Here is a 72,089-nt window from a genome sequence, read left to right as displayed (position 1 = left end):
GTTTATTAATTGACTAAATAAGAAAAACTTATGGATAACTTTGTTTTTACATCACCTTCACTTCCAAATGTACTCTATCCCATGACCACTTAATGAGCCATTCCTTATGACAAAGAATACACATCAACAGAGTCTAGCAATATAAAAATATTATATACCCATAATCTTCCACCTCTTCAATGAACAGAGGGAAGAGTATATCTTTTTCAGGGACAAGCATTATTATTATAATAAAACATTTTCAGAATTTTTTCGTGTTTTTGTTTTATTTCCATTGATGTAATCATTGCATTCATTGTCTTCGAGGTTCTTCTTAAATAACTTTAGATTGGTTCAGCTATCTTTTCATGCTTCTCCACATTCTCCAAATTCTTTGTTTCTTATGATATAACAATAATCCATTACACTGATGTTTGTTTAGTTGTTTCCTTATTGATGGTCAGACTTGTACCCTTCTTAAATGAGAATTTGTACTAAATTGATTCATATATTATCAATGATCCCCATAGTAAAAACTCTCCCCTAACACTGCCACCACCCTGGTATAGTCCCTTCTCACCTCACACCTGACTCATCACAATAACCCGCTGTTGGGTCTTCCGGCCACAAGTCTCTCCCTACTTCAATTTCCCCTTTACTCAATTGTCAAAATATTTTTCTAAAATGATCTAACCATGTTTACCTTCCTAAACTTCACTGCTTCCTATCACCTCCTAGATCAAATATAAAATTTTCTGTTTGACTTTTAGAGCTCTTCATAACCTCACCACTCCCAACCTGTTGGATCTTCTTATACCTTGCAGCTCTTGCTATTCCTCACATGAGACATTCCATTTCCCGACTCCAGGCATTTTTACTGTTGTCTCCCATAAATGAAATTTTCTCCCTCCTTTCTGCTTCTCTCAAGTTACAGTTATAATCCCAGTTGCCTTTGTCCCATGGGCAAAAAGAGCTGGGACTAGAATCTAGATTATCTGATTCTAATTCCAATGTTCTTTCCATAAGACCATGCTGTCTCAGGGAAGTGAATAGGAAGGAATCCCTTTTCCAATTCCTTTTAATTCTAGTGCCTTCCCTCTGCTGATTATTTCTAATTTATCTTGTCTATATCTTGTTCTTTCAAAGTTATTTGAATCTTGTCTCTTCTCCCCACTCCTCCCCACCATTAGATGTGTTTGGTTTTTTTGTTGTTGCTGTTGTTGCCTTAGAGACACTTAACACTGTTCCTGACACATAGTAGGCACTTAAAATATGTTTATTGATTGACTGATCATGTGAAACTTTGCCTGCTTTTTAGAATCCATCATCTAAGAAACAGTCGTGCTGCCCATGTGGGGCAAGAAAGCAACACAGACCATAGACACCCTACACCATGATGTTTCTGAAATAAATCTCCTTTTAGAGGGCCCAATAAGTGATAGGGACAATCCACAGACCAACAGGATGGACAAAATAAAGTTCACAGTTTTTGGTTTCATGTACTTGAATGTTCTAAGCGTCTATATCTGAGGCCTCGACTTGCTAGGCTGATTTTTTCTCACAAAGGCTTTCAAAGTCTCAGTTCCTTTACATAAATGACGCAGTAGAGGGGAAGAATGACTTTATCCTTGATCATATAGTGAGTCAGAGGTTGGTCTGGTAAGGGAACTCAGGAATCCTGACACTTAGACTTTGATACAATTTCCTCTCCTCACCTTGTTTCCTTAATTCTTACAAAATCATCTCCTTCAGACTGGGTTTTTCAGCTCAATGAGGTAACTTCCAAGTAGCCAAAGGAAGTAAGTGTGGTTTTTCCTGAATAAAATCTGATCTAAGGGACAGACTCAGAGGCCATTTCAGGTGACCTTGGAGTTATATCTCAACTTCCCTCTCTCTGACTCAGGTAGCCTAGCAAGCTCATAAAGTGCTTTGGAATCCTCAGCCAAAGGGCACCGGAGTAGGAGGTTATGGACTAAGGATTAGAGATTGACTGGGGATGGCAGGAGTAGGTGGATGGAGAAGCTACTGTAGTAGCTGTACAAAGTAACAGTAGTTACTGTAGTAGGAGTAGTACAAAGTAACTTTGTAATGTAAAGTAATGCAATTCCCTACTTGTAGATCCTCTCTTATTCATTCTCTTTCTACAGCATAATATTGTGGGAAAAACTCTGGAATTAGAATCAGAAAATCCAGATATTACCCCCAACTCTATTTACTCATAGGTTAGATTAGGGCAAATCATTTCATTTCTCTGAATTCTGGTTTGCTTATCAGAAAAAGGGGTTGCCATAAGGAGACAGCTAGATGGTACTATACATGAAATGCTGGACCTGGAGTTCAGTTCCTCCCTCAGACCCTTACAATCTGTATGAATCAATTTATTAAGTCCCAGGCATTGTGCTAAGCACTGGGGATACAAAGAAAGGTTAAAAAGAGTCCCTGTTTCCAAGGGACTAGTAGGGAAGACAACATGTAAATAAGTATGTGTACACAGGTTATAGACATAATAAATTGAAAAGAATTAATACTGGGAAGGTCCTAGAATAAAGAGGGATTGAGAAAGTATCTGTAGAAAGTAATATTTTAGTTGTGATTTGAAGGAAATCAGAAAAACCAAGAAATGAGAAGGAAGAACATCCCAGATATAGTGGACAGCCAGTAAAAATGCAAATCACTTAACCACTGTTCACCTCAGTTTTCTCATGTGTAAACCGGGAATGATAATAGAAACAACCTCTCAGGTTATTGTGAACATAAAATGAGATAAAATTTGTAAAGTATTCTACAAATACTAGATATTATTAAGGAAAATTCTTTTAAAAATCAATACTTTGGTAGATCAGTGATCTCACTGGGGATAGATACATTTCCCAGTGAGAAAGATAATAATGTCTCTCTGCCTTCTGGGCTTCATGAATTATCTTGGTCAAAGTAATCTATTATAGAGCAGTAGCAAAAAACAACAATATAATAGGTGGTATTTCTATAATACTCTAAGGTTTGCAAAGCACTTTACAAATATGATTCATTTTACCCTCACAATTCTTTGAGGTTATTCTTATTTTAAAAGTGAAGAAATCGAGACTGACAGAGATGACAGAGATTAAGTAATTTGACCAGAATCGCATAGCTAGTAAGTGTCAGAAACCAAACTTGAATTCAGGTCTTCCTAACTCTATGTCCAGAGCCCTATCCACTGAGACACCAGACAACTTGCCTTCTCATGGAGGCAGAATGGTATAGAGATAAAAGCTCTAGATTTGGATAAAAAAACAAACAAATCAGAGTTTGGGGACCAACTCTAGATACTGTGATCCTATCACCCTTTGATGAGCTCCACTGAACTTAGATGGACTGATTGTTCAATAAAAAATGTCTAGTTCAAAACTGGAGTCATATTTAAAGCCTTTCCGAGTTAGTAGGACCTGCCAGGCTGCTGTACATTCTACTGACATAGCTTTTGAGAACTCAGAGCTATCTCCACATCACAATGAGGAATCAGATTATAATAAATACTCCAGTGGATCTTTGATCTCACTAACATGGGTATCCTCTTCAGTGACGCAGATCTATACTTGACCATCTTGTTCAACACTTGTTTGTGCCCTCCTATAAATTCACAGGCGTGGGGAAGTGGGGAGGCAGGGCCAAGATGGTGGACTAGAGTCAACAATCCAATCAAACTTTCCTAATATTATCCTCCAACCAATTTAAAAATAACAAATCAATTCAAATTTAAGAAAGCAGAGCCAACAAAAAGTGAGAGTGAGACGTTTTTCCAACCTAACACAACAAAGAATTCTTCAGGAGAGGTCTGTGACATGAGGCTGGGAGTCAGCCCAAAGCAGCAACAGCAGTACTAGCAATGAGCCAAAAGAGGCAGCAGTAGCTGTGGGAGCTCTCAGTTCCAAGGTAGTAAAGGGAGCAAACAACCAGACAGAAAGAGATTACAGGGGGCCCTTTGCTGGCACTGGGTGCAGCTGGTACTGCTTGGCAACTCTACTGTCTCTGGGTAGTTCTGGGTCACAGTTCTAGGGCAGGGAGGATTGCATGGAGTTGGTCACAAGGGAGCAGTTGCAGGGCAGAGCTTACTGCCACAGGAGAATAGGGAACTAGCCAAGAAAAACACAAGCATTTATAGTTGCAGGGAAGCAAAGACTCTTCCTAGGTAAGAGCAGAATGCAGACTAGGAGAATAGTGACCATACCTTTCCCTGGATCACACCACCTTGAAAGCACCAAAAACCTGCAGTCCCACAGAATTAGTTTTGAAAACAGCAATATAATAAAGTCCCAAGCTTGAAATAGTGTCTCCTCTGCCCTGGATAAGCAAAGTCCAAATTTAATATAAAATTCAAAGTCAAGCTGTAGGGGGGAAATGAGCAAACAACAACAACAATACAGAATTTGATCATGAAAAGCTATTATAGTGGAAGGGAAAACTAAGACAAACTCTGAAGACAAGAAAAAGTGAAAACACCTACATCCAAAGTCTCAAAAAAATTTGCTAATTGGTCCCATGCCCAGCAAGAATTCGTGAAAGAGAGAAGAGGGAAAAGTGGGGGAAAAAATGAGAATGGTGAGAAGAAAAAATGAGAAGAAAATTAGGAAAAAAAGGAATTAACAACTTGAGGCACACAAAAAACAATGAAGAAAATAACACCTTAAAAAACAGAATTGGCTTAATAGTTTAAAAAAAAAGGCATAAAAAGTCACTGAAGAAGAGAATTCCTTAAGGAGCAACGAGGTAATGAAGTAGGTAGGACATCACCCCTCAAGTCAAGAGTAACTGAGTTCAAATTTAGTTTCAAACACTAGCTATATGATCCTGAGCAAGTCATTAAACAACAATTGCCTCCAAAAAAAATCATTAAAAAGAATAGGTGAATGAAAAAAATATAAAAATTCACTGAAGAAAATAATTTCTTAAAAATCAGAATTGGGCACCATTCCATGAGACATCAAGAACAATAAAGGTTAAAAGAATGAAAAAAAAAAGAAGAAATTGTGAATATCTCAATATTCTCAATCTTCTTCAATCTTCTGATATTCTGAATAACATATCTGAAAAAGTAGATTGAGGAGAAACTATTGAATTACTTAAAAGCCATGATTAAAAAAAAAATCCTAAACATAATGTTTCTTTCTTTTTATTTTGGTGAAGTAATTAGGATTAAGTGACTTGCCCAGAGTCACACAACTGTGTTAAATGTTAAGTGTCTGAATTTGTATTTGAACTCAAGTCCTGCTCATTTCAGGGCCAGTGCTCTATTCACTGCACCATCTAGCTGCACCCTAAACATAATATTTTTTTTTATTTTTTGCTGAGGCAATTGGGGTTAAGTGACTTGCCCAGGGTCATATAATTTAGGAAGTGTTAAGTGTCTGAGACTAGATTTGAACTCAGGTCCTCCTGACTTCCGAGCTAGTACTCTATCCACTGTGCCACCTAGCTGCCCCCTAAACATAATATTTTAAGAAATCATCAGGTAAAATTAACTGTGGAATCTCCAAAACAGAGAATAAAATAGAAATGGAAGGAATTCACTGATCATATCCTGAAGTTCCAAAATGAAAACTCCCAGAAATATTTTAGCCAAATTCAGGTCAAGGAGAAAATATTGCAGTCAGAAAGAAACAATTCAATTATCATGAAACCATAGTCAGGATTATACAAGATTTAGCAACTTCCATGTTAAAGGAGAAAAGGGCTTGGAATATGATATTCAAGAAGGCAAAAAAAGCTAGGATTACAACCAAGAATAACCTGCCCAGCAAAAGTGAGTAACTTCAGAGGGGAAATGAATATTTAATGAAATAGAGGATTTACAAGCATTTCTTATGAAAAGATCAGAACCAAATAAAAAATTTGACTTTCAACACAGGATTCAAGAAAAATATAAAAAGGTAAATATGAAAGAAAATCATATGAGATTGTTAAGGTTAAACTGTTTACATTCTTATATGAGGTGACAATATATGTCATTCCTAAGAACTTTATGATTATTAGGACAATAAGGACAGAAGACATGGGTTTGGAATGATTTCAAAATTAAAAATGAAGGAGTGAGAAAGGGATAGACTGGGAGAAGAGGAAAAGGAGAAGTAGAATGGGGAAAATAATCTCACTTAAAGAGGTATACAAGGAAGAGCTTTTACAGTGAAGGGGAAAATGGGGGAGTGGCAATATTTGAATCTCTTTCTCAGGTTCAAAAGTGGGGAAGAATATATGTGTGCTTAAGGTTTGCAAAACATTTCACATGTGTTTTCTCATTTGATCCTCACAACAATTCATGAAATAGGTGTTATTTTTATTCTCATTTTTACAGATGAGAAAAACTGAGACTGAGAGGCTAAATGATTTTCCTAGATTCACAGAGTGTCTGAATCAGGATTTGACCTCCAAGCTCAACATTCTATCTATTATGAAACCTAGCTCACATTATGTAGCTATTTCTGTGGATTGTAAAGATTGTCTGTCCAAAGAATTATCTCTTGCTACATGACTACTAGTTCACTCTTTTTCTGGTCATATACTTCTATGATAAAACCTTTTATATTGCTTTCTTTTCATATTTCCTTGTTTAAAACATGCTACAATCTACTCATATCCTACTCCTTCATTGCCCTTTAGGTGATGGTTAAATTCATCTTTTTAAAAATGCATTTACTTTTTTCAACAACTTCATTTTCAAATATATCTTTACTATTTCTCTAAACACTGAATTACCCCTTGTTACTAAAAATAAGAGGGGAAAAAAACCAGTTCAGCAAAATCAACCAACACATCAGTCAAGTGAGATATATGTAATAGTCTACACCCACAATCCTCTCATTCTGCAAAAAAGGGAAAGATATATTTCATCAGTTCTTCTTCAAGATCAAGCTTCTTAATCATCCTAATTACACAACAGTTATTTTCCTTTTTTGTTATTCACATCACTGCAGTCATTTTGTACATTGTTTTCCATATTCCACTTTGTTTTATATCAATGTCTTCTCTTGCTTCTCTGAGTCCTTGATATTTATCATTTTATGGTATAGTTATAGCCCATTATTCAGCCATTTCTTAATCAACAGTCATCTACTTTGTGTCTATTTCTTTGCCACAGAAAAATTATTAATAGTTTTGTGTATACAAGTCCTTTATTTCTGTCTTTAATTTCCTTATATACCTAGAAGGGCAACCTCTGAGGAAAAGGGTATAGATATTTTAAGTCACTTTTTAAAAAAACATAATTCCAAATTGCTTTCCAGAATAGTTGGACTGATTCAAAACTCCAATATTCAAAAGAAAATAGCATATACTATTGATGCCCCAAGGAACAAGAAGTGACCTTTAGGAGGAACCTTCAGGACCCCATCCCAGCAATACCTGAGACAAGATTCATCTGGTAGAAACATTGCCTTTGAATGTAAACACAGTGGCACCAATGCAGAGGGACAAAGTATGCCCTTCAAAGTGTTGAGGGAATAATCAAATATACAAATAAATATCTCTTTGTAAAAGTTAATCAATATTAAGTGACTCAATGGAACTGAAGCAGTCACTGATCCCTAACAAGTGAGCTGATGGCACTAGAGAAGAAAGATATACAACCAATTCTTAGCAAACCCTAGAACCTTGAGGAGGCAGATGTAGGAACCTGACTCTAGAGAAGGATAGTATCCACTATATGTGAGGTCTTATCCAGGATGGATCTTTCAGAACTTACATAGAGAAGTTCTATACCCTTCACTTGGAATGGAAAAGAAAAAAATCTCAGAGGTCAAAGATTGAAGTTCATTTCTTAGCTCACATGGTCTCAGAAGAGAAAAGATGTTTCTTACCTAGCATCATGGACAAAGGAGTCACACTATCAGGAACAGAGCAATGGAAAGTACTGATGATACAGAAGGATTAAGGAAGCCAACTAGGCTTTTTGAATGTCTCTGAAATCAGTCAGAGTCTTACTCTCACCATATAACTAGCCCCCCAGTTACAGAATATCTATAAATGTTCCACAGTTTCTCCAAGGCATTTTTTTTTAAAAAACTCCATCATTACTTTCCCAGAAACAGGTTTTTCCAGTCTCTCCACGTGGGGAAGTTGAGTGAACACATGTTCACACACTGGCACATGTGCCAGTCCCAGATTACAGAAAGGAAGGTCCATGTATACCAAAATGTGCACAGCAGCCCTCTTTGTAGGAGTAAAAGACTGGAAACACAGTAGTGATCCATTCCTTGAGTAATGGTTGAACAAATTGGGTACATGAAAAGAATGTACTGTTATTATAAATATATTTTATTTCCCCCAATTACATATTAAAATAATTTTTCAATAATTTTCAAAAAGTTTTGAGTTTCAAATTCTATCTCTTTCTTCTTCTTCCCCAGATAGTAAGCAACCAAATACAGGTTATACATTTTGTGAAGAGATGCAAATAAAAGAAAAAGAATGAAAGAAAAAAAAAGTGGAAAAATCACATCCTTCAGTTTGTGTTCAAACAATATCAGTTTTTTTCTTTGGAAGTGGATAGGACTTTTCATCATTAGTCCTTTAGGATCATTGTGTTGCTAGAATAGCCAAATCAGAATGGATTATCATTACTTCACAATAAATGATTAATATAAGTAATTCATAGAAACATTTGAAGACTTAGATGAAATATGCAGAGAAAACAGAACCAGGAGAATATATACAATGACATTATAATGACAATATATATACATATACATACATATATACATATATACATACAATATATACAATGACAATATAAATGAAAACAACACTAGAAGGTAGCCAGATATACATTTATTTCAATGATTATCCTACTCATGGAAAATAGCACAAAAAAAAATACCCTTCTCATCTCTTGGTACAGATGTGAGAAGACATAGGAATAGACCATTCCATATGCCATAAATTGAAGTGTTCAGTTTTGCTTGACTGTTTTTTTTTGTTTGTTTCAAGATAGAAATCAGTGGAAAAAGTAATGTGCTAGGAAATGATTATATTATTTAAAAAAAACAACCCAAAGTTATCAATAAAACTTTTTTAGAGAAAAAAACAGCACAGATGTGACTGATGTTTCACAGGTGGAGTTCATAGGACCTAATGAATAGGAAAAAGGAGAAAGGAAGGAGTAGAAGGGAGGTCAGAGAATAGTGTTGAGCAGAAATAAAGAGGGCAGGGGGAGAAAGAGGTTTGAGAGGGTGAGGGAAATCAAGACATTGATCCCATTTTAAGATTTTCTATATACATATATTTATTTATTTATTTAGGACATCTAAGTGGCAATGTCCTTTAGCAGAGGAAAAATCTAGATTTCATAAAGCAAATGAGAAAATAGAGAAAAGACTTGAGAGTTATCTGCAAAGAAATGGTATTTGAAAATATGGGGTAAGTGAAATTGCTAAAGGAAGAAAATAGATTACAAATATTTGGGAAATAACCACTAGGAATATTAATAGATTGGGAAGGGGATAAAAAGCCAAAAAGAGGATACAGAGAAAACTAAGAGGCTAAATAGGGAAACACAATGTCTCTAAAGCCAAAGGAAGAGACTCTGGTAGTAGGAAGTGGTCAACACTGTGGAAAACTGCAAAAAGGTTAACAGAAGCAGATATGGTCATTAAGAAGTCACTAGTGACTCTAGAGAGAGCAGTTTCTATAATGGGGGGGGCAGAGGTTCAGAAGACAATGAGCATATAATGAGGAAATAGAAGTATCAGTCGTAGATAACTTTTTCCAGAAAATTAGCAGAAAGAAATTTTCCCCAGAAGATTAGTGAAATGAAGAGAGTTAAGGAGAAGGATCAGGAGACAAGGGTTAGAAAGTAATGGGGTATAATGGGATGAATGAGTGAGGAGAGTGGGTTCAAATCTTACCTCTGACACTGCCTTGTGACCATGGAAAAATCATTTATCCTTCCAGGAAGAGCTCAGTTCAAATTTTGCCTCAGATAATTACTGGCTATGGGACACTGGGAACTTCACTCAACCACTGTGGGCCCCAGTTTTTTCTTCTGTAAAGATAAAAAGTTAGAAAATCAGGGGTCTAGCCTCAAGCCTCCCCTCTGCCTCTTTGTGGGGCCTTGAAAAAATAATTTCCTATTCTCAGTTCCCCCTTCCCCAAAGCAGTCTTACACCTGTGGGGCCCTATGCCAAATTTTAAAGTATGTGTATGTATTTGTATGCAATATGTATTTGGAGAAGGGTGCCAAGGGAAGGCAGGATGGTGATCTGAGCCAAATGAGAGTAGACAGGCTGGCATGGCTTCGATATAGGTTTGTTAGCAAGAATGACACCTTGATAACAGATCATGAGATGCTTAGAACAAGGGAGAGATTAGAATAATATCTTTCTTAGAATTGAGGCTGAGGAATCCAGTGGTACTCTGGACAGAGCTCTGGGCCTCCAATCAGTAAGACTTCCTGACTTCAAATGTAGCCTCAGACATTAGCTGTGTGACTCTGAGCAAGTCACTTAAACCTGTCTGCCTCAGTTTCTTCATCTGTAAAATGAGCTGGAGAAGGAAATGGCAAACTGCTCCAGTATCTTTGCCAAGAAAATGCCAAATGAACTCATAAAATGGACACAACTGACAATGATCAAACAACAATATCATTGTTTCAAATTGGAATCAAAGGCATGACCTGCTCAGGTTTTGTCCCCCTTTCAAATTAGCAGCAATTGTGGGATGGCTTTTTTTTTGCCTCCTGTGAGTAGGGGCAAGTTTTCTCCAATGAATTCTCAATATGGGCTCCTGGATACCACAGAGGTGTCCTATGATTCTTTAATTCTCTCTTTCAAACTTCAAGAGAGATTTTTTCCTTCTAATATGTCAGGATTTGGTAACTGAATAGGAAGGATAGAAGGCTTCACATCCATTGTGATAATAAAGAGAAACATTTGATCATCCCCATGGTCCACATCAGGGAACTAAATAAGGTCTCCCATATCATTATAAAGCACTATTTTTATGGAACTGAAGTAGCATTGATTGAGGAAAGGCTAGCTAAATTCTGGTATATGAATGCAACTGAATATTACTGAGCCCATAAGAAATTAATATGGGTATCCAGATGAGTGCCAGGCCTGGAGTCAAGAAGATTCATCTTTCTGAGTTGAAATATGGCTTCAGATACTTACTAGCTATGTAAAGCAAATCACTTAACTGTTTGTCTCAGTTTCTCATCTGTAAAATGAGCTGGAGACGGAAATGGCAAACTACTCTCTGTCAAGAATTCTGAAGCTGAATGACAAGAAGGAAAAAAAAATTCAAGGAACTATGGGAAAACCTCTGTGAATTGATTCAGAACAAAATAAGCAGGTTAAGGGGAAAAAATACACGGCAATAATGTTTTTAAATTGATTTTTATGAGTATTTATTATCTCTTCTATACCTCATCAAACAATAATTTCTTTAAAAAAGAAAGCCATCATAATAAAAAGCAGAGCTCAATATAACAAATTCTTCCATTAACTCATGTCCAAAAATGTGTCTTATTTGCCATGTTAAATCCACCATACCCATGTTTAGCCCCAATGACCAACATAAACATCATCACAACCCTCTAGCCCCTGATTTTAGACATGGCTTTGACCTTGAACTTGTCCAAAGAATCAATGGGTGGCCTCTATACTAGGAGGCCTTGGCTCCCCTGAGGCTTAGGTTTAGATTCTGGGCAAGTAGTTCTATCAGGAGATGAATATTTTGTTGGTGTGGTGGTGGAGTTTTTTCCCACATTCCATCTTCTAAAGTCTGGTTAAACAATGACTACAAAGTAAATAAGGAATTCTTAATTTTGGGGGGGTCCCAGACTTCTTTAGCATTTTGATAAAGTGTATGAGTTCTCAGCATATTTTTAATATATAAAGTAAAATGCACAAGTTTATAAAAGAAACTATGTTAAAAGTTATCAAAAATATATTTTAAAGTTCATAAACCCCAGGTTAAAAACCACTGATATAAATGGAACAAAAAACAACCAGCCTCCCCACCAAATGAAACTGAATGTTGTGGAATCATAGTGATCTAGCTTGTCTTGAAAAAGACTTTAGAGTACACCTCCTTTGCTTCTCTAAAGCTGAGGTGTGGATAAGGGGAAGAAAAGGGAAGACTATGGTGTATTCCTCACTGTGGGGGAAGATCAATGTGTTGGTTGACTGCTGAAACCCCCCCCCTTTCTTTTTATTCTTTGTTACAAGATTCACTGGGTGAGAGGAGGGATATATTCAGAAATTAAAGTGATATAAAAGCAAAAGGTAATTTAAAAAAATGTCTTTAGGCCCATTTCCTTCTTTGTAGAATACACTATTTGGATGAGATGATTTCTAAGATGATTTCTCACATTCTAGGATTCTAGGACACAGATATAAAAACAAACCTCACACTTTGGGTAGCATAGTAGAAATGGTTTCTAGGGAAAGGAATAAACTTGAGATTCCGGGAGCTTTGCAGAGGTCTTTGCCAGTTGGCATCAGGCTGTTTCAGAAATAAGTGCAGACAACTGTGTGCCTGGAGCCTGGAGACCCCAGGTACCATCCCCTCATTTCAGCAAGACTTTGGGGTTTCCAGGGGTCAAGCAGTGGGGGAAGACTGAATCTTTGGAGTTGGGCCTCAATGGTGCATTTCCAGGAGTACTGGGAGTACTGGGAGCTATGAGTTACTCATCTCTCAAAGCCTTTGGCATTTAATGAAATGTACAGCACAGATGGGGAAATTGAGGCACAGAGAAGGGAAGGGGACCCAGTGAGTCAGAGCCACTTAGCTGCTGGGGGAGAAGAATGAACAAGTAAGCCCTAGGAGTCCAACCTCACTCAGACAAAGGGTGGGAGGAAAGGGTCTTGTTGAATCTGTTCCCCTATTTCTTTGTGTCATGCCCAGGCAAAGCCGGCACAGAGAAGGGGAGACGGGGGAGGTGAGTTCAGTATTTCAGATGTGGGACAGTGTGGGTGCTAAGGGTTTCAGATGACTGGGGGAGGAGATAGTCCTGGTTAGAGAGAAGGGAGGCCTGGAAATGAAAAGCAGGCAGCCAGAAAATTATGGGGGAAAGACCCAGATGGTGACTCACCTCCCACATGCCCACTCTCTCCGTACTACGCAGACTTCCCCATAGAAGAGCCTCACAGCTGCCAGACCATGCAAAGGAGCTGACGCACTACCCCAGCCCCAGCAGTAAGCCATGCCCCAAGCGCCACTGCTCAGAAGGCCATGGCCAAGCCCTCAAGTTGAGCCCCAAACAGAAACTGTTCCCCAACTGCTGCAACTTCCCTTTTTCTCAGCGCCTTGCAAGAAACAGAGAATGAGTTAGAATAGGACCAGAGTAATGAAGAAATCTTTAGAAATGCCATAGAAACAGATAAAATATTGGCTGTTCTTAGGCAATTTATTTAGCTTTTCTGGGCCTTTGGGTTCCTCATTTGTAAATGAAGGGTCTTCCAGCATTGAATCATATGTCAGTGACCAACTCAGGAGTGAGGGGCAAGATATTGGGACCAAGGAACCTATCCTTGAGATGAAGCCCAAGAAACAAGAGAACATCACCTGTTTGGTATCTGTGTCGGAAACCTGGACCTTACACTCCAGGCAAAAGGACGTTCCTCTCTCCTGGGCAACTAGTTCAAGAGGGATAAGGAGAGACCTGGTTAGTCCTATCTGCTTAGTACTGCCAGTCCTAGGGGATTAGGCAGAGACAGAGCCTGAGGGGAATGGAGGACCACATAGGGATGGTCTGGCCTTGCTTCCCCCATGGCAGAAGTTAGCTGGTGACTAGAACTGGGGAATAAGGGAACATCAGATAAGGTAACCCAAAACATTGAAATCCAAAGGGAGAATTAACAATGTCAAGTGTTTCACACCTCTCAGATTGAATAAGGAAAAGATGATGATAAATGTTGGAGGGGATGTGAGAAAACTGGAACTCTAATACATTGTTGGTGGAGTTGTGAATTGATCCAACCATTCTGGAGAACAAATTGCAACTGTGCCCAAAGGAATATCAAACTGTGCATAATAGTATTTTTACCTTTTTAAAAAATCTTTTTCTTTTTTGTATTTTTCCCATTTTGGTCTAATTTTTCTTGTACACCATGACAAAAAAAATGAAAATATGTTTAAAAGGATTGCACATATTTAACCTATATCAGATTACTTGCTGTTTTGGGGAGGGGGAAATAAGGGAGAGAAGGAGAAAAATTTGGAACACAAAGTTTTACAAAAATGAATGTTGAAAACTATCTTTACATGTATTTGGAAAAATAAAATGCTACTGAGGGTATAAAAAAAGAATGTCAAGTGTTATTAAAGGTGTTGGAAGAGTCACTTAAGCCTGGATAACAAGACAAAAGGTTCCAGGGACCTCAGGAAGAAAAGGGGGCTCTTCAAAACAAAATCTCTTTTCTTCTTACCAGACTTTCAGATCGCCATAGTTTTTCAGGGCTGCCAAAACACTAAAGCCACAAAGAGCAAATAGAGAAATGGTCAGTGACTCAAATTAGAAGAAAGGTTAAAGGTTAAGAAAGGTTAAACTAGAAGGTTAAAGGTTAAAGGTTAAGAAAGGTTAAACTAGAATCAAGATTAGACCCAGGTATTTTGGATAAGGTGCTGGACCATCAGTCAGGAAGACCACAATTCAAATCCCATTTCAGTTACTTAGTAGCTATATGAATACAGATAAATCATCATTTCTCTAGGCCTCTGTTTTTTCATCTGCAAAATAGCTGTATGTATCTCACAGTTATGATGCTAAAATTAATGGCATATGGAGTAGCTAGGTGGTGCAGTAGATAAGAGTCCTGGAGTCAGGAGGACAAGACTTCAAATCTGGCTTCAGATACTTGACATTTACTAGTTGTGTCTCTGGGCAAATCAATTAATCTCAATTGCCATGCCAAAAAAAATAATAATATAGATAACTTTTTAAAAAGTTAGTGGAATATGTAACATACTTTGCTATTTAAATAGCACTTTAAAGTCTAGTATCAAATTGTCATCATCCAATCCTACTTGTCTACAGCCTTGTCCACATAATATTACCTGAAGCCAGGGAAACCTCTTGTGCAACTTCTTTCATCATTTTACCCTCATGAGCTTCAAATAAAAAAGTTTTATGCTTAACATGTGGCAGAGAGGGCTTAGCTGGATCTCTCCTATTATCCAAACTCTAACATCATACAGCCAGACTAAGGAAAGATTTACAGAAGAGTTAAGAGCCTATGAGTGAAGAATGGGTTCAGGAGGAAATGAGTAAGAGGGAGGTCTCCACCATACAAAGATATTTCTCTGTCAGCATGACATTTTGAATCTTTTATAGACTTTCACATTTGTCTTCTCATCAGGAAGAGATCATCTCCCCTCTATAGATGGGCAAACTGGGGAACCAAAAAGTTAAATAGATTTGACCAATGTATCAATCAAGCAGTGACAGAAACTAGAATTCCACTATATTCTGATTCCCACAGACCCATGGTTTCCATTACATCAGGTGCAGAGTAGATGTGTGCTCATGAGAAGGAATTAAGTTTAATTGACCCCCCCCCCCCTTTGGGAATCTAAGGTCTTCTGTACCTAGCTATATTCTTCCTACTTCCTCCTGGGATTATCCCTATATCCAAGCAAAAAAAGATGATGCATCAAGTTTCTCCTCCCTCTCTTTTCACACAGAGTAGACCATTTGCAGAACTGGGATATGAACTCAGAATCCATTGTTCATTTCACTTTTCTCATTATAATTAAGCTAATAACTTTCTTTTAAAGACTTAACCTATTTCTGAGAACTGGAGCCAAAAGATGAAGGGGAGGGAAAAGCACGGACTGATAGGAATTCCAGAACCATGTATAAAACAGAGACAGGGTGAACATGATTGTTTCATTAAATCTCACAATACTCCCAGATTATTAGAGCTATAATCCAGTCTCCATCACTATACAGATGGCATCTGAAATTTAAAAAAAAAAAGGTTAGTTCTAGAGAGGAACTCGGGAAAGAACCAAAACCAGAATCCCAAGGACTCTGCGGATTCTCCATCCAATATTCTTTTCAGTTTATATCTCCAACAATATTTCTCAAACAGTATTCCATAGAACCCTTATATTCCACAAAGAAAAAAAGTTAAAATGCCATAGAAGCACACAGCTATTCAATCATTTAATTACTATCACTTTTGCTTTCCTCTCTCTTCAAACTTCCCAATTCCATCAGTCAACTCTAGCTATCTCTATATGTAGATACCTTCTTCTCTGGGAGAAGGTGAACTGGCCAACCTCGATGGTGTGGGAAAGAAGATAACCAAATCTATTGCGTGACTAAAAAGTAGAAACTTGACTAAGAAAGGAAGCTACAGATATTTCCAGCTGTGTCTGGGGAAATGGTAGTTCTGGGGACCAACTTACTGTGTTGATCTCACCCAATGCCTGTAATATTCAACTGACATGAAAAACCACTGGACATAAACTGAAACTGATGATGACCGAAGTTTATCACAACTAACAAGCCATTAAATGCTTATTTTTTTAACCATTAATATTTTGGTGCCATTGCCCATTATGGGTAATTGAGTATAAAAGGGAAGTTTGAAGAGACAAAAAAAGTGTTAATAACTAAGGCTAATAATGAAATAAATTTCCATTAACCTGTTTAAGTACCAAATCCCAAATAAAGAAGAAACATAACTTAAAAGTTATTTCAAATTTGCATTTACTTCTGATGACTGTTACCAAAAGTATTTCCAAAAGAAAAATATTCTGTAGCCAGCCAATTTGGTTGGGAAGCCTGAGAAGACCAGTGACCTGGGGACTAGCTTTTGTAGAGCCTACTAGAACTGAGTTAAGCTATGAACCTAATGTCCTTCTCCCCAGGGACTGAGGAGGTACAAGGTGGGAGGAGGAAGGAAGTAGGTTTTTATGTTTGGCCCTTTTTCCTGCTGAGGTTTCAGCAGATGCCTAGGTATTGGGCTGGCCCTTTTGGTTAGAGATGGGTGCCTGAATGCAGCATTGTCTAGGTGATGATCTGGCCCCATATTGCGTTATGACTCATGTGAGCTGCTTGGACTCGGCCCACTGTATGGGCCTTGGTCTGAGTGATGGATTGCTTGGACAGTGTCTGGGCTGCCTAATTACTGGTCTGGCCCTTTTTCCTTCGATGGCAGTACTGCACTGCCTGGGAGCTCTTCTAGCCACATCTTCTGCTACCTAGATCATGGTCTATTCCTTTCTCCTGCTGTAGCTTGGACGTGCTATCAGGGCCCTGATCTGTCTCTTGTTGTGATCCTGGGAACAAGCCTGGATCTCAGTCATGGCCTTCTACCTTCCCTGGTTGATCTCCACTCTGAACCACTGTAGGTTTTTGAAAGCCATAGGGGATTAGACAGAGGAACTTGACGTCATTTCCCTCTAGTTTTATTTACCATTGATTTTTGAATGTTGTTAAAGCATTAGTTATCATCATTGAAACCAAGGCCTAAAGAGAAATAAAATATGTGTGTATTAATTTGTGTGTGAATATGTATCTGTGTTTGATACGGTTTTATATATAAAAAGGTAATCTCAAAATAAAAGATGAATATTGTGTTATGAACAAAACACTGGTTCTGAAGTCACAGGACTTGGATTCAAATCCACCCACCCTCCCACCCCATCCCCCAAAAAGAACAACATTCCACAGTCCTAGACATTTATAAACAAAAACACAGTAAATTTAATAACAAATATTTTGTTGGGAAAAAGTGATACTTGATTTCCTAACCTCCCACGAAAATCTATGAGGCATCTCATAAAATGAGTAGACACATCCAGAAGTGTCTTCAATTATAAAATAGCAAATGAACACTTTAATGTCAGTGTTGGGTTCAAGATCAAATTAATGGGAAAATATTTGCTTTTCATCACTCTTACATTATTTGGTACTGGTAATAGGCATTTTTTAAAAACTGCCACCTTTTCAGTTCACTTCCCTGGCCTTCAAATGAAACCACCTTTTTCTCTAAGTTCTTTTACTATTACTAATGCCATCTTGGAAGGGTCCAACATGCCCAAAGAGACTGACTTCCCTTCTGTTAACAAAGATGGAGAGTTGCTTTGACCAATCAATTATTCACCAAGTATTTACTGAATACCTCCTAAATGCCCAGCAAAGTGACAAGTGCTTAGGGGAACAATAAAACATGGTCCCTGCTCTCAGTTTACACTATAATTAGGGAAACATGACATGACATCTGAGTTAAATACAAAAAGATGTCACAAGGCAGTATAAGTGCCAAGTGAATGATACAGACAATAAAGTCTATGACTACAGAGAACAGAAAAGATCATTGCTGGGTTAATATCACCCTATGGCATTTGGGACCTCACTCTAGATCTTGATGAAGTACAAGACTCTAGTCAGCAGCTCCATGATTCTTTAATACTTGATGCGGCTTCCCTGGCATTTCTGAAACAGCAATAAGACAATTTATATCCTTCCTGGGTTACCTTCTGTGTTAAATTTTCCAGTTACTGGCCAACTTCGTTCTTCAGTCATTCTAGTTCTGTCCAACTCTTTGTGATGCCATTGGGGGTTTTCTGACAAAGATACTGAAGTGGTTTGCCATTTCCTTCTTTATCTCATTTTACAGAGGAGGAAAGTGAGGGTCACATAACCAATAAAACAGTCTCAACAGAAGGGCTAAACCAGACCTCCAAATCTGTCAGTGAGTTGGGGTTGTGTACCCCAACCATATGGTGTAGACATGTGCCAGCAAAATGGGCAGATGAGAACGATTTATCCCAATAATCAGGAGGCAGCTAAATCAGGGACTAAGGAACCCTTAGAGCATCACCAATAGTCTTGATTTTTGTCCTTCCACTGGATTTCAGTGACTCAGAAAAAGAGGATGACTTTAATTCATGAGGAAGTCATAATATCATGCTCTGATGTCACAGGTCCTCTTCAAAAAACAAAAACCCCAAAGGAAGAACAACTGGCACCCTGAGCTGTCCACATTGTCAGTCAATAAAAGCATTAAAACTGTTCTAATTATTGTTGGAAGATCTGATATTCATAGATGACTCAGCCAGAACTATTAGTAGAAAGGGAGAGTGACTTGCTCCAATTCTCTCCCCTTTTTTTATATTGATATGGAATGACTATAGAAAGGCTCAAATTGGATGGTCAAAAAAATTGTCATGGATGAGATGGAACTTAAGGAAGAATAAGACAGGGAAAGACAAAGGGGACCAGGTATTCCTGGATTGAAGAGAAAAAGATTCAGAGACTGAGTCTACACATTGGGATACTGGAAACAGTGAGTACATCAGACTTCCTTTTAGAAAAGCATGAAGTAAAGGTGAAAGAGTGGGTTGGGAATTGACTGTAGAAAAGCCAGGTTTTTTGAATTTCATCCTTTTGATAATGGAATTTGGGGGGGAAAAAAGAAAGAGATCTGATTAAGATTGTGTTTTAAGATTGATCCAGTATCAAGATATAGAACGGGTTAGAAGGGGAAGAGACTGAAAGACAGCCTAATCAAAAATGATTATTGTAAATGAGATATGAAGTGGTAAGGAATATGTCGGTGGAAATGGTAAGGAAGAGAAAAATGTAATAAACTGTGGAGATTAAGTAAATACGGCCTAGTGATTAGTTAGATGATGGGTATAATGGATTGGGGGAAGAATACTCTTGGGAGTTTCTGTACCTGGGCAACTGTAACAAATAGTTTTATATTGTGGTCCCCGAAAACAACCAGGTAGCAAAGTGAATTCATTTGACAAAGTAAAAGGATTGAGAAAAGATTAGATAAATTTTAAAGACAAGAGAAAATCTCCATAGCAAGAGATTAAGAGGGAAGTTAAAGATTTGAGGAAAATATAATCATAAACTCTAAGAATACCCTTGAAAAGAAAAACTACCACACCATCCCACACAATAATGCAGGGTGTTGTCAGAAAGAAATGTTAGGCTGATCCTGTCCGGCTTTTCTTATGCGTTATTCCATTTGGGGTTAATTAGCTGTGCGGCCCTGACAATCATGCTAAGAAGGATAAGGCTTTTAGCCAAAGGCTGATGCCAACTCAAACCAGCTCCTGTTTTTTCTAGAAATCAAAAAGTGATTAGGAGATGGCAGCAACAGAAGTTACAGGTGGACAAGTTTCAAGTTACAGGTTGACAGTTTCAAGGAGAGTTCAGCCTCATAATGGAGATAAACTTAGGATAACACTGGGAAAGAAGGAGATGGAAAGACCCACACCATTACTCAAGAGGCATAAGTCACTTTGCCCTATTATAGTAAAATCAGGAGGAGGCTCTACAGTATTTAATTCCCAGTCTAGGGGATGAGTGGTTCAGCACCCTTTGTGAGAGAGCTAGTCTTACTTATCTCTTTAAGACAGGGGTGGGGAATGTCCACCCCTTGAAATCATTTGCTAAGGTAATTATGGGTAATAATGAGCTGAAAGGTAGGTACAACAACCTCCCACGGCTTCAGTTCTATAAGTTGATAATTTTGTGTGGTCCATAAATGATGTAATAAATATACAAATGACACTTGGCAGAAAAAAGGTTCCTCATCCCTGCTTTAAGACTATCAAAACAATGTTTTGTAAATAAAAAGCTGTAATTTAAAAAAAAAAAAAAACTTCCATGAGCTGATGTAAAGTGAAATGTACTATATACAAATTTAACAGCAATATTGTAGCATAACCAACTATGAATGATTTACTTATTTTCAGCATTACAATGTTCCAAGACAATTCTAAAAGATTTATGATGAAAAATGCTATTCATTCCTCTAAAAATAACTGATAATCTTTAAATACAGTTTGAAACATCTTTTTCTTTAAAAAAAAAAAAAAAAGACAAACATACTCATCTACCTAGTCCAGGAAAGATGAAGATGAGTACCTAAAACTAACCACTGTACAACATACACCATAAATGTCTTCTAAATGTGATGTGTCCATAGGCGTGCCTTTTAAATTCATGATTGCCAAACCCAGAAGAAAGAGAAAGGAAGGAAGAGAGGAAAAGAGGGAGGGAGGAAAGAAGAATTCAGCCTAACAAAATCTCTCTGGGAGATCATTGGATCATCTGTAGATTTCTAGGTAGAAGGAATTTTGGAGATCATTTGAAACTCTACCCAGGTGAAGCAAATGGCAAGTAGAGGCAGGATCTGAATTCAGCTCTTCTTAACTAGAAAACCAGCACTCAGTTTACTATATGATGTAGCTTCCCCTATGAAACATAGGACCTATTGCAGAATCCTCTTCAGAAAGGAAGATCTATCAATCACAGCATCTTATCTGGAAGAGATCTTAAAAGACTGTGTCATCCACACATAGACAACTCCATCTTCCCAAATTTTAGGGATGAGGAAATAATTCCAGGGACATTGAAAACTCACTGTGGCAAGAGCCACTATCCCTTATGCCCCTCACCCAGCCATCCAAATGTCTGACAAGACAGGTTACAAAGTCTATGTGTGAACAGTGGATTGACCAAACAAACGGCCACAAGCCAAGGAGGGGTTAACAGCAGAGCTTGGTTCACTGAAGAATAAGGGGCCTTGTGGGGAGGCAGGATGTAGGGACTCCCACACTAGCCCTAAACCTTTGCTGTGGCTCAGAACATGAAGTACTACAAAAGCCACCTTTACCTTCCCCATTTACCTCTTGCTCACATCCTGTTTCCACCACTCTGAAACCTCTCACCCATAGACAGACCTATAATGGCTTAATATCACCTCATTTTGGTTAGTTTGGGGGCATTGTGCTATTTATTTTTATCTTGGGGGGAGGGGAACGGAACTGTAGAAATGTATACTTCCATTCAGGAGAGTTTGGGCATTGGAAGCTTTCAAAATGTAGCTCTAGAGGCTGTGAGCTTTTTCTGGTGGACTAAAAGTTCCTTTTTGGTAGTGGAGGCACATGGAGTGGGCCCCGGTCACTCTAGACAGGAATGAAATCAAGATCCAAAGAACTAGGGTACGAAGGGGAATCAGGAAACAAGCAGTGAACTGTGACTTTCAGAAGGGATCCCATTTCCGTGGTGCCCCTTTCTCCTTCAAAGCTACTGCCCCTCCTCAGTTACAACAGCATTTACAGGATTTATAGGATTACATAGCCATATTGGCATTTCTTTATGAAGTGTAAATTTTCTTTCTTTCTTTTTTGATTAGTAGAATCTTAAGAGATATCAACTCACTGGGGACAGTGGTATTAATTTTTTTGAAAAATTGTCCATCCCATTAATTCTATTTCCAAGGTAGGTCCCCTGAATTTGCCATGGGAAGTCCCTAATTCTAGGTGACTTCCATTGTCTTTGGCCCCAGCAAGCACACTATAAGAAGCAGAGTTGGGGTGATAATGCAAATTCATGTTGTTAATTCCACTTCTTTTATTTATTTTTTTTCTCCACTACTAGATTAACTCCATGTGGCTATTTCAGATTTCCTTAAATCAACCTTTACCTAGAAATTGTCTTCTGGTTCATTTTTCGGCCACATCTCCCTTCCTTCAAAGCAATCTACATACAAAGTAAATCCTACTGAAAGACTGGTTTCATCACAATTAAAACCTACAATACCTCATCATCAAGCTGGTCTCCTTTGCCTTACTTTCAAAGCCCTCAGTCATTTAGCTTCAGACTTGTTTTCTACTTAATTTCACAACAACAGCAAAAGTCTCTCTCTATATATAGGCTATCTCATGCCTGTCACCCTCTTGCTGGCCTCTACATCATATCATTCAGCCTGATTTCTCCTTCCCTCTCTCACTACTCAGTTTATTCAAATTCTTTGCAAGCTTCAATACCCAGCTCAGATTCCAAATCTTCCTATCAGTGTCTTTGATACTGCTCTTTTCTCTATGAGAACAAGTTATAGAAATTAGAACTGGAACCACAGGTAACTCACATAGTCTAAATCTCTTTATTTTATGGTTTTCCAGTGAGCTAAAAATAAAAACCCACAGTGCCTAGTGATTTGCCCAAGATCACTCAGTAGTGAGTCAGTAAGAGAGTTAGGTTTCAAACCCAACTTCTCTAACCCAAACTGATAGCTTGCTTCAATGAGGATATTATATATGACTACAAAATAAGAAGAGTTAACAAATCACACCTGTACTTACATTGTTCTTCATAACAGTTACCTGCGAGAGCTCAAAAAGAGGACTCTCAATTTGGAGTTTCTTTATACTGTCTCCAATATTCACTGGTTCATCCTATATAGTACAGGGCAAAGAGGGATAGGTTGAGGGAGGAATTAATCCTAATTCTATTATTTTATTGCCTGGATCAAACAATTATTATTCAGAGATGGATCTGAAAGAGGAAAGGAAGAAGGAAAAAGATACAAGATTGATGGAAGCACTTGCAATAATCCCTTAAATTCTTAGGTTTTTCAAAGGAGACAAGGGTAACCCTAAGGGAATGGTAGTTAAGGATAAATGGCAAAAAATAAAGTGATTCCTGGCTTATATGGTTTTTTCTAATATGTCAAAAAGTTTAATTCAAAATGCACAAAATTATTCAGTAGTAACTAGAAATCAAAGAGGGTTTATCCTGTACCCTTAAATTACCCATTCTAAAAAAACTTAATATAGTATGCCAACAGGAAAGATGACACCATAAAATATAGTTCATTCTTTCTGAGAAATTCATAGCAGGGCAAGGGTCTTGGCAAGATCCTTCAAAATTTAACAATCAACGAAACTTAATGCATATAAGGAGAGAATAAGAGAATATTCTGTAAGCAATTTAAAGGCATGGATTATCTTTTTGCTCTGTTTGTATCCCTAGAATGTAGCACAGTGTCCTGGCTTATATATGTGAATCTTTACCTGATACCTTTCCCCTCTCCTTGAAAAAAATCCCTTCCCTTCAGCTCTAAATACCTGAGAGTATGCCTTGACATCTACTTTTCGATCTTCTCCTAGTCTTATTAATCAATAAGTTCGAGGCGCAAACACAACTCCTGCTTTTCCCCACCAAAGCCACCTAATCTAGCACCCACTCAAGCTGTGGTTGTCTGGTCCACTTCCTTTGCTTGTCACCCTTATGCATTTGGCAAGTTTATAACTTTTTAAGAGGGATAAGAGCTCAAATCTACCCCCTATAGGGAAAGCTATGCAAAGAGTCAGGACAATTCATTTTACACAAAATTTTTCCTCCAAAGGGGAATAGGGTGAAGGGCTATTAAATGGGTAATACAACTCTGCCACCTGCTGTACCTAAACTGTAGTTACACAGAGAACTTAGGAAGGACTTTTGGTAGCCTAATGGATACATGTATTAAAGACCTAGAGAATTGAAATATTTTGTTCCAAAGAGGGTGAGGAAGTGGCGAATGGGAGGAGGGTGAAGGGGTGAAAGCTTTTAGAAGAGCTCAGTGTAAGTTCTTAGTAGTAGTTCCTAGTAGTAGGAATCAGAAATTCCATTGATAGGCATATACCCCAAGGAAGGTCAATGACAAGTTAAATCCTCTGTTAATTCATTATAGCTCTATCTATAAAATCACAAATATGAGAGTACAAAAGCAAATCAGGCTACACAGAAAGTTCTCTGAGCTTGGAGTTTAAAAGAACAATCTTAAAAGACTTCAAGAATTCTGATCAATGCAACAATTCAACCATAAGTCACAGATTTTTTGGCCAATACAGAAATTTATGTTACGAGATTTTTTTCTTTTCCAGTAGGATTTTTGATAAGTAAAATGTTTAAAAGGCCTAAGTACAGAATATTTAAAGCAGCATGAATTTTTAGTCAGGGGGAAGAGTTTTGTCCTAACAGTGAATGGGAAATATGGTATATTTCCCAGAAAAGGACATATTTAAAATGTCAGTGTTCCATGTCAGGAAATAATTCAGGATGGGAAGGTTCTGTACCATGGGAGTTTTTTTTTTTTTTTCTAATAGAGAATGTGTGGGAATTGTGGTATATTTCCTAGAAGAGGACATTTTAAAAATGTCAGTGCTCCCTGTTAGGAGTTAGTTCAGGATGAGAAGATTTCTGGGCCACTGTATTCAGAATTATAAGTGGTTTTATTAGAAATCAAATCAATAAGAGATTCAAGGAAATGCAACATATTTTAATGTGAGAAAAAAGGTCTATGATGGAAATGAAGGCTCAGAAGTTAAAAAACATATATAAAAGATTGATGCCTATATAACCAACAACAAATCTTAAAAGAATGGAAAGAACTTATAAGAATCGCTTCAAAATGAAGTTCCAAAAAGCCCTAAGTGATCTGAGGCTTGCAAAATACACATAAATATTAAAAGACGATTACAAGTTTTTGAAAAAAAGTTGTGCAATTATAATGGCTATATTTAGCCCCAAATAGAGTTGAGAAAATGTACCTCCTTTTCTTCGCAAAGATGATAGTATATGGGTATGATAATTTATGTATACTAGTAGATATAGTTGAAGTTTTTGGATTGTTTTGGTTGGTTTTGTTGAACTAGGTTTCTTTTTCTTCTCTTAGGCTATTAGCCAACATGGCTATTCCAGACTTTCTTCTTCAGGCCCTAATCCTACTTAGCATTTGTCTCTTAGGTATAATGAAGAGAAAATGGATGTAAGTAAATGGGATGTAATGTAAAAAGAAAAAGCTTCAATAAAAAGTTTTAAAAGTTATGTTCACTATAAGAACAAGCAGGGGGAAAGTTCCTGTTTAAGGAAAGAGTATGTTAATCGAGAATGCAGAATAACTATTGCTTTCATCCTTATCAAAGAGAACACTCAAATTGTAAAAAGCAGATTTTCAAAAAAATCACACTGTTAAGGAGTTGCACATACAAGACCAAAAGCCATTTCCTGAGAAATAAGGTTATAAGCAAATGGTTCTTTAAAAGATTGTACCCTATTAATAATTAGATGAATGTTACAAATCACTAATTAAGAGAAATAAATGCAAATCAAACAATTCTGGGATTTCACTTTCTACATAGCAAATTGGTAAAGAAAGATAGCAAAAGCTGGGAATAGGAGATGTTAGGAAGGGTTGTACAATCACTGACATAATAGTACTGTTGATAGAGCTATGAATTGATATAACCATTCTGGAAAAAAATTAGAGATTTATGCAGATTGAGTGACCATACCATTTGACCCAGAAATTCCATTGATAGGCATATACCCCAAGGAAGGTCAATGACAAAAAAGTTCCACATAAAATAAAAAATATTTTTAGCTGTTCTTTTTACAGCAACAAAGAACTTGAAACAAAGTAGATGAGCACTGATTGGGGAACAGCTCTACAAGTTTGTGATAAATGAATGTTAAGAGAATGATTGTAATTCAGAGTCTGATTCTTTTTGTACAGCAAAATAATGTTTTGGTCATGTATACTTATTATGTATCTAAGTTATATTTTAATATATTTAACATCTCCTGGTCATCCTGCCATTTAGGGGAGGGGGTGGGGGGGGTAAGAGGTGAAAAATTGGAACAAGAGGTTTGGCAATTGTTAATGCTGTAAAGTTACCCATGTATATATCCTGTAAATAAAAGGCTATTAAATTTAAAAAAAAAAAAAAAAAAAAAAAAAAAGAGAATGATTGTGTTGTCAGAAATGCTAAAAATTTATGAAGATTATGAAGACATATATAAGAACCAATACAAAGTAAACAGAACCTAGAAAATAGTAAAAATGACAATATAAAATTCAAAGTTCAACCACAAAATAAATGAAACAGAATAGGGTCAAAATATAATAATGCCCAATCTTGGTACCAAAGAGATGAAAAAATACCTCTTCCTTCTCCTCTCCCCAATTTTTGCAGAGGTAAGGGACCAAGGGAATGAAACATTGCATCTGATACCACTTTCTCAATATTTTGGTTTTGTTGAACTGTTTTTTTTTTTAAATTCTTTGTCATAAAGTGTTATTGTCTGCCAAGACAAATTGGGAAATATGGGTGATATTAAAATGTGAAATAAATCAATAAAATTGATTAAAAAAAAGTTTTAAAAAAAATCTATTTAAAAAAAACACATACACAAAATGGTGCCCAAGAAATAAAAAAAGGGCACCTAAAATTTTAAATTATTTCAAATCCCTAAGACTAGAGAAATTATATCCAGGGAACTGAAAACATTTCAAAATCATCTCCAAATTTTTTCAATAGTCTTTGAGAAATCATGGTAAACATGTGATATGTCTGAAAACAAGACAGAGAAACGACCTAATTTTAAAATAAAAGAAAAACATGTATTCCATAAAGAACTGCAGACTGGTGAATGATGTTAATCTGTGGCAAACTGTAGAAAAGATTATTCAACAGAATGTAAACACAAAAAAGAGAGATGCTAAGAAACCAACATGGATTCACTAAAACAAATTATGTCAAATTTCATTTTAAAAAATAAAATTATTAATTCAGTGTGGAAAATATATTTTGATTTTAATAAAGCAAATAGAGAAATTCAGGCTAGAGACAACAGTGTGGTAGTTTAGTTAGGTGAATTAAGCTCTGTTTGAATAATTTAGCATTCAAAAAGTATTGATTGATAGATTAAAAGAAACATGGTGGGATGCCCCAGAACACTTTGTCTTTGTTCTGTTGTAAACTGTAAAGTTTTAATCATTGACTTCAAAAATTTAATCCTGCTTATTAACTTTATAGATGACATAAAACTAATAACAGTAGGTTAACTGGTATCTCAAAAAAAAAAAAAAATTTCAACAGGTTAGAATGAAATATTGTGGGTACAGTAGAAAAAGCTTCAATAGTCAGAGAATCTGGATTCCAATCCCATCACTGATGATTACTGTTTTTCTGACCCTAGAATAATGGAGTCAAATTTTAAAAATTCCATTTGAGATAAATGTAAGGTTCTGAATTCAGGATTATGAATCAGCCACCAAAACCAATTATATGAAATACAATTTATAGAAGAATCTTCTTAAATTCATGTGAAGAAACTGAAGTTTTAGCTGACCTAAGCATGGTACACTACTAAAAACCAAAGTAAAGCAATCTAACACCATCCTTATAGAAGCTAAGTATCCACATCAAGGAAAATAAGAGTCACATGGTTCACATGGATTATTTGTGCCCGACCTGTGGTAGTCTTCTGAGCATGAGCTCATACTAGGTCTGATTAGCCAGACACTCCAATACCAAGATGTCATTTTGATTCTCTTTGAGAATGAAGAACAACCAACCAACCCTTCACTGAGCTAAGAACATAGATACATGGAATTCTGTGTTCAAGTAAAGAAATGTATCCAGGAAATTGATTATACTTAAGATTAGAAAATAAAAGGGGATTCCTGACAACAACCTTAGAATATCTCATATAGAGAAAAATAGAGGAAAGAATATTTTTTTTCTGTGCTATTCCAGACAAGAACCAAAACAATTTACTGATCATTACAAAGGAACAGATAAGTACTCAGTAAGAATTTTCTAACAATTACTGTTGTTGAATAATTAAAGGGGATACTTCAAAAAGTTCAAAGCTGTCTTTTTCAGTGTAAATGCCGATTTAAAACATCTATTGAGGACCTTACAGTAGAGATTTCTGCCTTACAAGGAAAGATAAGATTAAAAAAACTACAAAGGATCATCTTATTTCAGGAACTTTCTCCCTCACTCAAGGTAATTTTGCCTCTCTATTGTGAAACATGATGTAGTCAAGTGGTAAATGTTTGACAGAGCTACCCTACAGCATGTCTCTAAGCCATAGAACAACCAGTTCTTCTCAAGGTCTTTAAGGAATAGCTTGTAATAAGGGTCCCAATTAAAGAACTAAGGGGAATGGATGTGGGGAGAAAAGGGGTGAAGAAGCAGAAGGGACACTTGGTTCTTAAGTCAGATCTGGGTTCAAATATTATCTTTGCTATTTATTACTTATGACCTCAGGATTGTCTCTTAAGCCTCATCTATAAAAAGAGATTAGACTATCCAATTGAGATCCCTTTTGATTCTATGAACACAAGCATGATTTCTGTGCCTACCTGAGTTCTTCCCTTTGCCATTTACATCTCTGATCTTCTAAGGCAATGTGAAGACCTTCATGAAGGCCCTTACATATATTATGCTTAATTTATTTAAAATCAAAGACATTCTTAATGCTAAATTCATTTAAAAATAAACATTGAGACACAGAGAATGTATTTAATGGTGGTTGATATTTAAAAAAAAAATAAACATCAAGATTAATGAGATGAAGGGAAGATCCAAATTCCCAATTAAAATATTAGGAACTAAAATTCCTACTAGAATTACCCCAATCTACAATGGGATTGTAGTATCCCATTTTGGGAGAAATGGAGGACATTTTGGGAGATGTCCCCATCTCCCAAAGAGAGAGATTTTTTGGGAGAAAAAAAGGACAAAATATCTGCAATTTAATTTGGTATTCTTTCAATTCTCACATCCTATGGCAAAATTCATTATTTCCCTCCATCATGGGAAAAGATTTTCCAATCAAGCTTGCCCCAATCTAATTCCTTAAAACTCTGTTTTTCAACAATCTTTAATCTCCCACTACTTTTGCTCTGAGAACAGTATCTTTGTCATTTATATAAATCCAGCATCACTTCTTCCACAATGACACATTTTTAACAAAAAAGGTTCAGGTTCACAGCAATTATCAAAACAAGAAAATAGAAATGGATAATGTATTTTTGGTTGCCAAACTGGGTGACCAAAGTGGAAAGATTATTATTTAATCATGAAAACTCTGCTCTGAGTGTAAGCCAATAAATACTGAAAAAGAACGAGCTATTTTTGTCCCCACACCCAAACTCAGAAATTGAGCTGTGCCCAAATATTCCTCTTTTCAGTAATATTAGCAGGAAGAAAAGATAGTTCCGACAATGAAGTTTCCCCACCACCGCTCTTCCAAAGACAAACACTCTTTCATACCAATCTGTATATTTATTCACACTTTTGATAAAAATGCCAGTTATTAGTAAAATTATTACAATCCCAAAAGACTACACTGACAACCAGTGCCACAAATCAGAACACAGAATCACAAAGAGCAGCCTAAGTACCCTAAGCACCTTTATAATTGCTCTTTATACACAATAACTCCTGTAGGTAATGAATATTAATGGAACTCATTGACTGTTCCCTGATTTCATCACATTCTGAAATAAAAAAAGAAGGGTCAATGAAAAGGAGCTTGAACTCTTATATAATTAGTGTACCTGTGTCGGATCATCTGAACAACCAAAAAAAGTGTTGGTGGGATCACTACCTTGGCACAAAACTGAATAGACAGTAAGGATACTATAGGGTGATTGAAGTTACTTTAGGATTAGATCCTTTCTCCCATGATAGAAATAGAGAGTAAGGAATGGCAAACAGAAGTTTCCCACCTAAATTTTGGTGATAAGGGAGATTTCAAAGTTCCTACCACCTTCCAGATTGAAGTTTTATCACTGTAACTGAGCCCAGATGAGAACACCCGTACTATCTTATACCATTTGAATCAGAATATATCTTAAGTATGGAGATAGCACACTTGCCTTCAGGTAGGATTCTTCCAAAGCCATTACAGCCAATGTGTCCAATCCAGAGCAAGGCACTCTAGTCAAAATCAAAACCTAATAAGCCCAGTTAGGATCATTCATCCCACTCTGCAAATACTATTAGCCTTCAAGTTGGACCTTTCTCTGGCCAGATCGATTAGTATACCTGGCCAGAGTTAAAACCTTCCAGCAAAATTCAGGTCAATCATGCATAAGAGGTAACAGTATTTCAATGCAATAAATAGAAAGAGAGGTAATGGGAGAGATTTTGCAGTGATTGAGGAAAAGTAAAGGAATGGGTTTTCTTTTTTGTTTTACACAGTTCAGCCAGCATTTCTTACGATGGCAATTATGGTTATGGCTAGGTTTTTCATTCTAAAAAATCTTACCTTGGCTTATTTTGTTCTGAAACCTCTATGAGAAGAAAATTATCATTCCTTCCCTTTGTGTTCTCTTCCCAATCGGGAGCAGAGGACAGATCCCCGGAGAGTCTCCATGGTGACTTTATGCCAGAGCTTCATCACAAGGGACTATACAAACCTTATGAACCTCCAGAAATAAGACTGACTTAAGTCAAACCAAGAGGGCTGACAAGTTTGGCATTTTCTTTGCAGTGAGGTTAAGGAAGAATCTTCTGTAGCTAAGCAAAGGAGGAATCCTCAAAACTAGTAATAACTATGTGATTCCCTATTCTATTTTCTTGATCAAAAATTAACACAAAATAAAAATTAAAGTTTAATTCAATATTTTTAGTAAGTTGCCTTACCAACATCTTGACTGATCGTATCTGAATATTATTAATGTATTATTATCTTAAAGGGCTTTCTTTACTGATGGCCCTATGTTGGGGAGGATGGGAAGGAGACGATGGGTAAGATAACATAATCAAAACCAGAAAGGGCAGTAAAGGTATTAAGCAGATTTAAAATGGAATCTCACAGGAAAAAATGACACTTTCTGAATGAAGGAAGGGCATTTCTTGGCACAGCTTTCATGTTGTTCCTAAACAAAGATCAAGAGAAGGCACTTAGGCCACATAGGACTGTTTCATTTATAGTCAGCACATACAAAGACCTACTGCCAAGAGATTTCTCAATACCCATTTCCCCCACAAATTGATGAAAAACCCAAACAGTCTTATTAGTTGAAGTCTTCCAGAAGTGAATGAAAGCCAAGTCATTGAAGAATTGATGGCACAAAGTAAAATCCAGGTGTGAGGAAAATGCTCCAAGAGGACATATGGAAGTGTTCTCATCCTTACAGAGGTATAAGAAATCTGTCCCATAGTACCTCAGTGAAACACTGAATTTAAAATTCTTGGGTCAGAAATACAACAGCTTCCCAAGAGAGATGCCATCTTCTCAAATGTTCTGAAAAAAAGGATGGCAAAAGCACTGAAAAGAGCCAGGCCAAGTGAATTAGATTCCAGTTGTCAATTGATCTTGTCTTTTCAAGTAAAGCAGACCTCTTCCACTGTCCCTGGCTTTTCCCTGTCCTGCAGCAGGGGGTAAGGTCCACGGCAATATGAACAACTTCTCCCCCCCAAACCGAACCCCCTTAAGCGTACTCGATGCGAGCAGGACCACAGCTGCCCTCGCTCTTCCGGTCTGGGCTCTGAGTGGCTGCCTTGGCCTCACTGCCGACATCTAAGGGTTTGGCCGAGATGTAGTCCTTCACTTTGATCTCCATGTTCTTGGCTTTCAGCGTAGCCATGTGCAGCTTCTCCAGGAAATCGGGCATGCCTGCAGGAGAAAGCGGAGAGTCAGTGCTGCACCAAGCTGGCAGCCACTCGCTCATGGAGAGCCGCAAGTCCCCCCTCTCCCAAGGCCCTGGATCTGACCACTAACTCGAGGCACCCTGTGAGGGGGAAGCTGTGTCATAGCGCTGCCCACGGGAGGGGTGGCAGGGAAGAGGGAAAGGGCAAGGATTTCTGCACACAGCAATAACTGCCTTCCCTGAGCAGACCCAAAAGCCTAGGCCTAGCTTTTCTTCTGGTCCTGAAAGCTCTCCTCAAGGTGGGGATGTCCCTCTTAGCCCCCATCTCTGTCCTTAGAAACTCACAAACTGGCGAAGTTTCATCTCTACCTATGTTTCTTTCCATCTCTTTTCCTACCTGAGAAGTTAGAAAATCTACTAGTTCATAGCAGAAACGAAGAAAGATGCCATGAGAACAACCCTGAATAAAAGAAATTATGAAGACAAACCAGACGAAGGCTACAACACTAAGCTTTGGCTTCCTTGTCTCTCTGACAAGCACACATTCCTCACCATATCTTATTTCCTTCAATACTGTTTAAAAAATATAAACGGACACAGCTAGGTGGTGCAACTGGTAGAGCACTAGCCTTGGAGTCGGGCCTTAGACATTCACTAGCTGTAATCCTGGCAAAAGTCACTTAATCCTACTGCTCCCCCTTCTCCAGAGGAGTGTGTGGATCCATATGTACAGATCTGTGGGCTACCTCTGTGTGAGGTGTGGATATGTATGTGTATCTATATTGAAATATATGTATGTATATGTGAGTAATTACATATAATAGGGTCTATGTTCAAAGACCCTTAGTAGATGGCAATGATTTTCCTTAAAACATTTCCCACAAAAAGCTAAGACTTTAAGTTTTTTTTAATCATAATCTCTTCATGATTCAACGAAGTATCATTGGTCTTTCAAGAGTCTCAATATTATTCAAGTTCATTTCCAAGTCATTAAAGTTTTAATTCTCAAAACATTGCTCTTGATATACTAACAAATAACAAGTCCCTGGTGTTTAGGGACACAACCTACAACATGCCCAACCCAGGTTACATTCCCAGCATTGAATACTCACCACTGGAGACCATCCAGCTGACGCAGTAACGAGGAAACACAGTTTGGGGATTGTCACTGTATGTTAGCAAATAGTCAAAGCCATTCTGGAAAAAGACAATGGGATAGGATGAAGGATTTTATATCACTCATTATAACTTCCCCAATCACCTCCAAAAAGTAACCAGGTCCTATTTCTGGAGAGTATCATCAGCTATAGATACTTATTTCCAGTGACCAATGCTGGCAGCTTAGACAAAAGTCTAAGTCTTGTGATGGTAATCAATGAAGTGAGTATGTGCTGCGCAACTATAAGAGGAACACTTTTGCTAGGCAAGGTGATAACAATGCATAAAGGAATAAAAATAAAGATTTATTATTTAGAATCATGATTCCCAGAGTGCCCAGATTTGCTGTTTTAAGAAAAAGCTTCTTTTAAAAAATTCCTTGACACATTGCTAGCAATATACCTCAAGGAAGTCAAAGACAAAGATCACATGCACACTAAAATAAGAATTACAGTATTTTTTTAATGGTAGCAAAGAACAACAAACAAAGCAGGAACCCATTAGTTAGGGAATGGCTAAAGTAACAGTAGTTAAATGTAACAGAATATTACTGTACATAAGAAACAACAAAAATGAAACATTCGGAGAAATATGGGGAAATTTTTATTACCTTCAGTATGAAGGAAAAAGAACTAAGAAAAAAATGATTGTTTTAGAAAAAATGTTAGAACAGAATAATTGTATGATGATTCTTCACCCAATCCTTTGCAGAAGTGGAAACCAGCTGAGTGGGATCCTGAATATAAAATCAGGCTTTTAAAAATTTAACTGTTTAGTTTTGTAGAATTTTCCTTTTTTTTTCTTTCTTCATTCCTTATTACAAGGAATAGCTTTTTAAGGAAAGATGGAGAAGGGGAAAGAGTGGGAAATGTGATATAAAAACAGAAAATATCAATAAAAATTCTTTTTTAAAAAGGGAAACTTATGATCCCATGTTTAATGAAACAAATTAAAATCTTTGTTATTATTTGTGTGAAAGGGTAGAGATTTTTCAAAGTCAGGAAGATGAAGAAGAGTTCAAGTGTCACCTTTGACCCAAGTATGACCCTGAGCAAGACAGTTACCCTCTCTCACTGTTCTAGACTATTCTAAATTGCAGAGAAGGTACCAATGTACATTTGGTAAGGAACTATTTGGAAGTTAAGAAGATGTAAAAGCCAAATATTAATTACAGTTTAAATCATCCCTAGCACTTATTTTCTCCTATTCCAGAGATATTTTCACACATGCTCAGGCCTCTTAAAACAAAACCACAAGAAATTCTACCTCTATTCCTCTTTTTAGGGACCATTCATTTTCATTTCCTTTCCCTACTGAAATTCTTGAAAATGTCTATTGCTTGTACTTCTTTACCAAGAATTATCTTTTTAATTCTCTTCGCTCTTGCCTCTGTAACCAAGATTCTATTAAAAAAAATCTTCTCCTAGTTACCAGTAACTTCCTTCTCAGTAAAGGTAATGGATTTCTCAGTTCTCTTTCACTTCAACTTCTAGGTCATTTGACAACTGATTACTATTTATTCATTTTTGAAACTCCTCCCACAAGTTTCTGTATATAATTATGCTTTCCAGGTTCTCTTTTGCCTACTTTGCTAGCCCTTTTCCTTCTTTCCACAACCATTTGTGGATAGTCCTTAAACTCACACCTTAGCTATTTGCTTATTCTCAATACCTATTTCCTCAGAAAAGTGATCTACTCTCAAGATTTCAACTATCCTTTTTATACTGTTCACTCTCATTTTCTGAATGACTACCTCTAATCCAAGATTATGCTGCCCACACTTGGTTGTTGTCCTGTTACCTCAAAAGTTCAACATGTCCACAACAAAACTTCTAAGTCTTTCCCAAAAAACTAGTTTTCCTTCTTCAAAGTCTAAGAGTCAGTTAATACCACTATTCTAATCTTGCAGACTAGAAACTTTTAGTTATCTCTGTATCTTTTTTTCATTCCTAACATGTAACCCATCAACACAGCTTATCAAACTTATTCCTGTGAAATGTCTCTGGTATTTATTTCTTCAACTACTACCTACCTAATTCCTGCTACCACAATCCAGTCCCTTGATCACAATACTGCTACAACAATTACCTACTTTTTCTCTCTTCCCAACTAATTCATCCTGCTACCAAGCTTAGGCCATTCTTCTTATGTCACTCCCTTGCTCAAGAGCATAAAATGGCTTCTTACTGCATCATATCCAAATTTCTCTGCTTGATTTTCAAGCAATCACAACTTGGCTGTACTAATTTAATTTTATTTCCTTTTATTACCCTCTGCACCAAAAACATCATCTTTCTCTATCTTTCCCTTCCATGAAATCATTCTTACTTTTTTCTTTATCATGCTGTATCCTTTACCCAAAATGCTCTTTCTCTTCTCTATTTACCCCAAACAATACCCATCCTTTCAGGTTCAGTTTTTCCTCTATGAAACGTTTCCCTACTTCAACAGAGCATATTTGTGTATGCTCTGTTGCTCCTCAAATTTAAAAAAAAAAAAAAAAAAAAAAAAAAAAATCAGGCACCTAATTGTTTTATATATACACACGAGTCTTATCTTTCCAAACAGAATGTAATATCCTTGAAAGCAAGGACTATGACTTTTAGTTCTTTTATATCCACACAGTAATGCTCTGTGTGTGTGTGTGTGTGTGTGTGTGTGTGTTTTTAAATAGATATTCCAATACTTGATTTAACTCAAGATTGTAACTCATCAATTCTGCAAATAGCACACTATACTAACTCCATTTGCTATATTTTGCAGGAAAGAATCAAGTCTTAGATTCTTAAAATAAATTTTTAAACTTTCCCATGAAATTTAAAACTTCATTCCAAGGTAAGAACTATTAAGAAGTATATTTCAAATATACAACTAAAGGTTCAATTTAATAGTTTCCATTCAAGGGATAGAATGATGACATCTTACCATGAATAACTACCCAGATATACTGCCTTTGAAGATAAATATAATAAATGAAGTAATACATCCAAGTTCTTCATACAATTTTAAAACCAAGTAGCAAATGGGAGAAATTAGAATCAGACCAAAGATAAATAAAATTCAAGATGCTCAGCTAAGTAAATAAAGATATCCAAAAGCAAGTAAAGATGGCTATATTATATTTGTAAAGAATAGCAAAGCTCTATTTGAGAAAGTATTCTAAGGTGTGACCAAAGAAAGGATGTTACCTGGCCATTAGTATGAGATCATCTATTTGGCCATAGTATGAGAATGCCTCACTATTATCTAACGAGTTGGCCCCAGTGAAATGTAGCTACTAATCACCACCTTACTCTGGGTCCTCTTCCACCAATGCTATCCTGTTATGCAACAGCACTTCATTTACATCCTGAGATCAAAACCATGCAAACTTTCTTGGCTAAAAGAAAGCTCACCTCATCAAATGATTTGTGGGGGCGGATAACCATCTGGGATTCATATGACCGGACGCGAACAAATTCAGGAGATTCTGGTACATTAGGATGTTCCACTGCTCTGTGAGAGAGAAGATAAGATGAATGAGAACTCTAAGGATAAAAGAATATGACTTGTCTTGGCAACATCTACATTAAAACAATATTAAGTTTTATAAGACTAATTATTGGAAGGGAGGGAGAGGAAAACTTTTCTTAGTTAAAAACAAACTAACAAAAATAGCAGATTAAAGAAAATTTTGTACTAGTCCTGTGATTTCACTGGTCTGGGGAGCTCCCAGCAAGGCAATCTCCCCATCAATGCAGATCTTTACCTACTCAGCAGATTCAGTCTTTAATTAGTTTGCCCAAAACACTGAAAGATTAAGTGACTTGATGTCTTCTTGACTTCAAAGTCAGTCCTCTATCCATAATATCATGCAGTCTTTTTGTGAAAAATAAAATGTCTGATGATCCCCCAACTGCACTTTGTCTTTTGGTAACCAATCACTCTAAAGAAATTTACTTGTTTTTCAGGAATATTATCACTGGGTACATTCTTTCCCTTTAAATCATTCTCGACAAAGATAGGGCATTTGCTGCATAAGACCCATTAAAGAAGTGTTAAGTAACCCAAGGATATTTAAATGGCTCTATCATCAAAAGTAAACGTTTTACCCCAAATCATTATTTGTCCCACTGCCAACTGTACGCACCGTGACACCAACACCATCACATTATTTTCCTGATCCACACTGTATCTTCGTACGTATACATAATCCCGTGAATACATTGGATACTAAAGAAAAAGGAAATTAATTAATTTGTCTACATCATATATGTCTGATTAAAAAAAAAAATCAATGAAAAGAAAAGTACTTACAGGAAAATGAGTTACCCAATGAAGAACTTCAGAACCACTGATCACATCCCTTTCAATCACTTCCAGTTTGATGACTAGAGCATCCCACTTCTTTCTATATTCTGTATCTAGCTGTAAAGAGAAAGAACAAATGAAGATTAAGAAATCCCAAATAAAGTTTTGGAAAATTCTATTAAAAATCCCCAAATCTTAGCAATTATAAAGTGGGACACTGAGCACTGATTCTATTTATATTTGCTAAGAGAGTGGCAAGTTTAAAAAAAAAAAAAAGTTAAGAGAATGTTACAAAGGGGAAGTTACAATGTACTCCAAAACTAATAAAACAAGGAAGAAAAACGGGAACATAGAGCAATTTATTTCTGTCATATGTACGATATGAAATATTTTTGTGGAAAATTATCAGATCTGTTCAACCTAACCCAATTAAAACTGTCACAGAATACTACACTCTACAAACAGTTTTGCTGTTTAAAGTTACCTGCGTCATTGTTTTGGTCCAGGTTTATGAGTTCCTTAGTAAGAACTCCCCATTTAGAAATTTCCTCTGCTAATGCAGACTGACGACTGGCATACAATGTCTCCAGATGCCTGGGGAGCCCTGAGAAATTAGGTAACTTGCCCAGGTCACTCAACTCAATGTCAAAATCAGATCTTATTACCAGACAGGCTCTCCATTATATCATACTGCCTCTCATAACTATAAAAAAGTAAAGTGGGATTTAGGGGGGAAGTCACAAGCTCTGAAGGGTATGGTTAACATTAAGCAGATTACGCTAAAGAGTACGTATTTCATCATATATTTCGCATGATACCTAGGCCATCTACCAATATTTGTGAAAATAAGTTATGACTTTTTGACAATGGCTTAAGCTAACTACCTGTCATACAAGAAAAGAGTCTCAGTTCATCTAACTTGCCAGGCAGCAAAATAAAATAAAATAAAATAAAAATCTTTCCAGTACAAGTTAACTTTCAGTTTGGGGTAAAAAGAGTTGACCCACCTGAACATTGAAGAACTGTCTAGGTGTCACATCGGTATATGTTCCAAAAACTAAAAAGAAAACAAAAGTTGTGTTACAAGTTATTATTTGACTTGTATTTCGATTGTGATTAGGGTACAAATTTAACACTAAGTATTTATTTAAAGATGCATGCAGAAACTAGTAATCACAGTGGATAAAGAAAAAATTTTCTAATCTTAAGACTGATAATTAAGTTTGGAGTATAAGAAAATGGAGTAGGCAGATCTAAATGGAAGTCAATAAGAATATAGCAGTGTGGGAGGAGCAAATGAAAGAAAAGCAAATGGCAATGTATTCCTGGCCAACAATGTCACGTGGGTCATGTTAAATCAGAAAGAAAATTTGGGATTCACCTCTGTATTGGTACAGGTGAGTACCACTGATCAGACGCCTCCAGAGTTTGAAGTGTTTCTTGTCCATTACCATTTCCCATGGCTGCTCTTTAGTGGCTATATCACTTGTTTCTTCTGTTTGGGGTTTCAGTTCAGGAGCGTGGCACTCTACTCCACTCCTTCGGAACACACTAGACATTTCCTCCATTCTTTTCATCTCATCAATAGATCTGAGAAAAAGAAAAGGTGAGAAAGACCATGTGGAACCTATCTTATGATTACTGTTCTTTATCTAAAAGAAATTTCAGTAAAAATAAAAAACAAAACCCAAGGAAAACACAAGAGGGGAAAAAATCCTTTAAAATCTGAGAAATGTACATTCAAATCTCAGAAAAGGTCAGAGCTTAAACTGAGATTGATAGCTATTTAAATCTATGAGGAGAAATAGCACTTTCAATGAGCTTGAAAGTTGTCACTAAGAAATTGAATAACTAGAAAGAAACTAACAGAAGTGGGCATTAAACAAAAAATGATGCTAAATGAAGCAAATAATTTAATCAAATGATGAATCACTACAAATTATAACAAGTTACTAAAATCCCAAGCTCAAACTATTTTTTTCCTCCCTTTTTTTTTCTGGCACATGAATGACACCAAAAGATGTCATTTAAAACAAACAAAAAGTCACCACCACCCCCCCAAAAAAAACAACTAGCAAATACTACTTAGAAATTAAAACTGTAATTTTAGAGTCACTGAAATAAAATGAAAATCAAAATATCAAAAAGCTCTGATATGAAATTAGGTAGAATTTGAATCCTTAAATATAAGACATATATCTAGTATCTTAAAAATTGAAGGAAACAAAAGCACTTTAAATTATTTACCCTGATAAGCAATGAAATTACCAAAAATGTGCTCATAAACACCAAGGACTGGAATGGAGTCAAGATGTCAGAGACCAGATAGGACTTTGTCTGAGCTCTCCCCAGCTTCCCTCAGAATCAACACTAGATCAAATCTCTGAACAGATTATGGAGTGACAGAACCCACAAACATTCAGAGTGTAATAATTTTTCAGATAAGATATCTTGGAAGGACTTCAGGAAAAAATTGTCTCAATTGGGCAGAGGGGAACACAGAACAGCACAGGCCTGGTTCGGGGACAAGGAATCTAGTGGAATGCTCTAAGCCAAAATAAAGCAGCATTGGCTACTCTGTTCAGAAGGCAAATGAATTAGCAGACCAGCTGTGAAATCTGCAACGCAACTACAGAAGATAAATAGTGAGTCCATGAATCACAGCACAACAGGTGGGACTTGACCAGGCCTACCCAGTGCAGTGGGGAAGCCTGCAACACTGCCCCGCCACCCCACCACCCCCCTCCCAGCACAGTCAGTGAGAAACTCCTGTAACCTTGCAGAGAAGGAAGCTCAGGATCTCCTCTGGGCCCTAAGATCAGACCTCAACCTTTAAAAAGTGAGCAAAAAAGCAAAAAGAGCTCTGATCATAGAAACTACTATGGAGAAAAAGAACAGAACACAAACCCAGAAGAGGGCAATAAAGTCAAAACACCTTCAGGCAAAACATATTCCCTCAAAGGGGAATATGAACTGTCTCCAGCTCAAAAGGCTCTCTTGGAAGAGTTAAAAAAGGATCTTATAGACAGAAGAAAAATGGGGGGAAATGAGGGCTTTGCAGGAGAATCTGGAAAAGGAAACATAGAAATTGATTGAACAAACAACTCATTAAAAGATAAATTTAGTGAAATGGAAAAATACATATATACCAAAAAAAAAACTTCTTAAAAAATAGATTTGGTGAAATAGAAAAAGAAATTCAATGAATAAACATCAAGCATCTATTTAATTTATCTAATTATAATACTTAACATTTATTTAGTTTACTTTCATTTTTATACTTTTACCTCTTTTATTTTTTTTTAATTAAAAATTTTACAAAGCACTTTGCATATGCCATCTTGTTAGATCCTTTCATCAATCCTTTGAGATACAAACTACTATCATCTTCACTTTACAGTGACTTGGCCAGGATCACACATCTAATATGCACCTGAGATAGCATTTAAATTCAGATTTTCTTGACTCCAAGTCACAGGCATTCTAACCACTATGCCACTTAGCTGTTTAACTCGTTATAGTAGCCAGTCTACTGTTCAGCCTACACTGGTGCTCAAAAAGGTTAACACCTTACTAAGATTTAAAAAAAAAAAAACTGAAAATTTTAGGAGTTATCTATAACACAAAGAAGTTCAGAAACACCATATTAACACTAAAGCTAATTTCATAGAAATACTTACTTCCAGAGCTAAAAGGAATAGGATCATAAATCATCAAATCTTGACAAAAGCCTCATCTGTAGTGCTAAAGTATTCTTAAGTGGGCTGCTGACATAAGGACATTAGACAGATTTCCAATTAGTCTGGCTGTAATGGTAATAAATAGCTCCCCTTCTTTGCTTACCAAATGCTACAAGTAAGTCTTTTCCTCCAATTTCTACAAAAGAATTTTGATGAAAAGTTTTTAGGTCAGCCTTCCTTCTTCCACAAATCACATAAGGCTCTAGAATGAAAGTGGCCTATGTGATCATGCTTCAAGTTATTTAATTGAACTAAAAAAAAAAAAAGACATCCAATTTGATATGTCAAAGATTCAGTTCTACTGTCTCCTTTGCAAAATAAAAGGGAGGAGATACTTTTTTTCTATTCTGCCCACTCATTTCCTAGCCAGGACTTTGGATTAGTCAACTGCAATACAATAAAAACAGGTTCCCAAAATACAGTAATAAAAAACAATTAGTTTGTTATTCAATGCATCTCACTGCTCAGTCCAAGATGAAATCAAGTACAAATTGAGAGTTTACAATATGGACACTAAATCTGAATACCTATTGCAGAACAAAGGATTATAATTCATATCCATACCCTTATCCTTATCCTTCAAGCAGAAAGGATAACAATGATTAAATGTAGTATGGAACCAGGATACTAGAGATAACATCCCCCCCTTAGAAACTTGCTAAAAGATATAATCAGATGGCTTTTAAAGCAAAATATGTTCTCAGGGATATGGTTTCAACCATGATACAATATCCACAAGCTTCAATTCGACTGAATCAAACATTTTCTGGGAAACATTTAAAGGGCATGAGAGTGTTCTTTCATGGGATGAATTTAAAGTAATTCTATATTTGACTTAAACCATTAGAAAATTTCCATTTAAATCACTAGGTAAGAATACTTTAATAATATTTCTTATTAAAAGTACATTTTTATTATTTTATATCAATTTAATATATAGATGTAGATTTCATTTTGAGAAAGTATCATTCAAAAAATCCCCAACAATCAAAACCCACTTCATTGTTTAACATTTTTTCAGGTTTCATTTTTTGTCCTAAAAAATATTTTAGTTGGTACAGAGTAAATCAACCAATAAGCATTTATTAAAGTTACTATGTAATAAGCAAAGTTAGTAGTGGGAATATAAATACCAAAGCAAAATAGCTCTTTCCTCAAGGCAATTATATTTTAATGGAATAAACATAAACAAAGAGTGTATGTGTGTATATAAAAATATAAAATGATATGAACGAAGACTAACAACTGGAGGAATCACAGGAAAAGCCTTATGAAGGAAGTAGTACCTGAGCTCATTGATGAACACTCATATCAAAGTTAAGGATAAAGATTGGTAACAAATATTGAAAAGTGCTGAAGGTCAATCACAAGAAGCCAGACACCACTAACAAAACTTTTCTAATAGAAAGGTAGCATGAGTTGTCTTAAGAAAAAATAAATCTAAAACAAGGGATGCAGATCTAAAAGCTCTGGAGACTGAGAATTGTGAGGTGGGGAAAGGAACAGCTATCAAAATAGAATAAATAGTACAGGTTGTCAATCTCCCTATCATGCTCCTAACCTTGTGCACTCATTTTTGAGTCACCTTGAGATCGATATGTCACCAGTAACAACTGTGACAAATGAGCCTGACTTTTAATTCCTTTCAAAATTCTAAAGCAAACTGGTCAAGAGATGGGTCAATGAACGAATATCTTTAAGAAAAATTTCATATATTGGATTACTTGCCATCTAGGGGAGGGAGTAAGGGGAAAGGGATTATTTTGGAATACAAGGTTTTGCTAGGGTCATTGTTGAAAAATTATCCATGCATGTTTTGAAAACAAAGTTTTAATAATAAAAAAATGTGAACAAAGAAATGCAAGGTAATATAAGGGGGAAAGTATTAAATTTGGAGTGAGGAAAGACACAGGGATGCATCCTGCCTTTTGGTTTTAGAAGCTATGAGACCATGGACAACTCATTTAGCATCTCTAGATTTTGATTTCTTCATCTGGAAAATGGGGTTAGAATCTAGATCATTCCTAATTCAGAGGTTGCTTTAAGATTCAAATCAGATTGTGCTAAACACGCTCTGAAAAAATCTTAAAATGCTAAGCATTATAATTTTCTAGCATGGCTTCATCAAGAACAGATTAACATCAGATTTTCTTCATTTCCTCTGTTGGCAGTGCCAGTCAGTCAACAAGCACATGCTAAGTCCTGGAATTAAACTCAAAGAGAGACAAGACAGCCTGTGCCACGGAGGAGCAAACAATATGAGGAGGGACACAAGAAACATCTACCAAGTTCTCTGACGTGCTCATTGGGCTAAATTTCCCCTAAAAGGCAAGGAAACTGTCCCTAAGACTCAAGTGGTCCAAGGAACTATGCATAGCCCAAGGCACTGAAGAGATTTTATGGTAACTTAGGGCAGTGATGTCAAACAAAGAATTTGGGAATCTCTATAGGCCTCATAGTGATTTAGAAAACCACCAATTAACTTGTCTATGTTGCACCGTATTTTACTTTGTTAAAAATCTTCCAATTACCTTTTAATATGGATTGTACTCTTGGAGTTTTGCCAGCCTGTTTGTACCAGCTCACCAACTCCGTTGAAAAAAGTCAGCCCCTTAAACCTGACAGATATCCCATTGCCAAGCAAGTTAACACTGGCCCCTCTGAACAGATGTGTTTCCTTATAGAGGAAAGGAGATTTCATCTGGCTGAAGTAATGTTATATCCTTAATGAATATAGTTTCCATGGTATCGTTAAGTAAATGTCTTTTTAAAATGTTGGATGATATACCAATGTCTCATTTCATTTCAATCTTGAGTCTGAACTTATGGAATTATCCAAAATAGGGTTACTATACTGGTAAATCAAAGGAATATTGTCATGGGCCAGAACTTGAAACAAGGTGCTAACTCACTGGAATCGATAGAAACAATGCTTATGTACTTAAGTTCACACATTTCACACCTTTAAGAGTTCACACATTAGTGTTCGAGATTCACAAGTCAGGATTCAGTTGGGAGATTCACAAGTTCAGGAGATTCACAAGTCAGGAACCCACAATCCCACTCTTTCAGAGGAGGAGTCAACCTCTGAGTTCACACCTTTAAGAGATCACATATAAGAAGCTCTTGGAGCTTTAGCCAGGAGTCAGTGAGGGAGATTGAGAAGCCAGGATTCAGAAGAAGAGAGGCTGAAGCTAGAAGAGGCAAAGGACTAGCAACAGGAGCTCTTGGAAGCAAGGAGCCTCTAAGAAAACTAATCGGCTATTTTGGAAGAGACAATAAAGGACTGGACTTTAATCCCTGACTGCATTTGCGGTGATTATTACTTGGAACTGAAACTAAGGCTGCCTCCAGAAGCCCCCTAAGAAACCTGCTCTCAGAGAACGATTATATATTTTAAAGAAGAAAACACTACAGAATATTATGGAAACAGTTTGCCTAGATGCTAATGAAGCATCTGACCAAAATGTTCATACTATTCTTATGGAAAAGGTAGAGATATTGGCAGATACCATAATTTACCTCAGTGGATTAGAAATTAAATACTTAGCAAATCTTTAAAAGTAGTAGTAATGCTTCAAAGTCAACTTGAAAGAAGGTCTCTAATATAGTGCCCCAAAAATCTGTGCTTGGCCTTATGCTTAAATAACATTTTTTATTAGTGACACAGATGGTATAATTATCACTTAGGTTCAAATCAGCAATTTTATAAGTATAACACAAGGTTTGAAAACACAGGTAGACAATAGTGCATTTTGAAAATCATCTGGGGTGTATCTGTTAGCCTTCATTGGAGTGGAAGGCTAAGTAAGATGTAGAATACTGTTAATACTCAGCTGATATGTTTATTAGTGACTAAACTGCTCTTTTTCCTTTAGTTGTTTTGTTGTTGTTGTTATTTTTGTTGCAAAGGATGGCTCCCTGAATAGAAGAGAGGTAATGAATATATTTAGAATGAAGGCAGTATGTAACCAAAGATACACATTTTTAAATGATTTAGGGTTTTTAAAAGCTCAATTAACAATCTAAAGTATAGAGCAACAGCTAAGAAAGCTAATATGATTTTAGGTTTCAATCAAATGTCATAGTATTCAGAACTAGGAAGGTGACAATCCTGATGCATTTCCTGCCAATCAGACCACAATCTGGAGTACTGAGCTTAATTTGGGGTACCGTATTAAAAAACAAACATACCAATGAGATGTAACACAGCAGTTCTCCAAATATAATCTAGTTCTCAAAGTATGAGGGTCCCCAAGACCTTTTTAGAGGATCTATGGGATCAAAAATATGTTCATAACAATACTATTATTTGCCTATTAAACTGTCCCTCCTTTTTTTTAACTACACACCCAATGGTAGAATTTCTTTATATACTTAAGACAAAACAACACAACTGATTAAATGAAAAAAGCAGATAAGAGAATCTAAAGTCTTCCATGAGGGAGCTAGCTAGTGCAGTGCAGAATGCTGGAGCTGAAGCCAGGAAGACCGGAGTTCAAATACAGCTTCAGACACTTAGTAAATTGTATGACTGTTGGCAAGTCACTTAAATGTCTTGATTTCTTCATTTGTAAAATGGCAAATTTAAATGTAAAAACTACCTTTCTATATTACTGTAAGAATCAAATGAGATAATATTTATGCTATGTTGTTATTTTATTAAGCCAGACAATAAAGAAATTTTCAAAAATATGTGAAATAATGAAAAATTTCTTGTTAAATTTGTTTTTAGCAAAGTTATTACTTATAGAAACATTTATCTCAACATGAAATGGGTTTGTTATTTTAGATGAAGTTAGTTTTAACTTCTAGATGATAAATATTGATATAACCTATAATATAAACAAATGATCTTTGAAGGTCCTCAAGAATTTTTAATAGTGCACAAACTAAAGCCAAAAAGTTTGAGAATCACTGTACTGTATCAAGGGGATGGTGACCAGGCAAGAAGTATGACAATTAATTTTTTAACATGTGAAAAGAACAGGTGGCCCCAGAGCATATTAATACTACTAGAGGTTATGGAGAGACAAATTTAAGTAGATATAAGTAAAAACTTCCTAACAGTCAGAACTACCTAAGAATAAAATGGGCTGCCTTGAGCAATAGTGGAATATAATTGCTATAAAAATGTAACCTGACAAGGGCTTCTGTGGGTCTTGGAGCTCCTGTCTTCTGAGCAACCAGATACTGAAGACTTGAAAAATTAAATTCTAGCCACCAAAGTCCTTAGCACTTCAAATTGTTCAATGTCAGAAATGGATGGGGTTATCAATAAAAATGGCATTAAAGAAAATTCCCTGATATTTGTTTGGCCACTGACCCATAAGGATGAGGTCTTTCCATCTGAATTGTAGCTGAAACTTCTTTATTGTTATCCCCCAGTAGAATGTGAGGTCTTTGAGAGCAGAAACAATCTTCCTTTTTTAGCTGTATTCCCAGCATTTTGCTTACAGGAAACACTAAATACTTTTTCATTCCTTTACAGTAATTCCTCTTCATAAGAGCCTTCAACTGAAGACTGGAAGCATATTTCTAAAAAGCTGCTTTTATAAGCAGTTTGGACAAGATGATCTTGTAAATTTCTCTACAACTCTTGAGATTGTGACTTTGTATAGTTTTACCATAACTTCCATCTCAGCTTTCCAAACAAGCCGGTAATTTTTCAGGTAGTAACCCAAAACCACCAAAAACTTATACTATTAAGGGTCAATTAATTTAGTTGCTCTATAGCAGAATGGAGAAAAAAGCTCAAAAATTTCAGGTCAACTTTTACCTAGTTTTGATAATATGGAACAAAGCCATCAAGAAAGATAACCTGAATTGGTAGCCACAACGATTACAGAAGCCTCTTATACAAAAGAAGCTTTAATCTCAATGACAGAAGAAAGTCATTTTCTTCCTTACCAGTAAGCCAAGAGGATTTTAATTAATGGCACTCTAATAAATATCATACTGAAATATGCAAGTACTCAATTTTCCAAGTTGGGTTTGGAAATGGATAAAAAACCATATTCTCTACTATACTGCCAATTTGTAAATACATTTGTTTCTGATATGAATTAAAGCAAGAGCCTAATCAAGCACAGTTTCTTCCCATGTCAGAGTTCAGTATATTGTGTATATTTCTTAATTTCCTTCCTCTCCTACTGCTGGGTTTTTGTTTCTTTTTTCAAAGTTACAAGGCGATAAGGAAAAACGTTTTGTTTTTTCTTAAGAAAGGGCTCTAGATTCACAGGTTACTATTCTGAAAACCTAGCCAAAAACAAAAATAATCAAAATTTGTTAGAAAAAAATATAGAAAAAGAGGCTTAGTGGTTAAAAACTCCAGGCTAGGAGTTAAGAAACATGAGCTATAAATTTTTGGCCCCAGCAATATGACCAAAGTGACCTTGTACAAGTTCCTTCCTCTCTCAGGTTCTCTTGATGCTGCTAAAATTAATGAGATAGTGTTAGTACAGGCCTTTAAACTCTCTGGAGGTAAGTACTTAGAATAGAAAGTGTCATGTTCTTCTATTACAGGGATAAGGGCCCTTCATTCTAAGTAGAAAAACAAAGAACAGTGATGCAACATAGGACAGTTAAGCATGTAAATTCAATTTAAAATGTCTGCTGGGTCATTACTGTGATCTAGGAACCCGTAAAAAAAATTTTTAAATTCCATTAACATCAAGTATATTTCCCTCTAAGAATAAAAATTTTATAGTTAATATAGCTGTATGAGCAGCAGCCCTTTGCTACTGAATGAGTACTTCCTTACTTAAGTTAACCCCAAGACATTCTGCTAAATAAAAATCCCTAATAAGATGGTTATGATAATCCCTGCATTTACTTCAAAGCAGATGGAATCAATCAAGGACTATTTATTAAGTGGGAATAATATTCAAAACCTCAAAAGCAAAGAGATAACCTGCCTCCAGAGTATTTTACTTAATATCAAAACTAAATTATCAATTAGAGATCTACTATACCACTGTACTACTAAATTCTTCATGAAAAAATCTCATTGACATTTATTATCTATCATAACAATAACTTTTTTTCTCTTTTGTTCTTAAATCTAGAGGGCTGTAGCATGAAGATCAAATTTTAAGTGTGTGAAATCTAACATGATTTTATAAGTTCATTTAAAAAAAAAACCCTCAGAGCAATTCTTTCAGATTTTAATTTGGGCATTTTTAAAAAGTCCTCCAGATAGCCTTTGTTATGAGAAACAAATCCCAAAGCTGATTAAAATGGATTGAAGACCAAAGTGTATCTAAAACATGGTTTCACATTGTCCAGGAGTTGATAAATTGCCAGATCTCTTCCAAAATGAACAATGGTTGTCACTTCATATATATATATTATATATATATATATATATATATATATATATATACACTATATATATTCTTAATATATATATATATATATATATATATATATATATATATAGTTAATTACTTCCAGAAGAAGTATTTGCATTTTAAACTTTATCCCTAACTAGAGAATTTCAAGTTACAGGAATTTCAAGAACAGGCAAACAAATGAAGGAAACTCTGGGGAGACTGGAACAACATTTTTTGTATCTCTAGAATCTCTAGAATCTCAGAACAAAGTGAAAAGACCCTAACAAGGACACCTTCAAAACTCTTAGGATGCAGTACTGGAGTCTAACACTGATGGTCTCGACAAACTTAAAACGCACAAGTGTGAGCTGATTTCAGAGCTTAAAAGTCAAAAGAAATTCCCATTCCGATTCAATTTTTTCCCATAAAAACAGAAAGTTACAATCCAGTTTTCTGACAAACTCCAGAAGTTTAATTTAGTTTAGTTTTGTTTAAAAAAAAAAAAAAAAGTTTAGTTTTGTTTTTCCTTCACAGCAGGATATCCCTCAGACAGGAGGATTTAATTGTGCCTGTTTTGAAGTATAGAATGCATTGAAGACTTAACAGCACGAATATTTCCAGCACCAAAAACAAAACCTTATTTCACTAATCTTTGCATCCCAGTTTCCCGCAAAAATTCTCCCTAGAAGATAAACATGCCTCCTATTCCTACAAAAATGAACTTAAACATATGGGGGTGGGGAGAGAACTTTTTGCCAGATGTCTTCTTTGCTACAGAGCAAAGATTAGCACGCTGATAAAATACCAATTCTAAGAGGACACAATTCACAAACACCCTCCCTTGTTGGCATTTCACTAAATCGCACCACCAACGTTTCCCTCAACCAGAACCGACAAGTAAAATTTCAAACGCGAAACCAGGGGCCTCACCTCTGTAATTCCTCTTCTTTGATCCTCTCCTCTTCCCACACAAAGATTCCGGTGAGGGCAGCCATCAGTTTACAAGCATTCCCGTGGTGGCTGTGAAACTTGCGCCAAAGTCTGTTGAAGAGGCTCCAGCGCGTCCTCTCCGAGTAGATGTTGCTGTAGAGCTGACCGATCTGCTGGGCACGGCGGACCCTCAGACTGGTGACATAGCTACATTGGTTAGCTAAAAGCGAGAGGAGGCTCTTATTCTGCCTAGTGCCTCTCTCGGTCTCCTTCTGGAACCACCGGAGAACCTGCTGCACCCTGCCCTTGAGGGCGCTCACCTGATGCCCCCAGCCCAGGCTCCCATCGGCAAGGCTGGCAAACCGTGCAGAGCTCACACAGTAGGAGTAGACACTGGAGGGCGACCTCCTCTGCAGTGAGTGGAACATTCCTGCTAAGTCGGTCCGACCAGTCTGGCCCACTCGACTCCCTCCCACGCACGCAAAGGATTAGTCAAAGCGAGTCACTTACAAAACGGGGACTCACCAGGAGCCGGTTCCCCTTCAGTCTCAGCATTGGATTTACAAATATAGTGATTGGAATTTTAGCTTCTGGGGAGGAAAACCCTATTCTTTTTTCTACACAATCGGGCCCAAACAACCCACCCAAATCTCTAGGATGAGCGCTCAAGAACAACACCAAGTAACTTGGCGGGCTGTTTCAGCGATCAGGGAGATCAAAATGGCAGGGCAACTCTCTACGAGAGAAGTGGTGAACGAACTTCTCAGCAGGGCTGAAAGATCCCCTGGGCAAGTGGAAGCGTCCCGGGAAACGGGGAAATCAACCTAAGAGCAGCCGAGAAGACCCTAGGATCGCTGCGGAGAAGACCCGCGAGGGAGCGGGACAGAAAGAGATGGAAGAAGGAAAGGAGGAAGGCGGGCCCCGAGGGAGGCAGTGAGCAAGAGCGAGAGGGCGCGCACAGGTGGGGGTCTGGGAAGCTTCATGCGGCCCAGGCCTGAGGGACAAACGTGACTTCCCGCCCCTGGAGGCCGCCTTGGCAGACGGGCCCAGCGACCTCGGATTGGGACTGGTCAGGCTGGTGATGGAGGGGGTGTCCCAAAGAGGAGAGGGCTGCTCGGGTGGACGCTGGACCCGCGAAACGGGTCAGACTGGGCCCTGAGTAACCAGTCCGTTAGGGCCCGTAGGCCTGGGCTCCCCTCGCTGGGCCCCCGCGGTCTCGGCGTCTCGGTCCCCGGCGCCACAGGCCCGATTCGGCCCCGCCCCCGCGCGCACAGGCCTCCGGCCTCCCTCTCTGCCACAGCCGCAGGAGCCAGGACCAACAGCTGCGGGCCGCCGTGCACAGCGGGCCAGAAGGGGCCTAGATGGAGTCGGGCACTGGCAGGTTCTGCTGGGGGGTCTGGCCCAGCCGCTGAAGAGATCCTGACCCCTCCTCAGCAGCCACCACACGCTCTTGTCCCTACAACCTACCACCCCACCCCCCTCCCCCCGACTGCAGCTACCTCTCTTCTGATTGGCCGTAACCTTTGCCCTCCCTCCACTCAGTGGCGGCGAGGAGTGCTTGTCACGCAGCCCGGAGCCAATTCGTCTAGCCTCGGCATCCGCTAGCAAGGTAGGTGGAGCCCGCGCGCTGCCGGAACCAGTCAAGGGCGTCTTAGAGACGACCCAGGACCCCGGGGGCTGCCATGTTCTCCCTCCTCTCACGCCCCGCCCACCTCACGCAGTTGTCTTTGGAGGTGCCTGCAAGAATGACTGTTTTGTTTTCCAGTGCTCGTAAAGGATTATTCCCGAACCATGGTAGTGAGACCTCAACCCGTAGATAAATTCCTGTTTCCCCCGTTCTCTACAATTATTCTGGCACCCCAGAACGGCGGGTGCAGTGATGTTATCACTTGAAGACGCACGGGCAGAAGGAAGATCTGAAGGGTCCTAAAACTCCAGTTCCTGGGTGCAAATTCTGACTTTTGATGATCTCATCAACTTAGGGCTTCCACCATCTTCTCTATGCAAATGATCCTCACGTTCACTTAGGCAGCCCCCACCTCACTACGAGCTCCAGCCTCACCAGAGGCCCATAGACATCTCTAACTTAACGTGCAAAAATTTGATCTCACTATCTTTACCCCTAAACTCATTCCTCTTCCATTCATCCCACAGGCGTGTATTAAAGACCAAAAGCCAGAGCGTGGGAGGCTGGCAGAAACCCACCCACCACTGAACTGGGAAAAGGATTCCCTATTCACTGCGGCCGGTTTTGCTCATCTGCTCTCAGCTATTTGAGTTCAGCTTCTCCGAAGCAAGAGCAGTAGCTGAGGTAGCATGATGTACAGGCTTAGTCAGAATGATGGGTGAATGAATAGACCCCAGAAAAACACTATGTCCCTAAGTAGGTCTCAGGGAGAATGGCGTCTCCTAACTCCTTTTGATGCAGGAACAAGCTGATCCTCTGCAGAATTTCTTTTTTGACAGAATTATCTTGTACAGACCCAGCTACCCTGTAGCAATAACATAGTTACTGTATGCTATTCGCGTCAATTTCAAAGGCTGTCTCCCATAAACCTGAACGGAACTATGATAATCTGTAACCTTGCCCACGCACACAACTAGCTAGCTAGCTGGAAGCCTTTTTTCATAAAAGGTCCCACCTTCCCCCTTGTTAAATTTTGAGTTCAGTAAGAAACTAGCCTTCTTGCTAAGCGTTACCCCTAAGCTCTGCCTCTTGACTTGACAGTGTGAGTCCATAGATTCATTCCAAAGGACTCTACAATATTCTGAGTTGTACATCATCAATTTTTGTGTCCCTTGTGAGGAGGAATTTGTTGGTTTAAGCCCTTTCTTAATGAAGGTTAGCCTCCAGTCACCCTCCCTTCCTTCACCCTGTACTTGGACGGTTCCTTAAAGCACCTAGGAAGGGTTGTTGGGTTTTTGAGTGGAGTCCATCATGGGCTCTCACAGAATTTCTTCTCTAAAGGGAACACCTTGCCACTCTGGGACACCGGGAGAGGTGAGTGACAACAGGAGCTTTTGGTTTCCTCCTCTCTAGTGGGATGAATATTGGCTTTACCATTTAAGAAGAAAAATAGATAACATTTATAAGGTACTTGGATTTGTTAAGCTAAGCATTTTGCAAATATCTATTTTGACTGGGGGGGAAGGTACTATTATTTGTTATTTTATTGAGTTATTTTCAGTCATGTCTGATTCTACGGGACTCCATTTGGGGTTTTCTTGGCAAAGATCCTGGCATGATTCATCATTTCCTTCTCCAGCTCATTTTACAAATGAGGAAACTGAGGCAAACTGAGCTAGGTGACTTGCCCAGGATCCTACAGTTAGTGTGTTTGAGGCTAGATTTAAACTCTTAAAGATAAGTCTCCCTGACTCTATCTATTGAGTCATTTAGCAGCCTGGGTATTATTATCATCTCCATTTTATAGATGAGAAAACTGGCAGACAAAAAAGTTTCTTGCCCAGGGTCACATGGCTAGCAAGTTTCTGAGACCACTCTGTCTAGTGTACCACCTAGCCTTTATATATTTGTGAGAGTGTGGTTCAGTGGGTTACTGCCTATGTGACATTGTATAACTGAGACCTATGCACCCCAGCCTCAGTTTCCTCCTCTGCAAAATTAAAGTGAGTAGGGAGTCAAATTAGATGACTTTCAAAGTTACTTTCCAGGTTTAAATCTATGAACCTGTTCTTAAGGACCGTGCCTTAAACCCAGATCACTCTGCCGTCCTTAAAGGTCCTAGGCCAAGTCCCCTCTGGTCATTGTGTGGGCCCTGATTGGCTCAGAGTAAATGTAAATAGCAATTTCTGTTTGGCCACAACTTGAGAAGATCTTCCCTTCCCAGACTGCTTTTTTTTTTTTGGGGGGGGGGGGGCCTAAGTAAATGATGTCATTTTTTGCTTCATTTCTTACCTGGTCTCAATCAATGAATGGGCATTACCTCAGTCAAACTGAAACCTGCTAAACTCCTTAGTTCACAAAGACCAAGGTCTCCTACTACATCCAGGGCCATCTTCATTCCTCCTAATCTATATCATGCTACTGGATCTAGATAGCCCTGAGGAAGAGAGAAAGGCTGGGGACTGCCCTCCCTTACTTAAATTCATTTGCACATCATGGTCACCTCCCTGAAGCCACATCATCTTTGAGGATGAAGGACAAACAACAATTTATGTGCCAGATAGCCAGCTAGGTGGTGCAGGAGAGTGCCGGCTTGGCACTCGGGAAGACTAATCTTAAATTCAAATCTGGCCTAGTTGTGTGACCCTGTATAACCCTATAGACCTTAGTTTCCTCCTCTGTCAAATGAACTGGAGAAGGATGCCAAACCATTCCAGTATCTTTGCCAAAGAACTTCCATGTGGGGTCGCAAGAGCTGGAAATGACTAAACAACGAATGTATCAGATACTTCCCTCCTGTGGATAGCACTATTATTATTTTATATTCCTGGGAGAAGCTTCTTCCACTCTCATTCCTCAAATCCAAGTCAGTTGCCAAGTCTTTTAAGCTCTACCTCCTCAACACGCCTCACATCTGTCCCCTTCTCTCCATTCACACCCAAACTACAATCAGGAAGCAGGTGTCACCATCGCTCCAATGGATTATCTAAACTGGGCTCTAATGCCCTATTGTAACATTCACTCTCTACTCTGATGGACGGGGCTCTTTTCAGTACTGAGGTGATTCAGGCCAATTCCAATAGACTTGTGATGGAGAGAGCCATCTGCACCCAGAGAGAGGACTGTATCACAACATAGCATTTTCACCTTTTTTATTGTTGTTTGCTTGCTTTTTTTTCTTTCTTTTTTTCTTTTTCTTGTGCAGCATGATAATTGTGGAAATATATATAGAAGAATTGCACATGTTTAACATATATTGGATTACTTGCTGTCTAGAGGAGAGGATGGGGGAAAGGGAGAAAGAAAAATTTGAAACACAAGGTTTTGCAAGGATGAATGTTGAAAACTATATTTGCATGTATTTTGAAAATAAAAAGCTATTATTAATAAATAAATAAAAACATTCACTCTTGGAATTCCCAATTGGAATAACAGGAATCAGAGGAGGCTACTGCCACCTAGGGAATGCAAGCCCCATGTTAGGCAAACTGGACATGCAGAAAAAGACTCTTCAAGGATGTCCTCAGTCTCCATGTTACTTGAAATGACATTCACAGACTAACCCAGGTTACATAAGCATGGTGGAAATATGATATCCCGTAGAGCCATTGAGTTTACTCCTTTTTCAGCTTTAGGAAGTTTGTTTTAAATTAAATAAGTGCATTGTTTTTTAGTTGTAACAATCATTGCAAGCCCCCATTAAGAAAATTCCTGACATGTAGTGTTTCTCTCCCTAACCTAATATTTATAGAATGACTCCAAAATATCTAATGTCAATATTACATTTACATGTATCCCCTGACTTTTGTGTTTGAAATGAAAATTCAGTTTATTAAAAACATCTCTGTTAATAAAACAGCAGATTATATCAAAATGTATTTGAAGAGATAGGTAGCGGGAAGAGGAAAAGAGACAAGACTGGCTTTTTCTAGGGATATCTCTTATCCTGGGAAATACATTCTAAAATGCCCATAGAGCGAATGATTTAATTAGCAGGAAAGGACATTGAGCTTCCTTCCCCTTCAACAAAACTGAGGTGGTCCCGACTGGTGTTTTGGACCAAGAGAAACTAAAAAGGCAAGCAGGTAGAAGGCACTGATAGAGATCAGTTTAGCTCCATGGTCCCACCCTCCGTAGATATCTCAAGCAGTCTCACCCTTGCCTTGCCCTGTCAAAAATTTCAGTCATGTCCCTGAGGTTAATTTTTCTATAATGGCTGCTGCTTTCTTTTGGGTCAGTCCACTATGCATTCTGCCTCATGGTTATCTTTCTCCTTTCCTCTCCCTCATGCCTTGTGGTATCTCCCCTAACTCCACTATGATTTCCAACCCCTTCTTTTCCTCATAGCTAACTCTTTTAGGGTGCTAAGTCCCTATCAGGATTTAGCCTGCCAGCTAAGGGTGTGCCCCAACCTCATGGGGTGCTCCTTTTCTATGTGTAATTGTGAGTTCCACTGAGGAACTTGTCTTTCATATGCTCTTCCATTTTATTTCATATTTACCATTCTGGGTGCCTAATGTATCCCTTCATTTTGTCTGTAACCTATTTCCCTAAATAAATCTACCTTTTGCCAAAGCAGATGGCCATTATAAATTCTTCACATGACTGAATCCCATCAAAACTATTCCAGAAGATCTAAAAACCAAAAACAAAACAAAACAAAACAAAACAAAACAAACAAAAAAAAAAAAACCACTAGGTCAATTCCTGATTGAAAAATTCAAGAAAAAAATTACAATAAATCATTTTTCTGGCTCAGGTGAGAGACAAAAGTCTGCGAACAGTGGGAATGGAAAGCTCTCTGTGGAACATAGAACACAGGGAAAGGCTGTGTATCAAAAAAATATGAGGGCTAAAATCCAGCATAGAGAGACCTTAACTTGTATAGGATTCACAAACAGGTACCCACAGGCAACTCTGTTGATCACTGCCCAGTCCAAGATCATAGATCCAGAGTAGACAAAAGCCAGAAACCACCTGGGGTTGAATCCATACATGCTGGAGCATTTGCTGATTCTGGCCTGTGTACGTAATCAAGAACAAGCAGCCACGGGGTGATTTGGCTCTTAGCTACACAGTGGAGGCTCAGCTCCAGCTCAGTCTGAAGCTACAGAGAAATAACCAGGGCAGAAATCACCAGAATCACCAGAATCTCAGACCGTGAGAAACCTGCTGATCTCTTACTCTCAATCAGGACAGCTTTCCAGCTGACTGATAAGGGCTGAGCCCAATCTCTACTACAACTCCAAAGGAGGTAAGTTCATAGGCCTGTTGCTCACATCAGGAACCTGCAGAGCTGGATGGGAATGGGGGTGGGTGGAAGAGCTCTGCAGAGTAGTGCTCAAATTTTGTCCTAATCAGACTGCTTTGGGAGCACTAAAAGTCTGTTAGTCCCCAGCCTGGGGAAAAAAAAAGAAAAACCAAGAAAGCAAATAGTAAGACCAGTCTAAAAATTCATTCTGGAAGTGCCCAGAGTCTGACTTTGTCATAAAATCCAAAATCAGGAAATAGGTTGGAAGGACAAGAAACATTTAAAAAAAAAAAAAAAAAAAAAAAAAAGCTGTTAAGATTAACAAGATGCTCAAGGCACAAACAGAAAAAAATTTATAAGTAAACCCTCAAAGAAAACACTATTCGAAGACAAATTTTGTTATTATGTTTTTTGCTCTGTAAAATAATTCTTTGATAGCTTGATTGATGATACTGAATGAGTAAGTTAATTTAGGTAGAGCTGTCACTTTTTATATTTATCTAGTTATTTAGATCTGTTTTATTTGTCTGAAAAAATAATCCAATTCCTGAGTTTGTCTTGGTAGGCAGACTCAAATATTTTGTCTGCAATTAGCTTAAATGGAATTTCTTTTTTTTAATCTCTTCCTGCTAGATTTTTTGGGTACTATATGATGTGAGTGGTGTAGACACCAGATTGATGGCAGGCACCAAATGTTGGGGTTCAGTCATGTGAAGAATTCACATTCTCTCTGACAAAAGGCAGATTCATTTAGGGAAATAGATTACAGACAAAATGAAGAGATACAATATCACCCAGAATGATATATATGAAATAGAGGAGGAGAGCATGTGAAAAGCAAATTCCTCAGTGGAACTCATAATTAACCAATAGAAAGGGCGCACCCCATGAGGCAGGCTAAATCCTGACAGCGTCTTAGCACCCTAAAAGATTTAATAGTTATAACAAGAAGTGGGGTTAGGAAGCATAATGGAATTAGGGGAGCTAGCCAGCTGGCATGGAGGAAGGGGAAGGGGAAAGACACCATTAGGCCTTGGTGGACTGACCCAAAGGAAAGCAACAGCCATGGGGTGGCCCATAAGTAGATTTTATAGGAGACATTTTATCTTAGAGACATAACTGGGATTTCTGAGAGTGCATTACAAAATGAGACTTCTCAAGACCCTACAGAAGGTAGGCCCCAGAGATTCTACATAACTTGGATTTCTGACCGGATGACCTCCCCAGAGGGCAAGACCATTTAGCTAACCTGATCTCTATCAGTGCCTTCTCCCTGCATATTCCAAGGATCACTTATTTAGTTTCTCTGTGACCAGTACACTATTCAGGATCTCATCACTACAAAGAAATGGCAATAATTTATGTGAGTTTATTTTATATTTTGCTATCTTATGAAAGTTGATAATTGTTTCAACTAATTTTTATTTGATTCTCTGAGGTTTTCTATGTATACCATCATATCATCTGCAAAGGGGGATAGTTTTGCTTTCTCGTTATTTTTATTCCTTAATTTCTTTTTCTTCTCTTATTGCTATAACTAACATTTCTAATACAATATTGAATAATAGTGGAAATAGCGGACATTTTTGCCTTCTAATCTTATTGGGAAGGCTTATAGTTTATTCCAATTATATATCATATTTCCCCTTGATTTTAAAGAAATACTTCTTATCATTTTAAGAAAGTTGTCATTTCTTTCTTTTTTTTTAATGTATTTAATAGGAATGGGTTTTGTTTTTTGTCAAAAAATTTTTCTGCTTTTTTCTCCCTGCTATAATCATATATTTCAAGAAATCTTAAAAGAAAATTGCCCCAACTTCTTAGAACCAAAAGACAAAGTGGAAATAGAAATAGCTTCTTCTTGAAAGAAACCTCAAAACAAAAACCTGCAGAAACATTAGCTTGCAGGTCAAAGAATGGCTAGCTATGGGAAACAATAGACATTTAATGAAATAGTCTTTCAAGGTTTCCTGATGAAAATATCAGAATTTTGTGAAAAGTTTGAAATGTACTAAAGAGAAACATTAAAAAGTAAGCATGAATGAATAACCATAAAGAAATGAACAAGGAAAATTACTTTTTTTTTTTTTTTTTTTGGCTGAGGCAATTGGGGTCTTGCCCAGGGTCACACAGGTAGGAATTGTTAAGTGTCCGAGACCAGATATGAACTCAGATCCTCCTGACTGCAGGGCTGGTGCTCTATCCACTGCACCATCCAGTTGCTCTGAAAATTATATTTTAATATGAGAATGATGAGGGTGGAGGAAAAGATACCCAGATCCTTGATCTGGGCAAGTCCTTGTTAGAAGGGAATAGCATTACTGAGAGAAAGTCATTATAATCCCATAGTTAACTATATCCAATCAGAAAATCAAATTATGATGTCAACCCCGAAGTTATATTTCCCCTATAAAAGAAACTACCATACCTCACTAACTTGCTAGGGTTAGTCTACTTGCTAAGTGTCACAATGACTAACTCTCTTTAGGGTGCTAAACTTCTTTAAGAAGTTAGCCTACCAGGGCAGCTAGGTGGTGCAGTGGTTCTAATAAGTACAGCTTAAACTTAGAAATGGAAGTGGTGTTCATTCATTGGGGAATGACTGAACCAGTTATGGTTTGTAAATGTAATGGAATACTATTATATTTTAAGAAATGACGAAGGGGGAGTTTTCAGAGAAATTTGGGAAGTCTTGTATGAACTAATGAGCAAAGAGAACCATTTATACCAAGACAACAATATTTTTAAAAGACTTAGGAACATTGATCACTGTAATGACCACCCCTGATTTCAGAGGATAAATGATGCAACATCCTACTCACCTACTGATAGAGAAGTAAAAGACTAAAAATGCAAAATGAGACTTTTTTTAAAAATGTGACCAAAGTAGAAATTTGTTTTGCTTGACTAAATTTATAATGGATTTTGTATTTCTTTCTTTTTCAATGGGAAGGATACTTCTGCTAGGTCTTGTTGGATTTATTTTATATCTTGCAACTTTGCTAAATTTATTCATTGTTAACCATGGTGCTTTTAAACATAATGTAATTTCCTTCATTGTGTTTTTATGATGGCTATATTTACTATTGCTTCATATGATAATCTGACTGTTACCTCCACTTTTTTAAATTTAGCCAAAAAATAATAGATTTATTTCCAGTCCTCAGTTTAATTCTGTGCAAATTTTTGTTTCATGTGTGTTTTTTAAAAGAAATATATTGTTTGATACTATTTTCTAATGCATTCTTCTATCTTCTTTCATTCTGTGGATGAGTTTATCCCATTCAAATTCATTATTATAACTGTTAATTGGGTATTTCTCTGGATTTTCTCTTCTTATGTTTTTTCTCACATTATTTTTACTTCTTCCATCTTCCCTTCTTAAAATTTTTCTCTATCCTTCCATTCCTCCCTTTACAAATAAGTTGACGAAAAATGGAGATTTTGCTTGACTCTTGTGATTTAAAAATAAAAAGTCTGTTTCCATTCTATTGCAGCTCTTCTCCTTTCCTTGCCTTAATCCCAAGCATAGGGTTTTTTTTTTTCTCTTTCCTCCCTTCTTTTTGATCTCTCCTTGTTTTTTTTCTGACATTTGAATCTATTTTGTATGTGTTTTTTTTCCTTTTCTTATTTTGTCCTATTTTAAAATTTCTTTATTTCCCTTTCACTGTGCCTGACCGTCCCTTTTATTTTTCCCTTCTGATTTAATTTATTTCTATTCTGAAATCTCTAAGTGTATGGATATATATAGTTGTTTGGACTTTTTATGGTTCAAATGAAAGAAGTTCATAGTATGCCATCTTCCCCTTTCATACCTTCCTCCATGATTCATCTTCTGTATCTCTTTTATGTGATAGTGATTTCTGTATTTTTTCTCCTCCTTTCTTCCAGTATATAGTGCCCTGTATCTGCGTTTTCGTCTTTTCCTGAGACCATTAAAACAGAATAAAATCACTCACCTTTCTCTATTACTCTTAAAGATATTAGGTTTCTGAAAAAAACATTTTTTTCTTATTCTCTATTAGCATATAAACAATCCATTCACTCACATTTCCTTCAAATTAAACAAATTACATAATTTTCTGTTTCTTTTATTTACTTCATTTCCGTTTCAAAATATTTACAATTCTGACCTTTCCATCAGGAATTTTTGGAAATTCTATATTTCATTAAAGGTACATATTTCCCACTGTAGGATGACATTTGCCTTTTCTGGATAGATTATTCTTGACTGTAAACCTTTATCTCTTGTCATTTAGAATATTAGATTCCAAGCTCTTCTCTACTTTATATAATTGTAGCTGCCAAATCTTTTGGAAAGGAAGTGTGACTGTCAAGAAACATAATTTGTGGATAATTATTCTACTTTTACTATGTAGATCTTTAATATTTGATCTCTTTTTGGCTATTTTTAGTTGTTTTCTTTTCTTCTTTGATCTGGAAGGTCTGGATTTTTGCTATAATGTTCCTGGAAGTTTTAATTTATAGATTTCTTTTAAGAAATTAAGAAGTGACCAGTTTGCGTTAATATCCTCCACAATTCACATATAACGTGATCATTTGGTTTACTAGTTATGCAGTGTGGTTATATTAACATTGCTATGAGAACATTAGTTTTATTTTGTAATCTTATATTAAAGATCACAACCCTGTGGATTCAATGTCATTCAGGACACATCTCACACTCTTTAGAAAGAGAAAAGAAGGCAGAAACAATATTGAGAAAACAATAAAGAGGGAGGAGGAAGATCTTCCCTGGTCTACTATGGTCTATTAAAAAAAAAAAAAAAGGAAACAATTAGTTATTTCTGTTTTCATTCTGCCCTCTTATTCTAAGAATTCTAGAAAGTTTTCATTTAAAATTTCGTAAAATACAATATTTAGGCTTTTATTTCATTCTGATTTTAAATAATCTGATAATTCTAAGATTCTCTCTCCTTGACCCGTTTTCTAGGTCAGTTTTTTAAAAAAAATTTTTATATTTTTATGATTTTTTATTTGCTTTTATGTTACCTGAGTCATTGCTTTATGTTTAGCTAGTTTTGATTTTCAGGATATTTGATTGTTGGGTGAGGTTTTCCATCATCTTTTCTAAGGTATCAGTTTTCCTCCTTAGCTCTATTGCATTTTAGATCTATTATTTCAGTTTTTCTACATACTCTTTAAATCATTGTGGCCAGGTCAGTTTTGTTTTCTGAAATTTTAATTGTACTTGTAAGGTTGTTCTCTTCCTGAGGATTTATCCCTTGAGTGTTTCTTCTTGAGTATAAACTCTCATTTATCCTGCACCTATTTTATTTTATTTTATTTTATTTTATTTTTTATTTAATAGCCTTTTATTTACAGGTTATATGTATGGGTAACTTTACAGCATTAACAATTGCCAAACCTCTTGTTCCAATTTTTCATCTCTTACCCCCCCCACCTCCTCCCCCAGATGGCAGGATGACCAGTAGATGTTAAATATATTAAAATATAAATTAGATACACAATAAGTATACATGACCAAACCGTTATTTTGCTGTACAAAAAGAATTGGACTCTGAAATATTGTACAATTAGCTTGTGAAGGAAATCAAAAATGCAGGTGGGCATAAATATAAGGATTGGGAATTCAATGTAATGGTTTTTAGTCATCACCCAGAGTTCTTTCTCTGGGCGTAGCTGGTTCAGTTCATTACTGCGCCATTGGAAATGATTTGGTTGATCTCATTCCTGCACCTATTTTAGACTTACATGGTTGTTCTATATATTGTCTCCCTCATTAAAATGTGAGCTCCTTGAAAATAGGGACCATGTTTTTGCTTCTCTTTATAGTCTCAGTATTTAGTGGAGTGCTTGGCATATATCATATTCAGTTCAATTAAATAAACATTTATTAAGCACCTACTATGTGCTAGGTACTGTGTTAAGTGCAAGGGTTACAAAAAGAGGCAAGAGAAAGTCCCTGCCCTCAAGGGGCTTACAATTTTAATAAATTTTTGTTGACAGAATGTGAGATAAAGAAGAAAGTATTGTTAGACCCCTGTTCTTGACTGAGAAAGAATGGCCCACTGAGGGATTTGTTCAGAGTCATAAGCCTAAAGCACAATGACAATTCAGAATCCCTGATTTCCAGCCTGATGCTCAAGTCACTCTACCTATTCAATTGGTGGTCCCAAGACATAAGGTTCTATTTAAAGTCATATATTCATCTTTCAAGGCCCAGGTCAAAACACCTCCTACATGGAGCCTGATTTCATTAAGCTCGATAACCTCTGAACACTGATAATATTTATAATATATACCACAACATGATATTTTCATAAATTTACCTTTCATTGTTTTCCATTGGTATGTGGGCTTTTTCTTACTCCAAGCTCTTAAAGATAAGGGTTATAACTTCATACTTTTATGGATTTAGATCTCAGAAGTCACCTAAGACGGGGAAAAGCATTTATATTGCACCTACCATGTGCCAAACACTATGCTAAGTGCTTTACAAATATATTTTAATTTATTCCTTACAACAACCCTGTGAGGTAGGTGTTACATCCCATTTCACAGATGAAGAAATTGAGGTGGAATGAGGTTATGTAATCTGCCCATGGTTACACATTCTTCCATCAGAGAAGAAGTTTATAGCTAACAAATATATGTGGATTTGAACTCAGATTTTCCTGATTCCAGGCCCAATACTCTATCCATTGCACCACTTAGCTGTCACTCAGAGACAGAGAAAGGAACATTGGATTTGGAAGTGGTTCAAATTCTGTTTCCGTTACTTTCTATCTTTGCAGATCATCTTACCTTCCTTGGCCTCAGGTTCCATATCTTAATATTAAGGGGTCTGCACTAGATAAACTTTAAGGCCCCTCCAGGCATTGGATAATGTAGTCATCTTGGTCTCACCTCTTCCAATCCATTTTAATATAATCCAACAAGCATTTATTAAATGCCTACTTTGCTGCATCTCAGCTTCAGAGACTGCATTGAGTACAAACAAAAAATCAGGCACCAACACTCCTACTTTAGTTTTGCCTTGTAACTTTTTCAAATTGAAGAATTTACCATGAATGCAGTAGCTGACTTTGATGCCACGTTCATTTTCATCAAAGGAATTTGACAATATGGCTAAAAACATCATGCTAAATAGCATGGGAGCAAGCACCCAGCCTTGTTGCACTCCACTGGTGACTGGGAAAGCTCAAAAGCATTGTCCATTGCCTAGAACCCAGGCAAGCGTGCCATCTTGAAATGGACCACTATACTGATGAGCTCCTCTAGGCAACAAATTTTGACATCATTTCCCATAAGTCCTTGCAATTAACAGTGTCAGAGGCCTTGGTCCTATCTACAAATGTTGCATACTGACCCCTGTCCTGCTCCTGGTACTTCTCCTGGAATTGTCAGGCAGTAAACACCACATCAGCTGTTCCTCAGCCCCTTCGTAGTTATACTGGCTGTCAGGTAGATACTGTTTTCCTTTTGCTTGTGCTAATTTTGGCCTAACAATTAACACCAACAAAACACAGGTCCTCTATCAGCCAGCACCCCATCATCCATATGTGGAACCATTGGTTACACCAAACGGTGAAGTTTTGGATTCTGTGGATAAGTTTGCTTTCCTTGGTAGTGTACTTTTCAGGGATGTACATAATAATAATGAGGTTGACACACATATTGCTAGAGCTAGCTCAGTGTTTGGGAGACTCCTAAGGTAGGTGTGGGAGAGAAAAGGCATTAGACTGATCACCAGACTGAAGGTCTACAGAGCCGCTGTGCTGACCTCATTGTTGTATGCTTGTGGAACCTGGACACCCTACCACACCCTGCCAGGAAACGGAATGGCTTCCATTTGAATTGTCTTAGGAAGATTCTGCAGGTCACCTGGCAGAATAAAGTGCCTACTATTTGTAAGGCACTTTCCTTGGTGCTAGAAACACAAAGACAATAATGTTAAACAGTCTATGTGCTTTATCAAGGAGCTTATCTTCTTGTAGAGAATACAAATATAAATACAGGCAAATACAAGATAATTTGAGGAAGAAGAAACACATACCATTAGAGGGAGTGAAGGCAGGCTTGCCCTGTGAATTGGCTCCCAAGTTACATCAATATGTAGATATGAGGAAGGGGTGCGTTCATAGGTAGTGGAGGCAGTTTGTGGGAGACGTGGCAGCAGAAGATGTAATTCAGAGCTAAGTAAATTGGTTGATTGGCTAGAATACTGAATGTAAATAGTAACAACAAAAGATAAATCTTTAAAAGTAAGCTAGTAACAGATTAAGAAGGGGCTTTAAATGTGAGGCAATAGGAAGCCATGAAAAATCTTGAACAGCAAAACATAACTAACATTTTCAGCACACAGGGCCAACAGCATAAATTAGGAGAAGCAGAATTAAAGGAATTCTCAAATCAACTTTGTATTTTTTGAATACAAGTTATTAAGACAAAATCAGTTGAATGGACTGAAGAATTACTCAAGTAACTTAAGATGAATCTACAAGTTGAAAGGGACCTTGGAAAACATCTAATCTGCCAGTCCTTAGCTTTTGGATCCCATGAGCTTTCATTATGTTCCTTTAAAAATCTATTTTACTCATATCTTTTGGTTTTTACATCACAGTCACTTTAGAATATACCATGCCTTTCCTCCCCAATCCCTTCCTTGAATCAAAGAAAAACAGTCAAAGAATAGCAATTAATTAAGTGTTTGGTATTGTGCCTCATTGTCTTCTGCCTCTCTGCTTTGAGGAGGGAAATGTCTTTATTTATTCTTTTATTTATTCCTCAAAGTTGGCTTTATTTTAGTCATCTTTTCATTAACATTGTCATAGTCATTATGTATGCTACTCTGATTTTGTTTATTTTATTTTGCATGGTTTTAAAGATTATAGATATATTTCTCTGAATTCCTCAGATTAATTATTTTCCATCACATGTAGATATCATAATTTGTTCTGCTATTCTCTAAGGGTCAGCTACTTTGTTTCCAGGTCTTTACTGCCACAAAACAAATGCTACAAATAGTTTTCTCGTATATTGGAACTTTCCATTGTTGCTGTTGTTTTCTTGTTGTTTTTTAAATTTAAACTTCTTTGTATCATATAAGCAATAGTCCTCTGGCGTTACTTCGTTTAGGGACATGAACATTTCATTATATAAAATAGAACAAAATGAGGTTTGCATATGAAGTTGTGAATATCTAGTAATAACTTATTTTAAAAACTTATATTATATTTAAGATGATAATAATAAAACTGCACTCTTTGTGTGCCCTTCTGAATTTCTTTCTATTTTGTTCTAGGTGGTTTTTAAATGAATTTTTCATGGATGTTTCTTCCTTTGCTGTTTTTACTTCACTAGAGAGAGCATGGCTAGAGTCTCTAAAATATAGCCCTTAGGAGGGAAGATATCACAGGATTGCTTACCTTATTTAGTTCATAGAAAAGTGTCACTGTTCACAGAAGAAGAATGGGAAAAAGAACGGCCTGCTGCCAAAGGTAAGTCCTGAGGAAGAGGCAAGTGAATGAAGGAAAAGAAAGGATATAAACAGTCTGTTCTTGACACTGACAGCCAGAACTCTGCTCTGTTCCTCAGTTATCACATGAACTTATACTCCCCTTATCTTCCACTCTGCTGGAGGAGTGCATATGATAAATTTCTGGACTCTCAAGTTTTATGTCATTAAATTTCTTAGGGCAAAACCCCACTTATCTGCACTAGTTATATCTCTGTTGACTAGGAGAGTGATGTGTGCTTTCAGAAGATCATTTTGGCAGCTGTGTGGAGGATGGACAAGAGAAGGGAGAAACTAGGAGACAATTTAGGAGGCTATTATTGCAGCAGTTCAAGCAAGAAGTGTTGAAACCTTAGGATGGAATGATTGTAATATTGTTAAAGAGCTGTGAGACGTTATGAAGGAAGAAATGAAAAGACATTATAACTGACTGGATTGGCAGGAGGAAGTGAAAGAGAATGCAGAATCTAGGATCAACTAGTCAGTCAACACGCATTTAAGCATTATAAAGATAGTTATTCCCAGGTTGTAAACTTGGGTGAATGGAAGAATGGTGGTACTCTTAACAGAAATCTGAAAGGGCAGAAGAGAAGTAGGTTAGGGGAGGGGAAGATAATGAATTCACTTTTGGATATATTGAATTTAAAATATCTATAAGCTAGTCATTGGCATTTCCAGTAGAAAGTTGGTGACTGGAACTGGTCATTGAACTGAGGGAACTGAGATTATTTTATCAAGAGGGATTGTATAGAGAGAACAGAAGGCCTAAATAGATCCTGGGGTACACCCACAGTTAGAGAGTGGGATGTGAGTGAAGATCAATCAAAAGAAGCTAAGGAGTGCTCAGATCAGGAGAGCAGCAGCATGAAAACTCGGTAATGAAAGGCTTTGCAGTGGAAAGGATAGTCATAGTCAGCAGCTTCACAAGTACAACAAAGTCAAGTTCTATCTTTTTAAATAATTTAATAATTAAAATATCATGGAGAGAGCAATTTCCATTGAATGGTGAAATAAGAAACGAGATTATAAGGGCTGGAGAAGTAAATAAGAGGTGACAAAATGGAGACAACAAATATAAATGACTTTTTCTATGACTTTGATGAGGAAAGGGAAGTAGAAGAAGATATCAGAGTCAAGCTTGCTTTTAAATCTAGAATGATCCTAGACTTGCTTATAGGCAGTAAGGAAGCAACCAGATAGGCAGAAAATTGTATCATTTCGGTTCCTTATGATACACATATAATGAGAAGTGTCTGGCTTTCCTGAGTAATAGCACATCCCTCTACTCAATTGGGTTATCATGTAAATATTAGTGTGTCCAAAAGTTGGCAATAGTAGAATCCATAAGCTCCTACTTAAAGCACATCCAATAAAAGAAAAACAAAGAAAAGCTAGATGTTTATCTCTCAAATATATAGAAAGCTCAAAGGAAAAAGGCTATATATATGTAGTAGTTTGAATGCTATTCTTAAAATGAGTTGATGCTCTTTTTAAGATTATATCATAATCTTAAAGTTCTATATAATAACAATAATAATTATTATTAATCCTTGGTAGTGGAATTGCAAACTTAAAGAATCTCAGAGATCAGTTGGTGGTACACAATAAAACATTGTGTTAGAAAAAATGAACACACCATTTGACCCAATAATTTTATTGTTGGAAATGTTAGTGTTATGTGTTAGTGAGGGAAAGATAGAGGAAGGGAGAAAGAAGAGAGAAATCTCTCTTGCACAAAGATTTTTAACAGTATTATGGATAATTGCAATAAACTAGAAACAAATTCCCAAAGTAGGAAATAGTTAAATAGATTTGGTACTTTAATGTAATGGAATACTACAATATAATCAATTAGGACAGGTAGAAGGACCAGAAAGAAATTAACAACGTGCCATGTGAAATAAAGGAAAGTGAAAAGGCAGTACTAGACAAATGGTGTATGCATTAATTAAGAAAATAACCTAAGAAAAGGGAATGAGAATAAATAGATAAAAAAATTTTATGAGGACTTAGAGACAATGACTTGAAACACAGTTATAATACTTTATATGTTGAAATTAATTTAAACATGATTATTAAGCAAGTTTAGTTGGTGGTACTAATGTTCTAAGTAAATATGTGAAGAAAGAATTTTTAAAAGGTCAAGGGTTTTGTGAATATTTTTAGCAATAGGTGCTTGACAGATATGCTTACCAAATGTAAAAATAACTATTGTTTGTGTAATGCTTTGCAAAACACACCCATTTCATTGATCCTGACAATAACTGAGGTATTACTTTCATTTAACAAATGAGGAAACTTCTGAAAGGGTTACACAAGCTCACATACCCTGTTAAATGCTTGAGACATTTAATATCTCCAGATCATAAACCCGCACTCTATCCACAGAGCAGAAACAACTCCAATGCTATTCTTATGAATAGAGCTATGGTGGGAGGCTTGGAGTATATCATAGATATCATAAAGTATCTTTGCATATCATGGATAGGAATAATTATAGATAGCATTTTACAGTTTTAGAAGCATTTAAAAATATTTCATTTTCTGTTTGCACCAATCCTAGGAGGTAGGTGTTATTATTATCATATTTATTTTATGAATGAAGAAACTGAGGCATAAATTTGAACCTGGATCTTTCTGATTCCAAATCTACTATTCTATTCTAGCTGGGAAAAAAAAGCTCAGAACATTAAATAATTCCTTTTTGCCCCTTTGTTACAACACAACGTTATCAATAAATAGTCATCTTTAAGTATATAAAGGACTGTCATTTTCTATAGAGACAGATTGGTGGAGCAATGGATGTCTGGAGTCAAGAAGGCCTGAGTTCAAATGAAGCCTCAGACACTAGCTGTGTGACCCTGGCTAAGTCACTAAGTCACTATAGGGTGCTTCAGTTTTTTCATCTGTAAAATGAGCAGGAGAAGGAAATGGCAAATCTTTCCAGTATCTTTGCCAGGAAAACCCCAAGAGGGATCATAAAGAGTCGAACACAACTGAAAACAACTAACCAACAAAAACATATTCTAAAGGGATATAAAGGTGAGAGGTTATTAAAATTATTACGTTTATTTTAAAATCCAACTTCTAGGTTTAACTGTAGAAGTACTGGGTGAAACTGCAGGAGTAGATTTCAGTTCAATATAAAGAAAAATATTTTAATTAGAGTTGTCAAAAAAAAAAACAACCCAGAAAAGGCTGCTTCAGAGAATGTTAGTTTTCCTATCACTAGAGATCTTTAAGTGGAAGGTGAAAGACTATTAGGCGTGTTGGAGTGAGAATTCTTGTTGAGGTAAAAATTAGTCTGGACTTGATTTTGAAATATTTAAGTATCTACTTTATGCAAGATACAATGTTGGAGCTATAAAGTCAGGCTTCGTGCTCTTGAGGAATTTACAATTCATTTTGGGATTCAAATTGCCTGTATTTGAAAAGATTTCCAACAATACTATAAGGATGCATATGATTGACCAAATAAAGGTTATAGGAATTCAGATGAAGGTGAAACTTTGACCTGGGAAGTTTTTGGGAAGGTGAGGCTTGACCTTGGCTTTAAAGAATGGATGAGATTTGGACAGGCAAGAGCAGAGGGCAGCTGGTGAGAGATGAGAGACAGGAGGAAGCGAGTTACATAAGAACTTTAGTCCAGTTTGGCTGGAGTGAGAGAAAAAAGTTTGGGAAAATAGGAAAAGGTCAGGTAGTGCAGGAATCTGAATGTCAGGCTAAGGGGTTTGGACTACATGATGCAGTGAAAAGAGCCCTGAAGATGCATCAGATGGCCTGGGTTTCACATCAGCTCTCTGTGTGATCATAGGTGAGTCACTTTCCACTTGTCTAAATTCCTCATTTATAAAACACGAGGTTTGGACTAGATGCATGCAGAGAGCCATTCCAACTCTAAATCTATGATCCTATGAGATTTGAGAAAAATTACATATCTTATTCAACATCACATAGTTCCCAGTTTCAAATCCAGCCTGATCTTCTCAACCATAGTCCAGAGAAGCAAACCTTGTAGAAAAGCTGCTCATTATCCCTTCCACTACCCTCCACCAACTACCACTACCAAGGCAAGTATAGCAGAAGCACCTGCTGAAGGAAAATAGGAGGCAATATGTTCCAAGCGAGTCAAACTGCCTTGACCACTATATCTTCTCAGAGCTTGCTGGGGATGGCCTAGCATCTGAGTCCAAGAATCCCAGGAAAAGAAATGACTCCATCTTCCACTTGTTCTGCTTCCAACCTGACCCTTCCAGCTATCCTCATGGGGAATAGACCTTGCAGAGAAGGGTCCAATACCAACTACTGACCAACTTCTACTAATGGACAAATAAACCCAAGAGCTAGGTCCCTGAGACCACTGATCTGTTTCCAGGCTGGACCTCTCCTATACCCCAAGACACACAGAGCCATAGGCCATTGAAGAGTAATTACCTTGCAGAGTCACCACCTGGTGAATTTCTACAGGTATTGTGGGCCCCATCTCAGGAGCCATGTCTGCTTAAGTCTGAGAAACAAAACTTTTCATCACTCAAATCCTTAACACTGTCAAATTGTTCAATATCAGAAATCATATGATTTTATTAATGGAAATGATGTTGAAGAAGATGGGTTATCACTTATTTTGCTGCTGTATTCTCAGAACCATAGGGTCATTCCATGTGATTTTCAGAGGTGAATGAACAAAACTCCTCTATGTGTTCTGTTACTAAAATGTGAGTTCCATGAGATCCAAGTCTGTCTTGCTTCTCTATTTGTATTCCTAGTGCTTTGCACTTTATAATTTTTTTTTTATTCACACACATATTCATTCTGTTGCCAAATTCAGTGTAGTGGAAAGTGGAAAGAACATTGTCTCTCATGACAAAGTTGACTAACCTGAGTAGGAACCAGAACCATAATTCGTCAGAGTCAGCAGAGGACTAGACTATAATAAACACTTAAAAATATTCATACCTAATTTAATTACATGCTGTATCTATATATCTTACCTATACCCAGGCTAATCATGTAGCAAGAGCTATTAACTGATACCTGATGGATGGCACACATAGGCTACCAGTATGTACATAAACATTAAGAGAACTATAAGAAGGCCCTGAGCTCACAGTATAGTGAGTTTCATGGTGGTTTCATGAGTAGATATGAATGTCATATAGGATGGGCATCTTGGGAGGCAGTACCCGCATGAAAGAGATAACAGGTTCAATGACATCTTAGTAAAAACAGAACCAATACATTTTTCATTTCAGGGATTTAAAAGTGGGACATTAGAAGTCAGTCTAACGTCCTCATTTTACATGTGAGAAAACTGAGTCCCACAGACTTATGGGATGGCTAGATCAGAATTGGAAGCCGGGTCCTTCAGCAACAAATCTACCATTTGTTCCATTGCAGTTTGGGTGTGAGACAAATCTCTTTTTTAAAAAGCCAACTTCAGTTTTTCCTATAACATCAACTGTTTGTAATGGCTCAAGCTTTTTTGTGTTGCTTTTTTTTTCTCTGCATACATTTGCTTAAAGCACAATATATGTAAAAAGCTATATGTAATTCTAGGATCCAGGTTGCTGATGTATATGATGTGAAATAAATACTCCTTAAATGAGTACTACTGCTACTATTACTTAATGAGTTTCCTATTCTTACTCAAACTCATAATTCATTCAACAAAAATTTGTTGAATACTCAATCTGTGTTTACCTCTTATGTTAAAAAGCTTCCCTAAATTCCCAGGTAGCAATTATCAGCCCTATTTTTTTCTTTTGTAATGCAAGTCTAAAAACCCATTGACTCTTCTCATTGGTGGAGATCAATGTTCCACACCTGCATGAGGAGCAAGGCATGATAGAGTAGGTGAGAATGGGAGAGAGCAGCCCTTCAGTCTCTTCCCTCCAGCACTTCTGGTTTCCTTGGGGAGAGAAGATGTACATACCAAATCCCATTTGTGGTTGCTCAAGGATAAAACTCTGGGAAGAAATCTTCCTTCAGCAATTTGAAGTGGGGTTTGGCATCAAGTATCTGCTTTTGTACCAAGAAAACTTTTCAACCCATGATTCACTCTAGTCCCATCCCCTGGTCTCATCCATCTTTTAGAGATAATCCAATTTATGTTC

At 37.1% G+C, this 72,089-nt stretch overlaps 1 protein-coding gene across 1 annotated transcript; it reads right to left on the bottom strand.

Moving 5' to 3' along the window:
* Positions 1 to 29,809: 29,809 nt before the first annotated feature.
* STARD7 (StAR related lipid transfer domain containing 7) lies at positions 29,810 to 51,086 on the bottom strand. The gene is made up of 8 exons (XM_003758100.4): positions 49,597 to 51,086; positions 38,974 to 39,182; positions 38,600 to 38,649; positions 37,599 to 37,709; positions 37,432 to 37,514; positions 36,698 to 36,797; positions 33,257 to 33,341; positions 29,810 to 32,170 (listed from the first exon to the last, which is right to left on the bottom strand). The coding sequence occupies exons 1-8, from the start codon at positions 50,022 to 50,024 to the stop codon at positions 31,986 to 31,988; spliced, it is 1,251 nt and encodes a 416-aa protein (XP_003758148.1). The 5' UTR covers positions 50,025 to 51,086; the 3' UTR covers positions 29,810 to 31,985.
* Positions 51,087 to 72,089: the final 21,003 nt, after the last annotated feature.

The sequence above is a fragment of the Sarcophilus harrisii genome, chromosome 2 (genome assembly GCF_902635505.1).
Source record: "Sarcophilus harrisii chromosome 2, mSarHar1.11, whole genome shotgun sequence".
Taxonomy (NCBI): domain Eukaryota; kingdom Metazoa; phylum Chordata; class Mammalia; order Dasyuromorphia; family Dasyuridae; genus Sarcophilus; species Sarcophilus harrisii.
This window is presented reverse-complemented; position numbering and strand designations above follow the sequence as displayed.

Excerpts from the sequence above, each read along its gene's own strand:
- STARD7 (XM_003758100.4), bottom strand. The coding sequence starts at position 50,024 with ATGTTCCACTCACTGCAGAGGAGGTCGCCCTCCAGTGTCTACTCCTAC. Across the intron at positions 37,710-38,599 it reads GACAGTTCTTCAATGTTCAG|CTAGATACAGAATATAGAAA; the intron begins GTGGGTCAACTC and ends TTCTCTTTACAG. Across the intron at positions 32,171-33,256 it reads CAGCTGGATGGTCTCCAGTG|GCATGCCCGATTTCCTGGAG; the intron begins GTGAGTATTCAA and ends TTTCTCCTGCAG.